Genomic DNA, 72089 nt, shown 5'->3' with positions numbered 1-72089 from the left:
GTGCAAGAAGCCTTGGGAACTCGTCTCGACATGAGCACCGCGTATCACCCCCAGACCGACGGTCAGAGCGAACGAACAATTCAGACTTTGGAGGACATGTTGCGTGCCTGTGTTATTGACTTCGGAAAGTCTTGGGAAAGGCATCTGCCGCTAGCCGAATTCTCTTACAACAACAGTTATCATTCGAGTATTAAAGTCGCGCCTTTTGAAGCGTTGTATGGCCGCAAGTGCCGTTCTCCTATTTGTTGGGCCGAGTTAGGCGAAGTGCAAATCACCGGACCCGAGATAGTCCATGAAACGACGGAGAAGATTTCTCAGATTCAGGCGAGACTTAAGATGGCCAGCGATCGCCAAAAGAGTTATGCTGATCTTAAACGTAAAGACTTCGAATTCAACGTGGGTGACCGAGTCATGTTGAAGGTCGTACCTTGGAAAGATGTAATTCGTTTTAGAAAGCGCGGAAAGTTAAACCCGCGATATATTGGTCCTTTTTTAAATTTTGGAACGTGTTGGACCCGTTGCTTATCGTCTGGATCTTCCGACTCAGTTGAGTGCTGTTCATCTAACCTTCCATGTATGAAATTTGAAGAAGTGCCTTGCTCCTTCGGAACTTGTCATACCATTGGAAGAACTTACGATTGATAACAAACTCCACTTCGTGGAAGAACCTGTCGAAATTATGGACCGTGAGGTCAAAACCTTGAAACGCAATAAGATTCTAATTGTCCGAGTTCGATGGAATGCCAAGCGTGGACCTGAGTTTACCTGGGAACGAGAGGATCAAATGATGCAGAAGTATCCTCACCTTTTCCCGACTCCATCACCATCAGCTTAAATTTCGGGAAGAAATTTCCAATAACAGGTGGGTAATGTAACGTCCCAACTTTTTCGACTTGCTTTCGTGCCTTGTATTTTTGCGAAACTGCGATTTTATGCGTACTATGCTACTTTATACTCTAGAAACTTGATATACGTGGTTTACTTCCAATTATATGTTAAAACGTGCCTTAGAGTACATAGGATACTTAACTTGTTCACCGGAAGCCTTTATAACCGTTAGTATTACTTGACGTTTCGAATAAACCGCGAACTGCGCGCACGTTTGACTTTTGTCGTAACGGGAATATTATGACTACGAAATATTAATTATTATTTTATAATAATAATTACCTGGGTTTTTGGGTGCTTAATTACGCCTAGGAATTTAATTAAGCTTACTAGTTAGTCTTGTTGGACTTTCTACCTTGTTGGACTTAAGCCCACCCTACTCTAGCTAGTGGCCCAATTAATTAGCCCACTTATTAATTACTAGTGACTCATTAATATATAAGACAATTACCCATTTAATTAGAGGGAACGTGCTAGCAAAAATGTCAAGTATTATCCATAATGTTACATGGGATCCTAGCATAAGTACCTACTTTAGACAACCACTAATCAAAAAGCAACTTTGTGTCCCCCCTCCCCCTACAAAGCTCACGGCCATATGGCCATTCCCACACCCCATTTGCCTATAAATAGCACCCTTAACCCATCCATTTAACACTTGCTCTCATTTGAATTTCACACACACTTGCTCTCTTATTTCCTTTCTAGTCTTTTTCACTCTAGAAACTTGTAAGATTTGCTTTTTCTTCTTCTTCTTCTCCTTTCTAATTCGTGGTCATCATCATCATTAAAGGTCTTGCTTTTTAGCTTTGATCTTGATTAGATCTTGTAGATTCAAGCATGAATCATTCAAGAACATGGAAGATTCAAGATTTCTAGCTTTGAATCTTCACCAACTTTGTAGATCTAGATTATTTTTACTTTAATCTTGTTATTTTGTTATAAAGATTCAAACTTGTGTTTGTAATCTTCATGTATCTTAAAGATCCAAGCTTTATGCTTTAAGATCTTCAAGAACAATCAAGATGCAAGCTTTCTAGCTTGAATCTCCATATCTTTTTGTTAGATCTAAGTTTTCTAACTTATGATCTTGTTATTTTGTTAAAAATCCAGGGTCGTTACAACGAGTACTTAAACTTTATATGTGTGTTCGTTATACAACGGCATAAACATTCCCCTTAGCACGGTAATGTTTAGTCATTGGTTTTTGAACCGGTGAACTCGAATCTTAGATATGGATCCATAGGGTTTGACATCCCCACTCGGGCTAGTCGCGCTAGCATTTAACGGGTGTTTAATACTTCGTGAACATACGCACTCGCCAAGTGTACTTTCAAGGGGTTATAAACGTTAATTCTAGTTACCGGGTGCCCACGGTTATACATATACTTTTCATACTGTTTTGTTATACTGAAATATCGTGGCCTACCTTACGTTACTGTTACAACTTAAACTATAGCTCACCAACATTCGTGTTGACTTTTAAGCGTGTATTTCTCAGGTGCCTAGAGGTTTCTTGCTTCCGCTGTTAGATTTGCTGTCATGCTGTTATTGAATTGCTGTTAAGGACCTGATGTATTAGTTATCCGCTGCATTACTAGAGATGTCTCAATCTTGGAACTTTTCTTTTGCATTCGTAGTTTATGTTAATTTCAAATAATGACTTTGTAACGACCTTTGTGTCACGTTATCTTTTGTAAATTGTAGTGACCCGAACTTTTCCATGTTTATATATATTAATTGAGATTGGTATTTATATGATTAAATGTTTCCAACATGTTAAGCAATCAAACTTGTTAAGACTTGATTAATTGAAATATGTTTCATATAGACAATTGACCACCCAAGTTGACCGGTGATTCACAAACGTTAAAACTTGTAAAAACAATACAATGACATATATATGGTTATATATATAGTTAACATGTTTTTATTATAAGTATGTATCTCATTAGGTATTTTAACAATGAGTTATATACATAAAAATGAGACTATTAATTTAAGAAACTCGAAAACGATATATATAACGATTATCGTTATAACAACGTCTTACTAGGTACATATGAATCATATTAAGATATTGATACACTTGGTTAATTATGTTAAATGATAAGTAAATATATTATTAAGTGTATTAACAATGAAATACATATGTAAAAATAAGACTACTAACTTAATGATTTCGAAACGAGACATATATGTAACGATTATCGTTGTAACGACATTTAACTGTATATACATCATACTAAGATATATTATATATCATAATATCATGATAATATAACAATTTAACATCTCATTTGTTATAATAAACAATGGGTTAACAACATTCAACAAGATCGTTAACCTAAAGGTTTCAAAACAACATTTACATGTAACGACTAACGATGACTTAACGACTCAGTTAAAATGTATATACATGTAGTGTTTTAATATGTATTCATACACTTTTGAAAGACTTCAAGACACTTATCAAAATACTTCTACTTAACAAAAATGCTTACAATTACATCCTCGTTCAGTTTCATCAACAATTCTACTCGTATGCACCCGTATTCGTACTCGTACAATACACAGCTTTTAGATGTATGTACTATTGGTATATACACTCCAATGATCAGCTCTTAGCAGCCCATGTGAGTCACTTAACACATGTGGGAACCATCATTTGGCAACTAGCATGAAATATCTCATAAAATTACAAAAATATGAGTAATCATTCATGACTTATTTACATGAAAACAAAATTACATATCCTTTATATCTAATCCATACACCAACGACCAAAAACACCTACAAACACTTTCATTCTTCAATTTTCTTCATCTAATTGATCTCTCTCAAGTTCTATCTTCAAGTTCTAAGTGTTCTTCATATATTTTACAAGTTCTAGTTACATAAAATCAAGAATACTTTCAAGTTTGCTAGCTCACTTCCAATCTTGTAAGGTGATCATCCAACCTCAAGAAATCTTTGTTTCTTACAGTAGGTTATCATTCTAATACAAGGTAATAATCATATTCAAACTTTGGTTCAATTTCTATAACTATAACAATCTTATTTCAAGTGATGATCTTACTTGAACTTGTTTTCGTGTCATGATTCTGCTTCAAGAACTTCGAGCCATCCAAGGATCCGTTGAAGCTAAATCCATTTTTCTCTTTTCCAGTAGGTTTATCCAAGGAAACTTAAGGTAGTAATGATGTTCATAACATCATTCGATTCATACATATAAAGCTATCTTATTCGAAGGTTTAAACTTGTAATCACTAGAACATAGTTTAGTTAATTCTAAACTTGTTCGCAAACAAAAGTTAATCCTTCTAACTTGACTTTTAAAATCAACTAAACACATGTTCTATATCTATATGATATGCTAACTTAATGATTTAAAACCTGAAAACACGAAAAACACCGTAAAACCAAATTTACGCCGTCGTAGTAACACCGCGGGCTGTTTTGGGTTAGTTAATTAAAAACTATGATAAACTTTGATTTAAAAGTTGTTATTCTGAGAAAATGATTTTTATTATGAACATGAAACTATATCCAAAAATTATGGTTAAACTCAAAGTGGAAGTATGTTTTCTAAAATGGTCATCTAGACGTCGTTCTTTCGACTGAAATGACTACCTTTACAAAAACGAATTGTAACTTATTTTTCCGACAATAAACCTATACTTTTATGTTTAGATTCATAAAATAGAGTTCAATATGAAACCATAGCAATTTGATTCACTCAAAACGGATTTAAAATGAAGAAGTTATGGGTAAAACAAGATTGGATAATTTTTCTCATTTTAGCTACGTGAAAATTGGTAACAAATCTATTCCAACCATAACTTAATCAACTTGTATTGTATATTATGTAATCTTGAGATACCATAGACACGTATACAATGTTTCGACCTATCATGTCGACACATCTATATATATTTCGGAACAACCATAGACACTCTATATGTGAATGTTGGAGTTAGCTATACAGGGTTGAGGTTGATTCCAAAATATATATAGTTTGAGTTGTGGTCAATACTGAGATACGTATACACTGGGTCGTGGATTGATTCAAGATAATATTTATCGATTTATTTTTGTACATCTAACTGTGGACAACTAGTTGTAGGTTACTAACGAGGACAGCTGACTTAATAAACTTAAAACATCAAAATATATTAAAAGTGTTGTAAATATATTTTAAACATACTTTGATATATATGTATATATTGTTATAGGTTCGTGAATCAACCAGTGGCCAAGTCTTACTTCCCGACGAAGTAAAAATCTGTGAAAGTGAGTTATAGTCCCACTTTTAAAATCTAATATTTTTGGGATGAGAATACATGCAGGTTTTATAAATGATTTACAAAATAGACACAAGTACGTGAAACTACATTCTATGGTTGAATTATCGAAATCGAATATGCCCCTTTTTATTAAGTCTGTTAATCTAAGAATTAGGGAACAGACACCCTAATTGACGCGAATCCTAAAGATAGATCTATTGGGCCTAACAAACCCCATCCAAAGTACCGGATGCTTTAGTACTTCGAAATTTATATCATATCCGAAGGGTGTCCCGGAATGATGGGGATATTCTTATATATATGCATCTTGTTAATGTCAGTTACCAGGTGTTCACCATATGAATGATTTTTATCTCTATGTATGGGATGTGTATTGAAATATGAAATCTTGTGGTCTATTGTTACGATTTGATATATATAGGTTAAACCTATAACTCACCAACATTTTTGTTGACATTTAAAGCATGTTTATTCTCAGGTGAATACTAAGAGCTTCCGCTGTTGCATACTAAAATAAGGACAAGATTTGGAGTCCATGTTTGTATGATATTGTGTAAAAACTGCATTCAAGAAACTGATTTCGATGTAACATATTTGTATTGTAAACCATTATGTAATGGTCGTGTGTAAACAGGATATTTTAGATTATCATTATTTAATAATCTACGTAAAGCTTTTTAAACCTTTATTTATGAAATAAAGGTTATGGTTTGTTTTAAAAATGAATGAAGTCTTTGAAAAACGTCTCATATAGAGGTCAAAACCTCGCAACGAAATCAATTAATATGGAACGTTTTTAATCAATAAGAACGGGACATTTCAGTTGGTATCAGAGCGTTGGTCTTAGAGAACCAGAATTTTGCATTAGTGTGTCTTATCGAGTTTGTTAGGATGCATTAGTGAGTCTGGAATTCGACCGTGTTTACTTGAAAAATGATTGCTTAACATTTTTGTTGGAAACTATATATTTTTAACATATGAATATTATGTGATATATTAATCTCTTAAAGTGTTTGATATTATGTGATAGATGTCTACCTCTAGAACAAGTCCCATTGACTCACCTAATAATAATGAAGAGTCAAATGTAAATTGGAATGATTCGTGGACTGATTCACAAGTTCCCGAAGAGGAACCGGAAGAAGAGTCGGAACCGAAAGAAGAATCGGAACCGGAAGAAGAATCGGAACCGGAAGAAGAAATAGAACCGGTGGGGGAAATAATAAAACGGTTAAGTAAAAGAGAATCCTCAACCAACCGACCAAGGTTAATTATGGTCAATGGTGTTTCCGCCAAGGAAGCAAAATATTGGGAGGATTACCAATTCTCCGATGAATTGGATTCCGACGAGAATTTCGATGATGTTATAGAAATTACCCCAACTGAATTTAAAAAGGCAAAAGAAAATAATAAGGGAAAGGGCATAAAAATAGAGAAATCTAATTCCAACCCCGATGAACTTTATATGTATCGTCAACCCCCGAAGTCCTTAAGTTGTAACAATGACCCGGGAACCTCTAAACCACCAGGTTTTTCTAAACCAATGTGGAAAACGATGGCTCGTATTAGGGGAACATCATATATCCCTAGAAACTTGGCAAAACGAACCAAAACCGAAGAAGAAGAAACAAGCGAGTCGGAATAAGATAGTTGTATTCGTGTGGTGTAATATATGTAATATAGTGTGCTTATGCTTTATGATATATGTAAAAATTGCTTGTATTAATAAGTATTTTTTTTATGAATCTAACTCTTGTCTATTTTACAGTATAAAAATACAAAATGGATAGACAACCCAATATTTTAAGAGACCTACCCGGAGACATGATTGATGAAATCTTGTCTAGAGTCGGTCAGAATTCTTCGGCACAACTATTTAAGGCGAGATCATTTTGTAAGACATTCGAAGAACGTTCCAAGAATGCCTTGGTTTACAAAAGGCTTTCGTTCGAAAGATGGGGGATATCACATTGGGAAACCCATAAGTTACGATGTGTTTACTTTGACGCATATATTGCGGGGAACCCAAATGCTATTTTACGCAACGGGTTAAGAAATTATTTTGACTCAATATATCCGAATATTGGACTTCGTGATTTAGAAAAAGCGACTAACATGCAACATAAAGAAGCATGTTATGCTTACGGATTAGTAATGTTCGCTTCTCACCAAAGTGAGAACAAGAACATCGGGCTACAACTATTAAACAAAACATTTCCACAAGTGACGGAGTCGGTAATTGGGGTAAGAAATGAGGTTTTTAGATTGTTACGGGACTGTTGGACATTACGTAACCCTCGTCCCTTTGACGACGTTAGAACACGCTGTCTTATCAACGGCCATAACGGTTATGTTCCACAAGACCAAGGATGGGAAGTAGTCCTAGTAAAACCAGAATGCATGACTTGTTTCTAGACGTATGAATTACGTGTCTTTATTGCCTTTGCTGAACGACTTGTGTACTAGCTAGAATTATCTTCACAACTATCTTGTATCAAAGTTATTGTGTGCTATATTTCATGCTTTATGTAAAATAAGCGGTATTGTAAGTTTGTAAAATATTGTATAAAAGTTTGAACGCGAAATATTATTATAATCAGTTTTTCATATAGAATTGTAGTAGTTGAATTGTATATTAACTACTAAGTATGAACTTAACGGGTAGGTACTACCCGAATTTAAACTTATAAAACGCTAATATGAAGAAAAAGCTTTTATAAATGAGTTCATATTATGCTACGAAATACTATTAACTACTCTTAATATTCTGTATGATTAACTTGTTCCATTTGACTATTTTAAAGGAAATGGCACCGACTACTCGACACACCGTGAATATGAATGAAGAGGAATTTCGTACTTTTCTAGCTTCAAACATAGCCGCAGTACAGGCTGCGCTACATACCAACAATAACCTTGGATCTGGCAGTACAGGAAATCGTGTAGGATGCACCTACAAAGAATTCACTGCCTGCAAACCTTTGGAATTTGATGGAACCGAAGGACCGATCGGATTGAAACGGTGGACCGAGAAGGTCGAATCGGTGTTTGCCATAAGTAAGTGTACTGAAGAGGACAAAGTGAAGTACGCTACGCATACCTTCACAGGTTCTGCATTAACATGGTGGAATACCTATCTAGAGCAAGTGGGGCAAGACGATGCGTACGCACTACCGTGGTCAGCATTCAAGAACTTGATGAACGAGAAGTACCGTCCCAGAACCGAGGTCAATAAGCTGAAGACAGAACTTAGAGGGTTACGAACCCAAGGATTTGATATTACCACGTACGAAAGACGATTCACAGAATTGTGCCTATTGTGTCCGGGAGCATTCGAAGATGAGGAAGAGAAGATCGACGCGTTTGTGAAAGGATTACCGGAAAGAATCCAAGAAGATATAAGTTCACACGAACCCGCCTCTATACAACAGGCATGTAGAATGGCTCACAAACTAGTGAACCAGATTGAAGAAAGAATTAAAGAACAGACTGCTGAAGAGGCCAATGTGAAGCAAGTCAAAAGAAAGTGGGAGGAAAACGGTGATAAGAATCACCAATACAACAACAACAGCAATTACAACAATAATCGCAACAATTATCCCAACAATCGCAACATCAATCGCAACTACAACAAACGGCCCAACAACAACAACAACAACAACAGCAGCTACAAAAATCATCCCAACAACAATAATAACCGCAACAACAACAACAATCAGAAGCAGCTATGCCAAAGATGTGAAAAGTATCACTCGGGGTTCTGCACCAAATTTTGCAACAAGTGTAAAAGAAATGGTCATAGCGCTGCGAAGTGTGAGGTCTACGGACCAGGGGTTAATAGAACGAAAGGAACAAATGGTGTCGGAACGAGTAATGGTGGAGCAAGTAGTGTCGGAGCAAGTTATGCCAATGTAGTTTGTTATAAATGTGGAAAACCGGGCCACATTATTAGAAATTGCCCGAACCAGGAGAACACGAATGGACAAGGCCGCGGAAGAGTTTTCAATATTAATGCGGCAGAGGCACAGGAAGACCCGGAGCTTGTTACGGGTACGTTTCTTATTGACAATAAATCTGCTTACGTTTTATTTGATTCGGGTGCGGATAGAAGCTATATGAGTAGAGATTTTTGTGCTAAATTAAGTTGTCCATTGACGCCTTTGGATAGTAAATTTTTACTCGAATTAGCAAATGGTAAATTAATTTCAGCAGATAATATATGTCGGAATCGAGAAATTAAACTGGTTAGCGAAACATTTAAGATTGATTTGATACCAGTAGAGTTAGGGAGTTTTGATGTGATAATCGGTATGGACTGGTTGAAAGAAGTGAAAGCAGAGATCGTCTGTTACAAAAATGCAATTCGCATTATACGAGAAAAAGGAAAACCCTTAATGGTGTACGGAGAAAAGGGCAACACGAAGCTACATCTTATTAGTAATTTGAAGGCACAAAAAGTAATAAGAAAAGGTTGCTATGCTGTTCTAGCACACGTCGAGAAAGTACAAACTGAAGAAAAGAGCATCAATGATGTTCCCATTGCAAAAGAATTTCCCGATGTATTTCCGAAAGAATTACCGGGATTACCCCCACATCGATCCGTTGAATTTCAAATAGATCTTGTACCAGGAGCTGCACCAATAGCTCGTGCTCCTTACAGACTCGCACCCAGTGAGATAAAAGAACTGCAAAGCCAATTACAAGAACTTTTAGAGTGTGGTTTCATTCGACCAAGCACATCACCGTGGGGAGCTCCTGTTTTGTTTGTCAAGAAGAAAGATGGTACATTCAGGTTGTGTATCGACTACCGAGAGTTGAACAAACTTACCATCAAGAACCACTACCCACTACCGAGAATTGACGACTTATTTGATCAACTACAAGGCTCGTCTGTTTATTCAAAGATTGACTTACGTTCCGGGTATCATCAAATGCGGGTGAAAGAAGATGATATTCCAAAGACTGCTTTCAGAACACGTTACGGTCATTACGAGTTTATGGTCATGCCGTTTAGTTTAACTAATGCACCAGCTGTGTTCATGGACCTTATGAACCGAGTGTGTGGACCATACCTTGACAAGTTTGTCATTGTTTTCATTGATGACATACTTATTTACTCAAAGAATGACCAAGAACACGGTGAACATTTGAGAAAGGTGTTAGAAGTATTGAGGAAGGAAGAATTGTACGCTAAGTTTTCAAAGTGTGCATTTTGGTTGGAAGAAGTTCAATTCCTCGGTCACATAGTGAACAAAGAAGGTATTAAGGTGGATCCGGCAAAGATAGAAACTGTTGAAAAGTGGGAAACCCCAAAAACTCCGAAACACATACGCCAGTTTTTAGGACTAGCTGGTTACTACAGAAGGTTCATCCAAGACTTTTTCAGAATAGCAAAACCCTTGACTGCATTAACGCATAAAGGGAAGAAATTTGAATGGAAGGATGAACAAGAGGAGGCGTTTCAATTATTGAAGAAAAAGCTAACTACGGCACCTATATTGTCATTGCCTGAAGGGAATGATGATTTTGTGATTTATTGTGATGCATCAAAGCAAGGTCTCGGTTGTGTATTAATGCAACGAACGAAGGTGATTGCTTATGCGTCTAGACAATTGAAGATTCACGAGCAAAATTATATGACGCATGATTTGGAATTAGGCGCGGTTGTTTTTGCATTAAAGACTTGGAGGCACTACTTATATGGGGTCAAAAGTATTATATATACCGACCACCAAAGTCTTCAACACATATTTAATCAGAAACAACTGAATATGAGGCAGCGTAGGTGGATTGAATTGTTAAATGATTACGACTTTGAGATTCGTTACCACCCGGGGAAGGCAAATGTGGTAGCCGATGCCTTGAGCAGGAAGGACAGAGAACCCATTCGAGTAAAATCTATGAATATAATGATTCATAATAACCTTACTACTCAAATAAAGGAGGCGCAACAAGGAGTTTTAAAAGAGGGAAATTTAAAGGATGAAATACCCAAAGGATCGGAGAAACATCTTAATATCCGGGAAGACGGAACCCGGTATAGGGCTGAAAGGATTTGGGTACGAAAATTTGGAGATATGAGAGAAATGGTACTTAGAGAAGCTCATAAAACCAGATACTCAATACATCCTGGAACGGGGAAGATGTACAAGGATCTCAGGAAATATTTTTGGTGGCCGGGTATGAAAGCCGATGTTGCTAAATACGTAGGAGAATGTTTAACGTGTTCTAAGGTCAAAGCTGAGCATCAGAAACCATCAGGTCTACTTCAACAACCCGAAATCCCGGAATGGAAATGGGAAAACATTACCATGGATTTCATCACTAAATTGCCAAGGACTGCAAGTGGTTTTGATACTATTTGGGTAATAGTTGATCGTCTCACCAAATCAGCACATTTCCTGCCAATAAGAGAAGATGACAAGATGGAGAAGTTAGCACGACTGTATTTGAAGGAAGTCGTCTCCAGACATGGAATACCAATCTCTATTATCTCTGATAGGGATGGCAGATTTATTTCAAGATTCTGGCAAACATTACAGCAAGCATTAGGAACTTGTCTAGACATGAGTACTGCCTATCATCCACAAACTGATGGGCAGAGCGAACGGACGATACAAACGCTTGAAGACATGCTACGAGCATGTGTTATTGATTTCGGAAACAGTTGGGATCGACATCTACCGTTAGCAGAATTTTCCTACAACAACAGCTACCATTCAAGCATTGAGATGGCACCATTTGAAGCACTTTATGGTAGAAAGTGCAGGTCTCCGATTTGTTGGAGTAAAGTGGGGGATAGACAGATTACGGGTCCGGAGATTATACAAGAAACTACCGAGAAGATCATCCAAATTCAACAACGGTTGAAAACCGCCCAAAGTCGACAAAAGAGATACGCTGACATTAAAAGAAAAGATATAGAATTTGAAATTGGAGAGATGGTCATGCTTAAAGTTGCACCTTGGAAAGGCGTTGTTCGATTTGGTAAACGAGGGAAATTAAATCCAAGGTATATTGGACCATTCAAGATTATTGATCGTGTCGGACCAGTAGCTTACCGACTTGAGTTACCTCAACAACTCGCGGCTGTACATAACACTTTCCACGTCTCGAATTTGAAGAAATGTTTTGCTAAAGAAGATCTCACTATTCCGTTAGATGAAATCCAAATCAACGAAAAACTTCAATTCATTGAAGAACCCGTCGAAATAATGGATCGTGAGGTTAAAAGACTTAAGCAAAACAAGATACCAATTGTTAAGGTTCGATGGAATGCTCGTAGAGGACCCGAGTTCACCTGGGAGCGTGAAGATCAGATGAAGAAGAAATACCCGCATCTATTTCCAGAAGATTCGTCAACACCTTCAACAGCTTAAAATTTCGGGACGAAATTTATTTAACGGGTAGGTACTGTAGTGACCCGAACTTTTCCATGTTTATATATATTAATTGAGATTGATATTTATATGATTAAATGTTTCCAACATGTTAAGCAATCAAACTTGTTAAGACTTGATTAATTGAAATATGTTTCATATAGACAATTGACCACCCAAGTTGACCGGTGATTCACAAACGTTAAAACTTGTAAAAACAATACAATGACATATATATGGTTATATATATAGTTAACATGTTTTTATTATAAGTATGTATCTCATTAGGTATTTTAACAATGAGTTATATACATAAAAATGAGACTATTAATTTAAGAAACTCGAAAACGATATATATAACGATTATCGTTATAACAACGTCTTACTAGGTACATATGAATCATATTAAGATATTGATACACTTGGTTAATTATGTTAAATGATAAGTAAATATATTATTAAGTGTATTAACAATGAAATACATATGTAAAAATAAGACTACTAACTTAATGATTTCGAAACGAGACATATATGTAACGATTATCGTTGTAATGACATTTAACTGTATATACATCATACTAAGATATATTATATATCATAATATCATGATAATATAACAATTTAACATTTCATTTGTTATAATAAACAATGGGTTAACAACATTCAACAAGATCGTTAACCTAAAGGTTTCAAAACAACATTTACATGTAACGACTAACGATGACTTAACGACTCAGTTAAAATGTATATACATGTAGTGTTTTAATATGTATTCATACACTTTTGAAAGACTTCAAGACACTTATCAAAATACTTCTACTTAACAAAAATGCTTACAATTATATCCTCGTTCAGTTTCATCAACAATTCTACTCGTATGCACCCGTATTCGTACTCGTACAATACACAACTTTTAGATGTATGTACTATTGGTATATACACTCCAATGATCAGCTCTTAGCAGCCCATGTGAGTCACCTAACACATGTGGGAACCATCATTTGGCAACTAGCATGAAATATCTCATAAAATTACAAAAATATGAGTAATCATTCATGACTTATTTACATGAAAACAAAATTACATATCCTTTATATCTAATCCATACACCAACGACCAAAAACACCTACAAACACTTTCATTCTTCAATTTTCTTCATCTAATTGATCTCTCTCAAGTTCTATCTTCAAGTTCTAAGTGTTCTTCATATATTTTACAAGTTCTAGTTACATAAAATCAAGAATACTTTCAAGTTTGCTAGCTCACTTCCAATCTTGTAAGGTGATCATCCAACCTCAAGAAATCTTTGTTTCTTACAGTAGGTTATCATTCTAATACAAGGTAATAATCATATTCAAACTTTGGTTCAATTTCTATAACTATAACAATCTTATTTCAAGTGATGATCTTACTTGAACTTGTTTTCGTGTCATGATTCTGCTTCAAGAACTTCGAGCCATCCAAGGATCCGTTGAAGCTAAATCCATTTTTCTCTTTTCCAGTAGGTTTATCCAAGGAACTTAAGGTAGTAATGATGTTCATAACATCATTCGATTCATACATATAAAGCTATCTTATTCGAAGGTTTAAACTTGTAATCACTAGAACATAGTTTAGTTAATTCTAAACTTGTTCGCAAACAAAAGTTAATCCTTCTAACTTGACTTTTAAAATCAACTAAACACATGTTCTATATCTATATTATATGCTAACTTAATGATTTAAAACCTGAAAACACGAAAAACACCGTAAAACCGAATTTACGCCGTCGTAGTAACACCGCGGGCTGTTTTGGGTTAGTTAATTAAAAACTATGATAAACTTTGATTTAAAAGTTGTTATTCTGAGAAAATGATTTTTATTATGAACATGAAACTATATCCAAAAATTATGGTTAAACTCAAAGTGGAAGTATGTTTTCTAAAATGGTCATCTAGACGTCGTTCTTTCGACTGAAATGACTACCTTTACAAAAACGACTTGTAACTTATTTTTCTGACTATAAACCTATACTTTTATGTTTAGATTCATAAAATAGAGTTCAATATGAAACCATAGCAATTTGATTCACTCAAAACGGATTTAAAATGAAGAAGTTATGGGTAAAACAAGATTGGATAATTTTTCTCATTTTAGCTACGTGAAAATTGGTAACAAATCTATTCCAACCATAACTTAATCAACTTGTATTGTATATTATGTAATCTTGAGATACCATAGACACGTATACAATGTTTCGACCTATCATGTCGACACATCTATATATATTTCGGAACAACCATAAACACTCTATATGTGAATGTTGGAGTTAGCTATACAGGGTTGAGGTTGATTCCAAAATATATATAGTTTGAGTTGTGATCAATACTGAGATACGTATACACTGGGTCGTGGATTGATTCAAGATAATATTTATCGATTTATTTTTGTACATCTAACTGTGGACAACTAGTTGTAGGTTACTAACGAGGACAGCTGACTTAATAAACTTAAAACATCAAAATATATTAAAAGTGTTGTAAATATATTTTAAACATACTTTGATATATATGTATATATTGTTATAGGTTCGTGAATCAACCAGTGGCCAAGTCTTACTTCCCGACGAAGTAAAAATCTGTGAAAGTGAGTTATAGTCCCACTTTTAAAATCTAATATTTTTGGGATGAGAATACATGCAGGTTTTATAAATGATTTACAAAATAGACACAAGTACGTGAAACTACATTCTATGGTTGAATTATCGAAATCGAATATGCCCCTTTTTATTAAGTCTGGTAATCTAAGAATTAGGGAACAGACATCCTAATTGACGCGAATCCTAAAGATAGATCTATTGGGCCTAACAAACCCCATCCAAAGTACCGGATGCTTTAGTACTTCGAAATTTATATCATATCCGAAGGGTGTCCCGGAATGATGGGGATATTCTTATATATATGCATCTTATTAATGTCAGTTACCAGGTGTTCACCATATGAATGATTTTTATCTCTATGTATGGGATGTGTATTGAAATATGAAATCTTGTGGTCTATTGTTACGATTTGATATATATAGGTTAAACCTATAACTCACCAACATTTTTGTTGACATTTAAAGCTTGTTTATTCTCAGGTGAATACTAAGAGCTTCCGCTGTTGCATACTAAAATAAGGACAAGATTTGGAGTCCATGTTTGTATGATATTGTGTAAAAACTGCATTCAAGAAACTGATTTCGATGTAACATATTTGTATTGTAAACCATTATGTAATGGTCGTGTGTAAACAGGATATTTTAGATTATCATTATTTGATAATCTACGTGAAGCTTTTTAAACCTTTATTTATGAAATAAAGGTTATGGTTTGTTTTAAAAATGAATGCAGTCTTTGAAAAACGTCTCATATAGAGGTCAAAACCTCGCAACGAAATCAATTAATATGGAACGTTTTTAATCAATAAGAACGGGACATTTCATAAATGCTATGTCTTTATGAATGCAAACTGATTTTCAAACAGCATGTAGTACTTGACCGTGTAAAGATCCCGTTGTTGACGAGTCGTACACGATGGTTTTGTACGGGGCGTCACAAATTATCACATCAAAACTCCCTAACTCTACTGTTATCAAATCAATCTTAAACGTTTCGCTAACCAGTTTAATTTCTCGATTCCGACATATTTTATCTGCCGAAATTAATTTACCGTTTGCTAATTCGAGTAAAAATTTATTATTCATAGGCGTCAATGGACCACTTAATTTAGCACAAAAATCTCTACTTATATAGCTTCTATCCGCACCCAAATCAAATAAAACATAAGCAGGTTTTTCATCAATAAGAAACGTACCCGTAACAAGCTCTGGGTCTTCTTGCACTTCTGCCGTATTAATATTGAAAACTCTTTCGCGGTCCTGTCCATTAGTATTCCCCTGATTTGGGCATTCATTTCTGATATGACCCGGCTTCCCACATCCATAACAAATAATGGCGGTATTATTTGTTCCGACATTATTTGTTCCTTTATTCTTGTTAGCCATTGGTCCGTAAACTTCACAATTCGTCGTACCATGACCCTTTCTATTACACTTAGTACACGATGTCGTACAAAGCCCAGTCGGATGGTATCCTTCACACCTCTGGCATGGTTTCTGCCTCTGGTTGTTATTGTTGGGATTGTTGTTGTTGCGGTTGTTGTTATTGTTAGAACGGTTATTGTAGTTGTTGTAGTTGTTGTTGGGATTGTTATTGTTGTTGCGGTTAAAGTTGCGGTTGTGGTGGTAGTTATTGCGTTTGTAATTGCGATTATTGTTGTTGTTGTTGTTGTTGTTGTTGTTGTTGTTGTTGTTGTTGTATTGGTGACTCTTGTCACTGTTTTCTTCCCACTTCCTCTTGACTTGTTTCGTGTTGGCTTCTTCGGTCGCTTGCTCTTTAATTCTCCCCTCAATCTGATTTATGAGTTTATGAGCCATTCGACTTGCCTTCTGTATGGAAGCGGGCTCGTGTGAACTCACATCTTCTTGAATCCTTACTGGTAACCCTTTTACAAATGTGTCGATCTTCTCTTCTTCATCTTCGAACACTCCCGGACACAATAGGCACAACTTTGTGAATCGTCGTTCATATGTGGTAATGTCGAACCCTTGTGTTCGTAACTCTCTAAGTTCTACCTTGAGCTTATTGACTTCGTTTCTAGGACGATACTGCTCGTTCATCAATTGCTTGAATGCCGACCACGGTAGTGCGTAAGCAGCATTTTGTCCTACCTGTTCAAGATAGGTGTTCCACCACGTTAACGCAGTACCTGTGAAGGTATGCGTAGCGTACTTAACTTTGTCCTCTTCAGTACACTTACTTATGGCAAACACCGATTCGACTTTCTCAGTCCACCGTTTCAATCCAATTGGTCCTTCGGTTCCATCAAATTCCAAAGGTTTGCAGGCAGTGAATTCTTTGTAGGAGCATCTTACACGATTTCTTGTGGAATTAGTTCCACTGCTAAATCCAGAGTTATTGTTATTTTGCATCGCAGCCTGTACTGCGGCTATGTTTGCTGCAAGGAAAACACGGAAGTCTTCCTCGCACATATTCAAATTCTGACGAGTCGTCGGTGCCATTTCCTTCAAAAATAGCCCAAAAGAATTAAGTTAATCATATAGAATATTAAGAGTAGTCAATAGTATTTCGTAGCATAATGTGAACTCATTTATAAAAGCTTTTTCTTCATATTAGCATTTTATAGTTTTAATTCGGGTAGTACCTACCCTTTAAGTTCATACTTAGCACCTAATATACAATTCAACTACTACGATTCTATATGAAAAACTTATTACAATAATATTTCGCGTTCAAACTTTTATACAATATTTTACAAACATACAATACCACTATTATACATATAGGATAAAATATAGCACATAATATCTTTGCTACTCGGCAGCTATAAAGGCAATTCTAGTTAATACGCAAGTTGTTCAGCAAAAGAAATAAAGACACGTAATTCAAAAGTCCAGAAACAAGTCATGCATTCTGGTTTTACTAAGACGACTTTCCATCCTTGGTCTTGTGGAAAGTAACCGTTATGACCATAGGCTAGGCAGCATGTTGTAATGTCGTCAAAAGGACGAGGGTTTCGTAATGTCCAACAGCCTCGTAATAATCTAAAAACCTTGTTTCTCACCCCAACTACTGAATCCGTCACTTGTGGGAAGGTTTTATTTAAAAGTTGTAACCCGATGTTCTTTTTCTCACTTTGGTAAGAAGCGAACATCACTAACCCGTAAGTATAACATGCTTTTTTATGTTGCATGTTAGAAGCTCTTTCTAACTCACGAAACCCTATGTTGGGATATGTTGAGTCAAAATAGGTTCTTAACTCATAGCGTAAAATTGCATTTGGGTTCCCCGCATTTAACGCTTTAAAGAAAACACGGCGTAACTTACGGTCTCCCCAATGTGATATACCCCACCTATCAAAGGAAAGCCTTTTATAAACTAAGGCATTTCTAAAAAGTCTTTCAAATGTTTGACAAGTTAATTTCGCCATAACTAAATGTGCTGATGAATTCTGACCGACTCTAGACAAGATTTCTTCAATCATATCCTCTGGTAGGTCTTCTAAAATATTCGGTTGTCTACCCTTAACGTCCATTTTATTTTTATACTGTAAAATAGACAAGGATTAGATTCGTAAAAGATAATTAACAAACAATACAAACAATTTTTACATAGAACATAAAAGTACAAGCACACTACAATACATATAATACACAACATAATTACAACCCTCTAATCTGAATCACTGGTTTCTCCTCTTCGGACTTGGTTCACTTTCCTAATTTTCTAGGGATATATGGTGTTCCTCTAATACGAGCCGTTGTTTTCCACAATGGTTTAGAAAAACCTGGTGGTTTAGAGGTTCCCGGGTTATTGTTACATTTTAGGAAATACGAATGTTGCCGATACATATAAAGTTCATCAGGGTTGAAATTAGGTTTCTCTATTTTTATACCTTTTTCCCTATTATTTTCCTTTGCTTTATTAAATTGGGTCGAGGTAATTTCTATAACATCATCGGAATCCTCATCGGGATCCGATTCATCGAAAAATTGGTAATCTTCCCAATATTTTGCTTCCTTGGCGGAAACACCATTGACCATTTTTAACTTTGGTCCGTTGGTTGAGGATTTTCTTTTATTTAATCGATTTACTGTAGGTATCAATATTTCTTCCTCCGGAACCTCTTCTTTTTCCGGTTCCTCCTCTTCTGGTTCCTCCTCTTCCGGTTCCTCTTCTTCCGGTTCCTCCTCTTCCGGTTCCTCTTCGGGAATTTGTGAATCTTCCCAATATATATTCGACTCTTCATTGTTATTAGGTGAGTCGATGAGATTTGTACTAGAATACACATACTCAATTACAAATTACAAATAATTTTTAATTTACCATGAGACTCAAATTTATAACTTCAAACTTGATAAGTTAATTCGATATTGCTAGATCAAAATATTAACATATCAAACTTGGTCTAGGTTAAAACAATGACCAATGTGTTGCTCTATTTTTCCCAATATAAATGTTTTAATATACAAGTATAAATAAAATATAATGACTCGTTATTTGAAGAGTAATATGTCACTTTTTTCTTTGATTTTGTGATAAAGTTTAAGTAATGATAGTAAAGTGGATTGTTTATTTTTGAAATTGAATAGTTACGTGACAAGTTGTAATGAAAATGTAGACACTTTTTTGAGAAATGAGAAGTAAATATTTTACGAAGAATTTCAAATAAAAAATATGGTTAAAAATATTTAACTTAATTTCAAATTTATAATTAAGAATTATCATGTATAAACTAATATCAAATTTAAGAAAGAAAAAAATAGTATCGAAGAGAAATCTTATAACATTATAATTAATTCAAGAGAGATTAAATTTATTATTATATTAAGCTTAACTATATACGTAAAAATATGGTTAAATCCATTTGTTGTTAGTCCAATGGTAATGACCAATACCTCTTTGTTAGAGGTTGGGAGTTCGATTCCATGAGGTATTAACATTTCACACAAGAATATTTTCTTAATCTTTAAATCCACCCAAGACCGCTTTTTACACATAGCCAAAAAGCTTAAAAGGAAAAAGCGAGGACAGAACATCAACTTCAAGCCAAAAGAAAAAGATCTCACGGATGAGACGTCCATACATAATGTTAGCAACTGAAGCAAAGCTTGGCTTGAACGACTCAAAAGAAGACTTTCAACTTGGTATCTCTAATCATATTAGCCCAACAAGAAAATGAGCATTCAAATAGCCCACATAGTACACGACCCAATTAAACGTCAAAATTTCGGAGCCTTTAAACCCATTCTCGAGCACCAATCACAAGTGAGTTGACCTACCAACAAAAGCATCACTCATTCAATATCCCACCACCTAAATAGGCCCGTCCAAATTTCAAATGACCCAGGACATAACATACCAAAGATTACAAATCACAAGTATAAACTTTTAAAAATAAAGACTTCAACTATTATTAACCACTGTTCACGAAATTAGTTTTTTTCAGAAATGCTACAAAATTAATTATTCCTCGGTATAAGCTTTTGAAAAGAAAATGAACGCTTTATATTATACCCATATCTAATTGAGATAGTCTAAATGAATAGTACTATTTGGACTATCTCAATCTCCCACTAACGCCCTCAAACTTTATTCAAAGTACGAATCGGCCCTTCCCAATTTTCCTAAAAAAACCTCACACCTTCAAGAAAATACCAAATGAATAGTACTATTTGGACTCTCTCAATCTCACACTAACGCCCTCAAACTTTATTCAAAGTACGAATCGGCCCCTTCCCAATTTTCCTAAAAAAACCTCACACCCTCAAGAAAATACAAAACACTCCCCACCCCTACCCCTTTACCCCGACCCGACTCGCCTCCCCGTATTATAACTATAATAATATTATATAATATATTTCGTCATTTCACATTTTTTTATTTTTTTTTGTTTTCACCATTTTTTTCCTTTTTCCAAAAAAACCTCCAAACTTTGTTCAAAAATTAAAACCTCCCCTCAAAACAGGGGAGTAAAGTGTCAAATAACCATTTTCATAAAAAATCTTAACTAAACTCCACCCAAATATTCAACGGGTCATATCTTCTCGCTCGCAACGAGTTAAATTTTTCCGACACCATCGTTAAACTCGAAATAATTTTAGGAATACAATATCACTAATAATAATAATAATAATAATAATAATAATAATAATAATAATAATAATAATAATAATAATAATAATAATAATAATAAATAGTTATTAGCTAGTGAAAATTGTGTGGTGAATTTATATGAATGAGAAGGTTTATGGTTAAATTATAAAATGTGAAAAGTTTGTGATAAGTTTATGAAAACTATAAAGTGAAGTATTATAAAGAGTGTGGTTGAATTGTAAAAAATAAAAGTTTGTGGTGATTTTGTGAAGCTTGTGGAATCCACTATTCACTTCCTAAATATTTGAGGTACTTTTCATACACGTTGATTTTGCGTCAAATTTTTAAAAGTGGACAATTCCATAGTGAAACGCGGATATGCACATAACACATATATTGTTAATTTAAAATAACATTTAAATCTTTCACGGATTATACATTTTAGTTCGACTCGAGTTGCGCTTCAACGACATCATCGTTAGCCACGAAATAATTTTACAAACTAAAAGCATTAAAATACATTGAAAATCGAACCTCCGGCACGAAGTGAGGGTTCGTAAACTAGTTATATACTATATTTCATTTCAAACGCACTTATTTAATACTACTAGAGTTTTTAACTTTGAAATTGAAATGGTATAATCTGTAACAAGTTTCTAAAATCTTATCGCGATACTTGCCCTTAATAAATTGATAGGACTAATCTGTAAAAGGAGAGAAACCTTAAGTGGACTAATTTGTTAGGCCACTCCCTATCGTAACTAAACTATTTATCCTCTTAACCTTCCACATCAGCGTCACATCAACGCCAATATCTTATAACTAACTCATAATTAAACACTCCCTATAATGGCTAAAACAATATTCCTCTTAATATACAACGTACAAGCAATAAAGCATCAAGTCCAACAATAAAAAACCACTGGACCCACAATTCCTATAACTAAACTTAAAACTTCCATTAAATTCATGGTGAGTGCGGGTAACTAATGCGGGTAATTAAGCCGTGCCTATGGTTCATTACGGATAACTACGAGTAATGAGCGGGTAATGAGCGGGTAACTAACCATAGGGAGTGGTATTAAAATCACGTTAACATAGGGATGGGCGGCGCGATATGATTCCGTAGGGACCAAATGTGTAATTTACTCCCAAATTTTCACATCAAAAAGTTTAAAGTTTAAACAGGAATCTGAGGTTTTAATTTAAATGAACAGGAAAAGGGTTTTAGGTTTATCATAAAAAAATAAAAACACACACATACAGAGTTCAGTTGGTATAATAATAATGGCGAGCGAAGAAGAGAGCGCAGTGAAGGAGCCTTTGGATCTCATTAGACTCAGTCTCGATGAACGTATTTACGTTAAACTCCGCTCAGATCGTGAGCTTCGTGGCAAGCTTCATGTATATATAACCCCTTTATTCTCTTCAATTTTTAGTATTTTGTTGTAAACCGATTAGGTTTAGGGTATCTGTTTCGATTAACTTAGGGCTTATTATTGTTCACTATTAGTTATCATTATGATTGCTGGTTTGGTTTAATTCTTCTTTCTTGTTTGCGTAATTTGTGGAATTTTGATTATACCTCTTTTTGCGTATGAAACCCTAATTTCTCAATTACATAGAAATTTGTTAGCTTTATGTGTTGTAATGTAATAAAAGGAAATTACTTATTTGCTGTGTATATGAAATTAATATAGGATGCTATTGTTGTACGGAGTATTAAGTTCAGGTAATTTAGTATAAATATGTTTGGGTTCTGCTAATTGGTTATTTTATAAATTGAAACCTTATTTTTAGTGAGCATTTAATTTTTCAAAAATATATGGGTCTTTACTTTGGTATGCACATTGATGTACTCAATTTGACACATTATCGAGGGGTTCGACTCTCATGTGCTGCAAAACTATTTCCCTTGTAGTTACCCACCCATTTCATGGGCCTAAAAGGTTTCGGACGTCTATGCGTTTGTGCCTCACCGAAGGGGGTTTTACCACACGCGATGCCTGTATGGATTCGTCGTGAGGGTTTCCTCCTGAGGAAGGAAAGGACTGTAATGGTTCGTCCAGGTAAATGAGTGGGTGGGTGGGTTCCGACATTGCGTTCGGATCCCGTCAGTGACTCCTAACTGCCATTAAAAAAAAAAAAAATTGTCACTAAAACAGACAATTTAATTAGAATTTGTCAAATCAATCTTTAACGAAGGATTTTCTTTTTCTTTCTTTTTTTTTGTACGTATGCATCCTTAGGCTGATTGTGTGCAATCTTCAGGCATATGATCAGCATTTGAACATGATTCTCGGGGATGTTGAAGAGATTGTGACAACTGTTGAGATTGATGATGAAACATATGAAGAAATTGTCCGGGTACGTTGTCATTTTAATATTTTATATGCAGATATACCTTTAATTTCATAAAGTTCTCTGAATATGTCCCGTCTCCTTTAACTAGCACATGCAATTAGTGTGTGCTTTTGGACTTCTTGAACATCCTTCATCTATTATGATTGTTGTTTACTGGCTAACCAACGTTTAGTTCAAATTAAAGTTGTACATGATTTGTTATCATATCCACAACTTAGATTACTCATAACAAGCAATATACTTGACATTTTGTTGAGGACTCTCCCCTTCATTGTAGATAAAACTATAAAAGCACACATAAAAAATTGATGATAATTGACATAAAATAATTTTCCAAGCTTCGTTGTTTTATAAAAATTATGTACTCTCTTAATTTCTTTTCATTTCTTTCATGTATCCACATTAAGGCTTCAAACACAATCTGAAAAGGGTTCTTAAATGGGTAAACGAAGGAGGTTTTCCCTACTGTTTACCCGAATACGGTGAGTGTTTTTACTCAGATGTACGCGGCCTAACCGGGTTATCTTGTGACTATGTTTGACCCTTTCTTGCCCACCACAATATGTGATGCTAAGTGAGGTTTGAACCTGAGATGTCTTGTGAGGATATCAGGATGCCAACCACTAGTAGGCCAATGATTCTTAAAATGGTTCTTATATGTTACTTCTTTTTTTCATCAATATGAATATTACAACGGACCATAATTTCTTACTACTTTCACTTATGGTAATAACAAGAATCATTCTTTCATGATTGTGTATTCAAAATTTTACTTCTACAAGCTGGCTTTATTAAGGGGGTGTTTGGTTATCTCATAATCAATGTGTTAGGACTAAGGACCTAAAAGCATTACCGGAGAATTTGAATCTCATCCTTCTCCACCGTAAGCCGCCGTGGCACCACCTCCACTCTTCCCATCCCTCTACCTTCCCCTTTAATCCTTCACCAATTTCGTATTTACTCTTCCCCATACTCGCTCCCTATTCCCTATATTTGTCCCACTTTCAATTAAATAACCCTCAATTGCCCCTAACAAACTGAAATCTCCTGTTTCCTCCTTATTTTAATTTCCGATCACCTTTGACTTTACTATTACTTCAACGATGTATGTTTCGATTCATGGTTGAGCAGGAGTGCGAGGGAGTACCCCTCAAGTCGAGTAAGGAAGGGTTCTCGTCCATTGATTCGAGTGATAATCGAGTTACTTCGTTTTTGTTTTTTAACTTTCCGGATTATTGGTCTCGAGGTGATTGTTGGAGAGCTTTTGGTCAATTTGGGTTTGTTAAAGATGTGTACTTAGCTAGAAAGAAACTTTCGAGTGGTCAACGATTCGGTTTTGTGAGATTTGAAAAGGTTAGTGATGTCGAAAGCTTTGAAAAAAAGTTAAACTGCATTCATATAAATGGAAGGGTGATTCGTGTTTTCAAAGCGTTGGAGAGGAAAAAGATGGTAGATGGTTATTCCGGGCCTAACGTGGGTAAGAACTCATCGAAATATGAGTGCAATGCTGGTTTTTCAGGTCCATACGTGAACTCGGTTCCATCTAGAAGTGAGAAGCGGGGTGGCAGATCCTCCGTCAACGTCGTCACAGGGTTTGAAAGTAAATCAGCCGCTTCTGGGATCCATCCTTCGATCTGGAATAACAAGTCGTGTCACTTTAAGGAGTTCACAGAGAACTCTAATTCCATTGAAGTTAAGGTCGATGGTAAGTTGTTCGAGTTTAATCTACCTGAGTCGGTTAGAAATCACAATTTAGTTTTTAGTTTCAATAAAGATCGGTTTACTTGGTCTTTGATTAAAGTAGATGAATTGCAAACGAGTGAGTTCGGTTGTGATAACAATACTTTCAGTGTGAACTCTGGCAGCTTAGATAAACATAATGTTCCCTCATCTCTTGGTGATGGGGAATCTAAAAGTAAGCTTACAGATAGTGAACACAAGGTCAATGGGTGTGATATAAAGATTTGCTCTAAAACTTCTTCTGTGGATAGTAAATCCACTGATCTTGATCCAAATAATGTAAAAATTCACCCTCCTCCTCATCCATCAAATTTCCCTTTTGGTTTTAAGGCTCCGTCCGGTGGCAATGATGCTTCGTTAACTAGCAAAGTCGATTGTAGTCAAAATGGGTCTGTTTCGATCAACAAATTTCAGTCCACTGAAAGTCTTGGGGTGGTTGTGAACCAGGTCTTAGTCGATGGTGAGAGCAAGTTACCGACTTCCGTTTCGACGAGTGAACCTCCCTTAAACAATTTTGTTGACGGTCCGTCCAAGAATTCAGTCAACGGTACGACTATGGAGGAAATTGACGAGTCTCGAGGCATTGAAACATCTGTTGCTTCCTCGAACTCTAAGGTATGCTGTGATGTCTCCGATTCTTGTGTCACTTTATCGGGTTTCAAACGTGATAGTGAAATTCCCAATTCATATGGTAAACGTGACTGTGATGCTTCTGGCACAAATGGCGTGTATCAATCGAATAAGGATATGGGTAACCCAATTTTTAAGGAGACAAATTTGTGTAATGATTTAGATGACAGAGATAGTACTGCGCGTGGTTGCAATGTAGTTTCCAATGATGGGCCACTAGATACTTCTACATCTAGTGAACATGGGGTTGATGTGGGAATTTTGGAAACTGAGCCCATTAATTCGGTTGAAGCTTCTAGTGGGTCAAAATTTATGAATGGTGTCTCGGTGGATGAATGTAGCTCAGTGGTTCGTTTTCGATATAAGAAGCGAAAATTTAGGCCTTTGATTAAAAATCATTTTATTAAGTACCTACACGGAAGAAAACAATTGAAGCGCAAAAGATGTCGTGAAAAGCGTACTTGGTGTGAAAGGATCATTATCAATGATCTGTTGAAGAACTCGGACAATGACGATGATGATTGCGATAGCGATTGAGGATGTGATTGCGATTGTGATTGCGAGTGCGATTGCGATACTATTTCATCCTCAGACGAGGAATCGTAAAAGACTATGGTCCATGGTGTATGTTTTGTGCGACTGTCTCTACGAGTTTAGCTCCCGTTCGTGTTCATTTTATTGGGTCATTTGAGTTATTTTGTCGTGGTTTTCGTGTTTAGCATTTTTTCGGTGTTAGGTTAGATAGTTTTTATTTCGAAGGTGTGTTCTTTCGTGGTTTTCTCGTTCTTTCTAGCTTCTTGCTAGTTGTTTTTCTATTTCTATTTATAAAATTTGCTTGCCTTTCAAAAAAAAAAGGGGGGGGGGGGGGGGGGTGTTTGGTTGTGCGATTTGAAAATTGATTATGCGTTTTTTAATAATCATAATTAAATAATCAGCGATATGAAAACGGGTTGGATTGGTAGAGTGTTTGGATTTGATTATGCTACTTGATGTTGTAATAATCAAATAATCACTTTTTAAGTGTTTGGCAAATTTAAATTATTATATGAATTAACGTGTAAAAAGACAAAATTGGACATTGTTAATTTTTTATACATTGAATAAATGTTTCACTTAAAAAATTGTTAACACGTACCAGTTCACTAAACTTTTAACTAATAGATAGAAACAATAAGTATAGGACAATGATAATAGAATATAGTACTAATGGTTAAAATTAGTAATTGATAATTAATAATAAAAAAGTAAAAGAAGCAGACATCACATATGTATAAAAAATTAATAAAGGTGAAAATGCATAAATATATGCAGTATGTACAAGAGTTGCAGCACTAGTTGTAAATTACTGGCACATTGGTAAATTTGTCTATATGAACATTAATTTGAAAATCACGATGTGGTGCAGTATGCACCTAGTTACTTCTTGATTTTTGCGTTTTCATCTCTTCAAAACGTAGAAAAGTGATTTTTGATTGTACTTGCCCAAACACTACTTATAGATTTTTTGCGTTTTTAAAACGTGATAATCAAATAATCACTCAAATCGCAAATTCAAACACCCTAGTTTTTATTGAAATTTGTTGGATTCATTGCTACTATTATTTTTTCTTAGTACCCTTTGTTGAAATCTTTTGTTGGATTCTGATTGCAGAGCACAAAGAGAACAGTTCCGTTCCTTTTTGTTAGAGGAGATGGTGTCATTTTGGTTTCTCCTCCACTACGAACTGCGTAAGGTCCTTATTTGCTATGGTGTCACATATATTTACTCTCGTGATATCAACCCAGCCTTACATTTTCAAGTACTAAATTTGCTCACAACCTTAGCAGAAGTCTCTATCTTTGTATTTGCTAGCAGTCTTTGAGAATTTAATGTTTTCATTGTTGAATCTATTGAAGGTTCTTGTACATTGAAAGTAAAAAAGAGAACGTTTCTGTTGATTAGTTAATTTTTGTTCTGATAGACATTCTTTTCATATCTATACTTGGGCTTTTGATTAGTTAATACTTGGGCTTTCAGTGAATTACTCTTATTGAATCTGCCAAAGTATCAGCAAACAGAAGGATTTACATGTGCTTTGCAGATGATCATGGTAATGGCATTGTTATTGACTTTTCAGACACCTTACTCAAAAAACTGTGACCTAGTTAAAATGATTGTTTTTTTATATCATGTCTAGCATGTTACTTGTTTATCTATTGAATAAGAATCATTTATGCTAACCAATTTTGTCTTTTAAGAACTTTAAATTGTTGACCAAATTATCTACTTTGGCTATAGAATTTGTAAGGTTTTCCCTTTTCGGGCGAGTAATCCGACGTTATACTTTACTGTACATGTGATCCATCAGAAAGTATTCCTGGCTGTTTTTGGCCCTTTCCTCGTCACTCAAAGATTCGAATCTGAGACATCTTGAGAGATGTCAAGGGCCTAACCACTGGGCTACTTTTGCTATATAAAAGGTTAATTATGGGATAACTCTATAAGTACAAAATAACAAAATACATCTAAAAAGGAACCGTCTTAGATAACTCGTTATCCGCTTTCTAGGTATGAGTCTCACCGACGTCCTCTTTTGTACTTGATGAATTCGTTTTCTTTTTGAAAACGTTTTCTGTTTATATAAAAGTTATCGTTTTTTCGCCAAAAAAAAAAAATAATAATAATAATAAAAAAAGGGAACCATCTACAATATAGATGGGCAAAAAAACCGGATCCAGATCCGATCCGGAACCGGGCAGAAGCAGAACCGGACACAGCAAAAACCGGATCCGGATCCGAGATCCGATCCGGTTCCAACCGGATCCAGATTTTCAAGAAAACCGGATTTTTTCCGGATATAAATCGGATTTTATCCGATCCGGTTTGGATCCGGATCCGATCCGGTTTTTCAAAAAACTAGCATTTTTTTTTTTTCTTTTCTTTCAGTTTCAGCCTTTTTTTTGCAGTTTTTTGAGTTTTTTTTTTACCATTTTAACCCCACAAAGTCCATTATAAATACATGGTAATGCTTTGGTTGAAAATGCACCAACAAACATTCTCATAATTCTTTCTAAATCACTAAATATTCTCTAATCTCTAGTCTACTTACTTGTCCCATAATGGATAATTCACAAGCTTCCGTTTCCGGTTCCGCTTCCGTTGGAACATCTTCACAAGGCTACACTACGGCCGATATTGATTACAAAAAAGAAACAAAGCGAAAAGGGGACGTTTGGTCCAAATTCGAGTTGTGTGTAATGAAGGATGGTGCGGAAAAAGCTCGTTGTACACAATGTATGAAGTTCATGGGTGTTTCGGGTAATACAACGTTAAGAAAACATCTTGACAAAAGTTTGATTGTGTGCATGGTGTTTTCGATGACGAACCCAACTATCTTTTGAACCAAGTACACGCTTTTAATGATGTTTTTGAGAATATGTTTGGTATTTATGCAACAAAATATGGTCGACAATCAAACCCAATTGTTGACCAACCCGGATCATCTTCTCGAAGGAGCCGAGACCTCAAAATAAGTCTTTTTAACTTGGTACGTGAAGACGCTTCCAAACGCGCACGAACATCGGCACCCACAAGCGAGTTGGGAAATTATAAGATGACAAACTTTGCACTAAACATGAGTGAAGAACAATTTAACAACCTTGACATTTTAAAATGGTGGGAAACAAAACAAGACACATATCAAATATTAAGCATTATGGCTCGTGACTTATTTACCGTTCAAGCTTCAACCGTAGCTTCCGAATCGGCCTTTTCTTTGAGTGGTCGAATTATATCGGAAAGAAGGTCAAGACTTACCCCCCAAGCTGTGAAAGTATGTGTATGTTTGAAAGATTATTTGGATGGGGTAGATAGGATACAAGATCAAACTTCATTAGAAGGTCCGTTATATAACGACATTGAAGAATGTATAGAGTATGAAGAAAATTTAGCGGGATTATCACCTACAACAACCGAAGAGAATTCCGACAATGAACTAAACGAAGTGGATGAAGGTGACTATGAACCGTTTGATATGGACCAAACCGAAATGAATGTATCGGGTTACCAACAAGCTTACCTTTCTCTAGTTGATGACCCCGTTTTTGAAGACTACGATCGAAGGCACCATCCTCAACGCGCTCAACAAGATAACACATTTGGGTCATTTGACGACTAAAGTATAACGGATGATGGCCATGCCGAAGCTCGATATACTTTAGTCTTAATACATTATTGGGTGATGGCCATGCCGAAGCTCGAAATGTATTAATTATAATTGTATTGTTCGAATAAAAGTGTTTTTATTTTTATTATTGTATCGTTCGAATAAAAGTGTTATTTATATAATTGTATTGTTCGAATATTGTTATTTATATTATCTATTGTGTTGAGCACTTGAGTCTTGAGCATTATAACTTTTCTTTATACCGATTATATTATTGTTGTCAAACGTTAAAAAAAATAGAACCGGTAAAAATATAATTCGCAAAATCGAATCCTAGTCCAAGAAAAATCCGAAAAAATCCGATCGAGATCCGAAAAAGAACCGGTTCCGGAAAAAAATCCGAAAAAAATCCGACGCCGAGAACCGGAACCGGATCCGGAACCGGTTCCGAAAAATCCGGACAAAAAAATCCGGTTTTTTTTGTTTGTCCGAATCCGGTTTGTGCATCTCTAATCTACAATAAGTCAAGCCCACTTACAGTTACCACTAAGTTAAAATTGTGTGACCAGCTAGGAATTGAACCATTGGACAGAAAAATAGATGTAACCAAGTAAATGAATAAGGTGTTCATCAATTCAGTTTTCGATTTTCTCGATTCTTTAGGTTTCTCAATTCGGTTTGTTCAGGTTCAAAAATTTTAAAGGTAAAACCAAAAACCAAATTCAAATTTGGTTTTATTTTATTATTTCCATTCGGTTCAGTTTTTCAGGTTAAACGAGTTGAAACCAAATATTGAACACCCTAGAACAAAGTGGATAATAACGGAATTAATCATGAAATATAGGGAAAAGATTATTCCACAACAACCAAATCACATATGGTATATACAACAAAAATAATATCATATAGATTGGGAGACTACACAGCACAAGTTGAAAGAATGTTTAATTACTTCTAACATATAAGATTAATAGATAAACACGGTTGCAGTACACCTTATTTTTTTAAACAATACATAACTCAACATTCAAGAAAGAAATCATCTTCTTCTAGGCCTAGAAAAACTTGGGGACCCAACACCTTGTTTGCCTCCAAAACTTCTGCTTGGAGAATCCATCAATCCTCTAAATGAACCATAAGCCGCTGCTTTGACAGTTGCGGGATCAGAATACAATGAAAGTGATTCCACAAAACATGCCGTGTTCATCTGAGTTCTCTTGAGCTCAGATTGTAGTAGATCATGGCTACACTGTTGTGCAAGGGCCTAATAGCATAACACACATGGACAATTTAAGTACAAACAAAATACAACATCCTGTTTCGCTAGTGTTTTCTAGATGTTGCAGCTTTAATTGATTAATTCAGTTATAAACAGGTGATTTGGGTTATATTGTTGTATCTGAAAGGGGCCATGTAAACATTTTATCTAAAAATAGATGGGTCGTATGAGGTGAGCTGGTTGTCGAAAGTCGTCCAAAGTGTCTTTATAATTACCTGTAAACACCCTAGACTACTCCATTAAAAAAAATAGCTTTTTATATCAATATCCAAACTAACAAAGTAACAATTAATTGTAATAAAATAAACTGTTAACAACCAACAAAATGTGTTTGCGGTCAACTCAATCCCCACCCCACCCAACCCATTCTAACCCATACTTAAAGTTACTCGTACTGGCTTGTTACTTGTTACTCAACCCAACCCCACCCGACCTGACTCATTTCATCATACACTAAAATCTGACATTAAACGTGTTATTGACTTTTTAAGCCCGAAATGAGCACTATAGATATGTATGACTCTTACAATAAGCTCATCAGGTGATACAGTTCCCTGCTTGTCATCTCCAAGCAAATCGTCACTTCCACGTGTTGCACGATGCCGGTGCTTTGGAGTATCATTGGCTTCAGACGAGCTCTCCGTGGCTTTTTCCAATATTACGCCTTGTAGTGACTTAAGAGATTCACTCGCATCAGGAGTGAAGTACTTGTTTAATATGGTTTCAAAGTATTCAAGCTGCAACATGCAATTATTCCAGGTTTATTAAAGATCGCTTCAGAATCAAGTGAACATTCTAAAAGACAAACATATTAATATAACTCAAAATATGAAAAATTATGAGATATCAGTTCTCGATTGAGCAAAATCACATGTTTCATACTGGACTTGGTATCACTGGCTAGTACAGGTAACAATTTTCAGAAGCGCATAAACTTCACCTCGAGCATGAGCTGGCAGAAACCATTGATGTCCAATATCCTTATATCAGTGTCTCTATGTTCATCAAAAAGGCTAAGTAATGTGTCAATTAGGCCTTCAACAAGAATTCGAAGTATTTTGTCAAGCAAAGGTTTACAACCAGCAGATACCTGCAATCAAGGATCAAGTGGATCTACAATCATTCAAATGAAAAACACGGTACAACTTTTCCCAATGTTAAATTTTTTTTTTTTGACATTTGCAAAAAAAAAAAAAAATAATAAATAAAAAATCCTACTGAGCATACCTCTGCATGCACGGATACAAGAGTGTGCAACAACTCAACAGAAGCATCTCTGACACCCTAAAAAACAATATATGTGAAGTTAAACCTAATAATAAAATGATACACAAGGACTAAATATGACTCAACAAATACTCACTTTCACTGCAGGTGCTCCTCCCCAGTGTACTCCAGCATCTAACAGATAGTTTACAGAAGCTGCTCTAACGTGATTTGCCTGAGGTAGTATGCAGAAAAAATTAAGTAAAAATATAACCAAACTAAAATTATTAAACACGGATCTCTTAACACATTGACACTGTTTTTACTTCATGAGACAATTAGAGTATTTTAATGAAAGCAGAAAAGTTTATGTGAACCTGATTAAAGATCTTTTTGTATTACCTTTGCCATAGTATACTGTGCAAGAACTTTCTCTTCAAGACCAGAAAATGACCTAACCAGATCGTCCACATCGACGTTCTCTTCATCTGTTGCGCTGCAAGAATCCAAAATTTTCTGATTATCTGATTATAATATCTGATGTCATTTCAAATACGGAAACACGCAATCCAAATAACACCCTCAGATGGAGGCTTAGCAAGGTTGAAAAAGACACGAGACGGAGACGAGCCGGTCAGGATCGGGTCGAGTCGGTCGAGACGGATAAAGGCGGGGTCGAGAAGGACGTTAAATATATTAAATATGTATATATTTCAAACATAAATATTTAAAAAATAAATATTTTGTAAATAAATGATATAAGATGATGTGGTATTAGTTTAAATAATATATAGTTTTTTTTAAACATAGTCTCTCTATTAATTTGTCTTTTTAAGGAAATTATGTAAGTCGGTGTTTTTCCTAGCTAATTCTTATATAGGCTTGGAATTTTCATTTGCACTAGAACAGGGCCAAACAAAAAGCCGACTTTGACTGACGTTGACCGATTTTGACCCGACTTTTCTCAATTATGACCCGACTTTTTAGCATTGATCGACTAATTAGACGTTTTTGAGAGAAACCAGACGGGCTAGTCACCAAATCGCCGCAATGACCATCACAACGGCCGCCATAACCGCCGTTTGCAACCATGAGGCTAAGCATTACGAATAAGTGAATATTCCTCATTTTTTGGGTGATTGAATTAAGTATATAAAAAATAGTCTACGATATTATGTAATTGAAGGTAAAGTATGGTTGCATATTAATTACAATATTCCACTTCTGAAAAGTAATACTATGTACCGCGATTATTATGTATATTCGACATACCTAGGCTGCATCCAGATGTGTTTGTATTTATCATGCATTTCACGAGAAAGTTCATCTTTGCAAAATCCAAGATTACTCAAGACCATCAACAGCTTTTGATGTGGATGAGTAATACTTCCAGGAAGAGGATCAAAACTTTCTTCTAATTCATGAGAAGAATATCCATTTTGGAAGGATGAATATTCTCTATTTAATATATTCTGACCCAGCTCACTACCAATTTGCTCCAAGTGACCTAATCATTGCATTAAACGAATGGATCATCATTTAATCAATCACATAAAACATGACCCAGGCGGTATACGTACCAGCAAAATCAAGCAAACAGTTAAAAAATGAACCCCTAACAGATTCTTGAGTTTCTTGAAATAGTATAAAGGCATCTTCTGACTTTCGTGCTTCAATCCCTAACGACTGCATCATCCTGGAGATAACAAACATTATGCAAAACCCTTAAGTTCTTTGTAATAAAATAATATCCGTTTCTTCTACTTTTTTTTATCCTCTTAGACTAAGTTTTATACGTGAACAGAATAAAACATAATATATACCAAGCTATTTAAAGTTACCTATCTATCTGGTCCATTGCTGTACCCATAATCGACCGAAATGCTAAAGGCAAGTGAGATATAGTGTATGAAGATCTGTTTCTTTCAAGAACAGACACTGGGACCCACGATTCATTTTTAGATATCTCTTCAGTAGAAGCCCTCATCCATGAACTAAGCCTCTGTATGTAAGCTTTTGTGATCTCATACTGAATTGTCCTCAAAGCTGCAACTGGTATTCGAAACAAAAATTAGTCAGAGAAGCTGAGAAACACAATAAAAAATGGAAACCAAAGTTAAAGTTATCAGAGTGCTCATTTAGATAAAACTGCAACTGAGTAAAAAAAAAAAAAAATAGGAGTCCAACAACCGATCTTGTTCAGGTTTGAAATTTGTTTGGTAACTGGACTGTAAACCATATATAAAAATGGAGGAGTTTTATGGCTTCCACATCAAATTTGCACACTCGTAGTCAAGATACCTGCAACTGAAGGTGCAGCTTCTTTTGATTCAAAAGCTTCACATGCTTTGGATATATCAGTTATTGCATCACTCATGTATGGGAGAAGAATATTCGACTCTTCAAGATCAAGAAATGTGTTGTGGACCTGGAAATTTAAGGTGATAACTATTTAACCCCATCGTCAACACTCAACACCAAAACTTCAATGGATGAAGATATAAAAATATATATCTACCGTCAAATAGCGCAACTGAATGATTCATAAGATGATGCATCAACACCTCAAAAGAAAATGTACCTTTGATTCATAAGCAGATATAGTATTCTGGATCATTCCAGACACTTCATCGAGAAAGTGACTTGAACTTTTTTCGTCTCCCACCTATTAGAAGAATCATGGGAAACTTAATGGATAAGGTTGTAACATAAGAGAAAATTAATAATTAAATAATCTACCTAACAAAATAAAAGATAAATTACCTTTGCAAATTTACCACTTGAAACAGAAAGTGAAACTTTCCAAAAGGCTGGTATGTGATGGATAATTACAGCAGTTAATCTTCGTATGTATCTTCCTCGAAGAACATCAAGTTCTTCGGAACCTGAATCTATTAATTGTGAATCTACCTTCGACGAACCATTCGCAAAACCGAGAGACATATCAGCAACACCCTGAGGTAATAAATATAAAACAATTAGGAACGTAGTTGAGCAGATAGATAATATAATATCCACATAAGAGTGAAAGAATTAAAAAAAACAAAATTGTTGCTCACAGATTCGTTTAAATCATGCTGTATTTTCTTCCACTTTTCATCCAACAGTGCTTTCTCATGTAACTCATTTTGCAAGTTCTCTATCCTTGTTTCATGATCAAATGTGCACTTTTCAAGCAAACCTCTGATCCTATGATTCTGATTTGTAGCAAGAAAACACAACCAAGATAAAGTATTTAAGCGTGTCTTGGAACATGAGTGTCTATATGTGCATGATCAAGTATGATTGCATATGCGATCCTAAAATCAGTCTATAGTCTCTAAAATAGCAGTTGTAATGTTGGGAACTGTTCTAAAAGACTACTAAGGAATACTCAGAACAAATGAGTTATATAATTCCCACCTGTATATTTAGATAATGACGTACAGGGTCCGACTCGGGTTCCAGCTCCAATAATAGCCTCACAACATTTTCAAGCTACAATGAAAATAGTAAAAATTAAATAAAAAAATTGACCTATAAATCCTGAACACTATTATCATTTACTTTAATAACTTGACCCATAGAGTAACATGTAACTGCATGTATTCACATTACATTTGTTAAGTCTATTTGTGGATCTTCCATAGACCGGTAAAGCATGCCTTTGAACTCTTGCATAACCTTTTCAACCTCCTCAAGTACACGTTTCAATATTCCAACCTGTAAATTAGAAAAAATACAATAAAATAACGAAGTACATACATATCATTAAAAAAGAGTTACAAACAAAAGAACATGAAAAATGCATTTTGTGCGCATAACACAATGTTGTCTCACGTAACTTATTTTTAGTTCAAGACAAAGATTCATATGTAAATTTTTTGTGAAGCAAAAAAATAAAAAATAAAAGTTGACAAATAAAAATAAACAGTGAATGAAAACCGGAAGTGTTCTCATAGTTCTGTTATTTAACATTGTGTTCTCACTGGATCCCATGCTTACACACACACACACACACACACAACAAAATCTCTAATATTTGAAAAGATGTAAGGTTCAGTCAACGTACATGAGAAGGAAGGACAATTGACTTTGCTTTCCTGTACTCTCTGACCGCCAGATCATACTCTCCCTTACTAATGTTGCCACGTATTGCACTCGGCAAGTTGAATAAAGTACGAAACCTTTGAAGCATTCCTTGAACTGACCTGATCTTCTCTGCTTGAGCCTAATGTTTTTTTAAAGAAAAAGGAATATCAAATTAAAATTTCAAACGATAATACTGTACTCAACCTTCATCCAAAATGTTAAACAATTCCAACCTGTCGTTCAAGTAGGGGTGCAAACGCACGATTAGCCACTGAAGTAACTCCTTGGATGGACCTATATAACTGAGTGGTTCCACAACCTTCAGGATCTTCTTCTATTCTTCTTAGTTTTGACTCGATATCTGTAAAATATTTGATGCTAATTACTACATATAATTAATACTATAAATTCAATGACATATAATTTGCACTGGGAGCTTATTGCCTGACCTAAGTGATCATAACATACCATCAATTGTAGTTTTGCAAGAGACAAAGCAGTCAAAATTTTCTTTGACTAACTGTTTTCTCTGTTGAGTTCGTCCTTTGAGGTCGGTTTTTAAAGCCATAGCACCAGCCTCCAAGTCTGCAGCAGTGGTATCTTGGTGCACTCGGCATATGAATAATTTTGGATCAAATTTCTCAGAATAATACATCAATTTATCTGTAAAACCATTTTAAGAATTTTTGTTAGTATAAGACTGTAAAAGATACCAATGACAATTATGACCATTTGCTGAAAGAATTTACACGCATCTATATATATATATATATATATATATATATATATATATATATATATATATATATATATATATATATATATATATATATGCAGGTGACACAATCATTCATAATTTCATTTCAGATGCAGGATATGATTCGTATGACTCGTGTTTCCAATACACTTAGAAAGCATGCACTCTATTTGATACTAGATATAGTAATTACATGATAGCACGAATAGCCATACAACATTACAACTAACTAACACATTATAATAAACAGGCATCCTGCAACATGTTCCATGGAGTACATGTACTTGTAACTATATTTACTGCTGTTCAATAAGTAAGATCATTGGATGAAATAGTGCAACGTCAGAATCTACTTATGAGTACCTCGAACATCGGTATCTATTTTCTCAGACTTGGATGGAGAACTTGCTGTGTATTCATTGACCAACCTCAGTGTTCTGTTGTCTATAACTCTGCATTCAAAATTATCCACCATTAGCATGTATTATTGCAACGGATACACATTTCATGAACTGAGACTCCATCTGCATTTCTAACAAAAGACAATATACATCACTACTTAACTGACACATGTGCATAAAATATAGTATATATATATATATATATATATATATATATATATATATATATATATATATATATTTGAAAATAATAATAATATAATAAACAATAAAATAATAACATAACAATAATAAAACTAGAAAATCAAGAAATAACAAAAAGAAATTCACCCAAGTCCTAGAGGATCTACAAATTCCATGGAACGGGAGAAGGACTGTAGATTATTGAACCCTTTTACAGCAACTGAAGGTTTCTTCTCAAACTTTTGAGTTATAGGAGCTGTTCTTGTCTCCCTCATCTCACGGACCCTTCTACCAAGCTGCCACAACATGCAAACGTTAAGACAATTTTACAATTGTCCAAAACCAAATTAAGAGCAAGTCGAGCTCATAGAGTAGCATCGATCATGAATCAATATTGAGCACTTAAGGTTTAACTTGTGAGAAAGTAAATTTCCGATATACGGATCACAGGTTTGTACGATACAGGTAAAGTGAGTGGCAGCAAGACTGCATGATATGCTGTAACACATATGTCGAGTCCATTTTCTTTTGGATGTTGCAATTCAAAAACATATATGGTACAAGCACGGGTTCATGATAGCCATAGCCATTGATTTGTAGAAATATTTATTGCTTCTTAAAATTGTTAAGAAATTTAATCCACACAATTTAATTGTAGAATCAGTAACTAAATAGATTCGTATCACTAAATTTGTCGCATCATGGTTCAAATGATGATCCCTTATGAAATTAACTACCAATCCAAATAACTAAATCACAAGTTAAATCAGATCACTGAATGATGGCGCATTCTTAGTTTCATATTTCAATCTCTATTCGTTCGGATCATGCTTCCACCACAATCTGTTTTACATTCATCCCCTTCATGTGAATAGCTCATTTGTGCTTACAAAACCAATCTACGCACATTATATTATACATACCTCTTAATTTCTCTATATACCATTACTAGCATAACCTAATACCATAAATAAAATCAAATAACTGCATATATATTAACAATCACGCATACCTCAGCTTCATCAACTCGTTTCCAAGCATCAGGTTCATCCCCAACCCAAATTTTATCATCATCCTTCTTACCGCCACCTTTACCCGAGGCTTTGACCCGATTTCTGGACCCGATTCTCTGATCAGTAACCGAATCTTCATCTCCAGACGATATACTCAGCATCTCCAGATCAGAATCCTCATCATCTTCCGTAGCATTCCGACGATGTTGAGGTTTTGAAATATTCACAGAGTTAGGGTTTTTAGCAGAGCGGTGATTTGACGGTGGTTGAACGAAGTTGACTACAGGTTTAGCAGATCGAGATTGAGAAGGTCGAGTGTAATTTAGATCACGTTGTGATTGTTCTTGTAGTGCCATTTGTAACAGTTCGTCATCATCACTGTCACTCATTTTCTAGGGTTTTAGAATTCAGCTGATGGTGATGGCGGTTGAATTGAATGAAGTAAAAAGTAATGCGGAAGAAATAAAGGAAGAAAGAAAGAAAGAATATAGATCTTGTTATAATTCAGTAGGCTTATAAGTATCTTTAATCGTTATAAGAACAAAGAGAGAAAAAGAGAAGAAGGAGAGAAGAAATATTGATATTGATATTTCAAGAGAAATGGTGCACCTTAAATAGTTACCATACATGTCTATTTATAGTATAAAATATTACTATGCAAGAAATATAATAATAATAAAATTAACATCCAATCTAAATATTTTATAACACAATCTAGATATTTTATAACACTCCTCCTTGGATGACAATTTTATTAGAGAATAACTATTACTGCCTCGTTAAAAACGCTGCTAAAGAAAACCCATTGGGATAAAACTTTAGCTAAGGGAAAAAGAGTGCAGCATAGAGTTGACTCCCCCTCAAGTAGACAACGCTGAGTCGTCACATCTTTTGAACTTGCCTCATGCCAATATTGTGAATGTATGTTTTGAAAAACAGCGATTGACAGTGCTTTGTTATAAAGATCAACAGAGTTGTTGATTGAACGTATCTCATTTTAATCTGGTTGTCTTTTACGAGATCTTGAGTATATGAGAAGAATCTGAGGTTTTTATCTGAAACTGTATCATCTAAATCTTTTATGTACAAGTTTGGTCCACGTGATTTGTCTACAGTCTCCTTCATGGTTTGTTCAAACTGTTGTTTCAATTCCTATTCCCTTTCAGTCTTTTTCTGAGCCTTACTAATATACCATTCTTTTCCATCAAACTTATGACCGTTGAGACTGTTTATAACTTTAGCGCCTCGTCAACATTTATGTTTTGTTCTGTCATTTTTTGATACTCTTCTTTCATTTGTACTATGTAAGCTGTATTATTTTCATAGATAGTTGTTAGGCTTTTATAGCGTTCTAGTCCACAAGAATCAATAATGATTTGTATCATTGATCTTAACTAAAATCATTCCCGAGTAGCTTCATGTAATGCAATCACTTCGGCATGATTTGATGATGTTGCAACAAGTGTTTGTTTTGAGAACGTCATGATATTGCGGTGCCTCCATTTAGGAATACATATCTAGTTTGAGATTTAGCTTTATGTAGATCGGATAAATAATCTGCATCCGTATAACCAAACAAATCTTGTTTCGAGTTGTTAGAATAAAATAATTATAAATCAGTAGTTCCCCGAAGGTATCAAACTATTTGTTTGATCCCATTCCAATGTCTTTTGGTAGGGGCTGAGCTGAACCTTGTCAACAAATTAACTGCAAAAGAAATGTCAGATCTTGTATAATCTATAAGATACATAAGAACCTCAATTGCACTAAAATATAGAACTTTCGATCTGTTAAAATTTTCATGATCTTCGCAGGGATGAAATAGATCAGTGTCAATATTGAGTGATCTAACAACAATGAGTTTGTCTTTAAAAAAAATGTTTTAAAATCTTTTCGGTATAAGTTGTCTGATGTACAAGTAAACCATTAGGCATATGCTCAATTTGCAATCCAAGGTAATACTTGGTTTTTTCAAGATCTTTCATTTCAAAATAATTCTTTAGAAGTTGAATGATTTCATAGATCTCTTTATTTGTTCATATGATGTTAAGAACATTGACATAAACAACTACGATCTCATATCCGAACATTGTTTTTATAAAACATACGTGCAAAATAAGTTTATATTTATACCCTTTTTTTTATCAAGTAGTCATTTAATCGGTTATACCACATACGTTCCGTTTGTATAAACCCACTTAGAAATCTTTGTGATTTAATGGAATATATTCCCTTGGGTTTTACATTAGATACTTATGATACCTTAACCCTTTAGGTATATTCATATATATCACTATTAAGTGATCCATACAGATAAGTAGTAACAACATTCATGAGATGCATTTAAATAACTACCAGGTTGATTAAGTATCTAATAAGTAATTGTATCCATTACAGGAGGATAATTTTTCCTCCTAATTCATTTCTGGTCTTTGTGGGAAATATTGAGTTACAAGTCTAGTTTTGCCTTGTAACTTCATTTGCACATTTCTTTTCGGATAAAAATTCATTTGTATCCCATACGTTTCACTTCTTTAAAAGTGATAACGATTGATCCGAAAACTTTTCTTTTATCGAGCGATTCTAATTCAGCTCTTATTGCTCCTTTCCATTGAGCTCAATCATGTCCATTTTGTATATTCAATGACAGATTTTAGTTCCAGATCATCATCTTTATTCATGATGTCATTGTAACATTATATGAAAATATCTCATAGAGATTTTAGTTTCATTTCGGTTCCATAATATTGCATAATTTATCGCAATTTTAGTATTTACATTTATCAATATCCTCTGCAGAAGGAATATTGATTTGTGGTTCTTCTTGAACACTTTCTCTTACCTCATTATCAGCTGATTTTCTTTTTCGAGGATTTTTATCTTCGGAACCAATTGATCTTCAACGTTTGATGCGTGGCAAAGACTCAACAGTGACATTATTGCCAGCTTTTGGAATTTCAGTTCGAGCTGGAGCATTTATCGCTGGTATATATGATTTAGTCACTTTTTTATATCTGTAAATGCATAAAGTAATTAATTTGCAAGTTCTTGCATATGCATTATTTTTGAACTTTCGTTTCACATTCTTTTGTGCGAGTTCAATATACCTTAATTGATGTTCGCATCATGAAGCATCATTTTATTTTTTATTTTTATTTCTCCCCCTAATCTAGGGAACAATGTTTTATTAAAATGACAATCAGCAAAACGTGCTGTAAAAACATCACCCATCATGGGTTCAATATATCTTATGATTGAAGATGTTTTATATCCAAAATATATTATCATCTTTCTTTGAAGAACCATTTTATTGTGTTGTGGTGATACAATTGGAACATACACTGCACAACCAATGTTCTACGGTGGAAAATATTTGGCTCTTGGCCAAAATCAAGTAGTAAGTGAAAATATTTATGACTTCCACATGGTATAATGCGAATTAATGTCGCAGCATGTAAATTTACATGTCCACATATAAATATTGATAGTTTTGTACTCATTATCAATTGTCTAGTTATTAGCTGCAAGCGTTTATCTATTGATTTAGCTAAATCAATTTTGTGTATACACATGAGCAACTGGATGTTCAACAACAATCCCTGTAGATATATAATGATCATTAAATGCTTGAGATGTTAACTCACCAGCATTATCAAGTCTCATCCTTTTAATGGTGTAATCAGAATAATTTAATGGTGTACTCAGAATAATGTGTTCTCAATTTAATAATTTGTGCAAGAAACTTTGCAAATGCCATATTACGGCTTGATAACATACAAATATGAGACCATCCGCTAGATGCGTCTATTAGAACCATGAAATATCAAAATGGTTCACATGATGGATGAATTGGTTCATATATCTTACCTTGAATTCTTTCAAGAAATATTTGTGATTCTTTTTCACAATATACTTTTCATTAATCACCATATGTGTTTTCCATTAATCACCATATGTGTTTTTTTTTTTTTTTTTATAAATCACCATATGTGTTTTTTCATCATATATCCTTTTCACCATATACGCTTTTAATCATATGCGCTGTGTTTTTCACCATATGCGCTTTTAATCATATGCGCTGTGTTTTTCACCATATGCGCTTTTAATCATATGCGCTTTTCATCATATGCGATGCGCTTTTCATCATATTCGCTTTTTATCATATGCGCTTATCATATGCGATGCGCTTTTTATCATATGCGCTTTTTTATGTGAATAGTAAATTAATTAATTTCGTTTTACTATTCATATGAATTAATTTAGATTTACTATTTTGTTAATTGAGTAATATATATATACATCATATACTTGTGACTCCGAAGGCTCAAATGAATTTGACCATATAGTTATACGTTGTACCTTGCACATTAATTTTCAGTAGAAGCTTTAGATGCATATTATTTTCAGTAGAAGCTTTAGATGCACTTTTTTTTTAATCACCAAATACCACAAACACTTTGTTTGCGTTTGTTCATAGTCATCAATGAAAACCATTTTCTTTAATTTTATTTTATACAATAAAATTAACGCATCATTATTCTTTTCAAAAACAATAATCTATTGTTATTGTTCACTTGTACCATGTTTAACAACAAAAGTCAACAACCTCTGTCTTGTTTGTTGTGGCAACCAAAAACAACCTTTGCTTTTGTTACCGAGAATCCAAGACCAAAAAACAATTAATTTTTAATTAATCTTTTATCAAAACCATAAATGATTTTATTGATCTACGTTGATATGGCCATAAAGAATTGACGGCTGACCTACTTTTGTAAGTGTATTTCGGCTATCATCCCGAAAACGCACAACGACCTTTTTTTTTTTTTTAATGAACTATTTGTTTCATATCTAGCTTAGGCAATTATTGTGAACATTTGGTCCCTATAAGAGCATTTATTTTTAGACTTTTAGTTGATTTGTACTTGTCACAATTAGGGATAGCACCCGCGGGTCGTGGATGCGGATCCATTGGATCCATCACCCGTACCCGCGGATTTTTTTTAAGAGACATCCAATTGAACCCTTGTTCGTTGAAACAATTTGACTATATTTTTACTCCCCATTATTAAACGCGCCATTTTGATGCACACTCTTAAAAAAAATAATTTGTTTTTTAAGTTTTATTATTCAACCTCCTTTTTTCAACGGTCACGTTTTTAACAAAAACATTTGACAAGTTTGGAAAAAAGTTTTTTTATTGATTATAATCAAAAGTTTTCTATTGTCACTCTACTGGATGGAATTATGGCATACAACCAAAATTGCAACCCAACACTACATAAGAACAAAAAAGGTTATTTTCAATTAACATATGTATATGTGTTAAACTCGGAATAATAATAACTTATTTTAGAAAATTAACATAAGACATGTTGAAACATTTTTGTCACATTTAGCTCATCAAGTCTAATACTTATCATTGATAGATTTTATCACGTCTAGGAGATGTTTACTTTTTTCTTGTATTAAGTCCTACTTTCATTTACCTTTGTTTGGAAAAAAGTTTTTTTTTTTACTTTGCTTTCCCCCTTTCTGTAAAACTCATTTAAACACTTTCTTTGTTTTTTTTTTTTTTTAAAAAAACTTCCTTTTTTTTACGTTACCCGTAAATTATAAATATATAAAAAAAACTTTTTGTTTAAATTTTTTTTTTCTAGTTTTTAAAAGGCTACTTGACCAATTTTTAATTCTTTCACAACACCTGATATCGTGATCGTGACCTTTTACCAAAGCAAGAGATATTCTTGATAAACTAAACACGGACTCGTGTTTGAAATTGTCGGCCACAAAAAAAATTCATTTGATAAAAGTATATATTTTTTTTTTAGTTATAGAAGGAGACCACTTCATTTTCAATACTTCATTTTTGACAAAAAAAACTATTCCATTTTACCATCCCTTTTTTTTTCTTACTTTAACTTTTAAGATATACTTTTAATAAAAATACAAACTACTTTTTCTTATTTTAACTTTTAAGATTTACTTTTAATAAAAATACAAACTACTTTTTGTATTTTAACTTTTAAGATTTACTTTTAATAAAAGTACAAACTACTTTTTCTTATTTTAACTTTTAAGATTTACTTTTAATAAAAATACAAACTACTTTTTTATTTTAACTTTTAAAATTATAAATTTAAGAATAAACATTAGTATGCATGAAATAAATAATGATTAATTGCATAAGTAATCATAAATGTTAGATAACATATAAAGACCCCGTCGTATTCGTATTGATCGGAATTAATCTCGACCCATGGTACCGTGTTGTCAAATGACGTGTTGCGTACATAAAGTACCGTGTTGTCAAATGACATGTTGCGTACAATCATGAGGTCTTATTAACATAAATATAAATGTTAGTGAAGTTAATAAGAGTTAGATTACAGAAAATATAATTCAGGCGGTATAACCGGCCATATATAACTTAAATAACATAAATATAAATGTTAGTGAAGTTAATAAGAGTTAGATTACAGAAAATATAATTCAGGCGGTATAACCGGCCATATATAACTTAAATAACATAAATATAAATGTTAGTGAAGTTAATAAAAGTTAGTAAACATAAATGATAGTTAGGCGACAGTGTCGACCATATATAATTTAGGTGGCAGAGCCAACCATATAATAAGAACAATACAAATGCACTAAGAACTTAATAAAAATTAGTAGTTCAAAATGTTAGTAGTCCAAAATTTGATATGTCCGAGTCTGAAAAACCTTAATAATTTCATACCTTGATTAGTGACTCGTGATCGTTTGAGATATCCTTTGATTACACTAAGCTCTTCGTGCTGATAACGTGTTATAATTCAGTAGGCTTATAACTACCTTTAATGGTTATAAGAACAAAGAGAGAAAAAGAGAGAAGAAGGAGAGAAGAAATATTGATATTGATATTTCAAGAGAAATGGTGCACCTTAAATGGTTACCATACATATCTATTTATAGTATAAAATATTACTATGCAAGAAATATAATAATAATAAAATTAACATCCAATCTAGATATTTTATAACACAATCTAGATATTTTATAACAGATCTCAGAATTTTGGTAGGAGGTGGAAATTGACAGGGTTGGACTTCTGTTTTTTTACTTTTCTTTCATCTCTAGTTTTTATTTTTATTTTTATTTTTATTTTTATTTTTATTTTTATTTTTATTTTATTTTATTTTATGGTTATTAATGGTTATGGACTTATGGTTATGGTTATAGTTAATTAGTTATACAGTAAAAGTAATAACCTTTATTTATGTTATACATTTTACAACTTTTCCTAAGAATACACTAATTTACATTAAAGTCATCCGATGATTACAAATGTTACAGTTGATACAAAGTCTACTTGAAATGATTCATCGATCTACAAATCATACCTACAACAATTCTTCAACATGCACACAACATTGAAACAATACATGACTAATGATTAAATTAAATCATACATAAATCAATTCTTCAAGATGCACACATCATTAAAACAATACATGACTAAGAGCACTTACTATGGTTTATTACTCACCATCGCCAAGCCTACATGGCATTCATTATAGCTATAATGCCATAAGCACTAATCCATTATAGGTTTTTATTATAGGTATTCACCATAGATTTAACGATACTTCTGCATCATATGTACACGCTTGGTGGGATCCACTAGTAACTTTTATTAACCAAGTACCCCATCCATCATATGTACATATATTATTGCATATTGTACAATCCTTTAATACTTGTTGTAGAAGACTTTGTGTTTATAAATAAGTGTTATTTAAAAAATAGTTTTTTGTGTGTTAGTTAAAATAAATAAAAAAAGTAATTAATTAATAACGTGGCGGTTAAGAGGAAGATGTTTTAGCCATGATAGATAGTGTTTAGTTATAAGATATTATGGGTTAGTTATAGGATTTGGGTGCTGATGTGGCGCTGATGTGACATGTTAAGAGGATGAATAGTTTAGTTACGATAGATAGTGGCCTAATGATTAAATCATAGTGAAGCCATCAAATCTCGATTCATCTTTGTGAAGTGATCCAATAGAACATTGGAAGAAGTCATCGCAGACCCTAATTGAAGGCGACCAAGTGTAATCATTAATAGCCTTGGACCGAACAAAAATACATGTAAAAGAGTGAAAAAGTAAAACGAAACGGATACCAAACCTAATGGTAACTCAAATGACCATGCCATCATCCTTAATTAAATGACCAAACATCGTCGAATTTCTCAAATCTGAAAAAAAAAAAAAAAAAAAACGATATAATAGACCAACTTGTGACGACCCGGCAACTTCCGACCAAATTTAAACTTCATCTTATTATGATTTCGACACGATAAGCAGAGTCCGTTATGTTGAGTCTCAAAAACTTTGAAACAGTTTACATGAATACATTTACCCTTTTGACCTTGCCCGATGATTCACGAACAATTGTTGTAAATAAATATGTATAGGTATTTATATATAAATGTAAGTACATATAATAATGGTAAATAATAAAATATAAATAATTAGGTTGATATTAAAATATATATATATATATATATATATATATATATAATAATTATATACATATATATATGGTAAGATGTTAAAATGCATAATTAATAAATATTCAATGTATGTATTATATAATAGTGCATAAATAAAAATGGTGATTTTAATATATGAAATTATTAGTTAAATCATTGTTGATACATTATAATAGCACTTTCATTATTATCATTAAAACAAATATCAATATTATGAATATTATAAATTTAAATAAAATTTGATACATTTAATTTGTTATATTATTATTATTACTAATATGTTTATTATCATTATTAATAATATTATTATTATTAATATTTAACATTAATATTAACATAATGAAATATCATTATTACTAATATATTATTAATAATAAGAGTAATTATAATCTATAAATATAAATAATATAAATAAAAGAATATACAAATGAAAATATAATTATAAATAGATATTATACGGAAATATTTATATGCATAAACTATTACATACTAATATATATATTAAAAATCAGTATTTATATTATAAAGATAATTATTATTAGAATCTTAATTATTTCTAATATGATTAATTGTATTATTATTAATATATATTATATAATTATTAAGAATATTAAAAACAAATTATATATATGAATACATATATATAAAAACACTATAAATACGGATATAAATATATTTATATGCAGACGTGTTTTAAGTGGAGTCATTATCTGTTTTTATATATTTTTCTGTTGTGTGTTTCTATTTGTCTGTGACTATATGTCGAACCTCACAGCTTCTTTCGGAATAAAACAGCTAATAATTTACGAAGCATTCAATTATCAAACACCTTTATATGTTTCAATTACTTGCAAGTTCCATAAGTGGGTAAATTACCAGAAAACTGATGCAGGTATACTCGTAAACCTCTGTTATTGAATATTATAGTCAAATTACGAATTCGTGTTTTATTTTAAAATCTAGAATTACAGAGTTGTTAGGAATCTTATAATGAAACTATCTGTGAAATATGAAATCCAAATTCTTCAAAACAAGATCGAATTTTCGAGTCAAAGCTATTTATACAAAAAGTCAAACCTTGTGTTCATGAGAAAATTCATAATTGTTTTGATGTTATAGGTTCAATTGATGATTAAGACAGATTCTAATAACGATTTAGAACTTATGTTATTTAGGAATTTTTATCTAAAACGTTTTAAATTTCAAACTCAATTTTTTTTTCTTTTCTCAAACAACGAACAGCAGCAGAGGCTGTCTTTTTTTTTTTTATTTTTTTTTTGTTTGCTAATTACTTTTAACTCATTCTAAAATGTTTCTGTTTCTAATCTTAAAACCTAAGTTAATATGGTAACTCATTTAATGTGTGTTAATTTGGTTTGGGATCGATTGAGCTTAGAAGGAGATGAAGAAGATAAAACAGATATTGATTTAAGTAATTTAGAAGGCGGTATAATTCAGAAAATCGAGGGATGGAGGGATGGTTTAGCATGTTGATGAGGGAACGGGAGGTCTTGGGTTCGATTCCGGTTGGAGCATTCTTTTTATAAAAATTTCATGAAGAGGGTATATTCCATAAACTTTAATATTATTATTATTATTATTATTATTATTGTTAATACTAATTATTATTATTATGATTGTTATTATTATGATATGTATTATTATTATTATTAACATTTATTATTATGATTATGATTATGATTATAATTATTATTATTATTATTAAATATTAAGTATTAGTATCTTTATTATCATTATTATTATTATTGTAAGTAATATTATTATTAATAACATTAGTATTAACGTTATTAGCATTGTTGTTGTTAAAAATTATTATTACAACAACAACAACAACAACAATACCCAATCCCGCGCCTGCGAGGTATGGGGGAGGTAAGGTGTAGACAATCCTTCCTCTACCCTAAACTAGAAGAGAAGTCGTTTCTGTTACCACGAGTCGAGAGAATTCTCCACCCACGGTAAAGGAAATTCATCCCCCTCTCTACTCCAGGGTAGAGAGATTGCTTCCGTGAGGACCTCCGGCTAAAAAAAAGACTCTTTTTTTTTTTTTTTAAAAACTAGAAAATAGAAATTAAAAAATAAATTAAAACATACAAAGATAAATAAAAAATAATAATAAAAATAATAATAATAATAATAATAATAATAATAATAATAATAATAATAAAATATAGGGGGGACGCCATGAAAATGGTAGAATCAGATTTTCATGGGGTTTAAAGCATGCCTAAGAATCAATTTAGGCTCTGAGCGGCAGTCAAGACGCCACTAAAACGACGCTTGTCGTTGCCTCAATAAATAGAGCCAAAAGACCTTGTGGACCGCAACTCGAGGGCATGCCGGGTGGAAGTTGTTGCGCAAGCAAAGAGCCAACCACCCTTAGCAAACCAAAAACCACTCATGCACCTTTACGGTAGACACCCCCGAAACCACCCAACTAAGAGGAACCAACCAAGTTCTAGAGCAAGGGAAGTCGTCCTCAGCCATAATGGTCCCAAGATGCACCGAGCGATGCGAATCACTTGATCATACATACATGCATACATACGTACATACATACACACATACCTAAACCTACATACACACCAGACATACCTACGTAAATACATGAGACATACCTACGTACAAGTATGAAACATACCTACGTACATACATACATGCATAAAGCCACACATACAACCATACATATATAGCATAAACACCCAGTCCTACATAAACCTATTAGCAAAACATACATACATGAGTGAATATACCACACCTGCAGACAAGTAAAAAACAAGCATACATACATACCTACCTACAAATATACATACATAAAAAACAAACTCACATATAAAAACGTGTGTAACTGCATCACACCTTCATTACAAAACCTACATGCATGCATACGTACATACAAACATACAAGAACCTACGTGCATACGTACAAACAACCAAGCAAGCATGCATACATCCAAAACCAAAGATACCAAAAACATACTCATTTAATACTATTAGTAACAATACATAAAACTAATAAAAACGATAGTAATAGTAATACAAATAATAGTAATAATAATAGTTCATATAAATATTAATAGTAATAAATATTTGTAATACAAATACTAATACACTAATAATTAATAATAGTGATACAAAAAATAATAATAATAACAATAACAATACTAATAATTGTAATAGTAAGAATAATAACAGTAATAGCAGTAATAGCAGTAATAACAGTAATAACAGTAATAACAATAACAATAACAATAACAATAATAATAATAAAAGTAGCCCTACTCAACTATTCTTATTCTAGCCCTCCACGCATCCCTATCAGAAGTCATGTCCTCGGTCAACGAAAGCTCCCTCATGTCGAGTCTTAGTCTATCCATCCACCTACGAGTAGGTCTACCCCTTCTCCTTACACCATCTACCGTGAGTGCCTCAACTCTCCTAACCGGGGCAATACGTGGTCGTCTCATCACATGCCCAAACCAACGAAGTCGTTCTTCTCTTAGCTTGTCGATGATGCTACTGACTCCAAGTTTTTCCCTAAACACACCATTTGGTATCATATCTAGCATGGTTTTACCACACGTCCACCTAAGCATCCTCATTTCTGCCACCTCCATCCTTCTCTCTTGGGCCTTCGTCATTGGCCAACATTCTGATCCGTACAACATGGCAGGTCTGATTGCCACCTTGAGGAATTTTCCTTTCAATTTGAGTGGTATCTTCTTGTCACACAAAACCCCTTTCGCTGCTCTCCACTTCAACCAACCTACCTTAATACGATGAGTCACGTCCTCATCTATCCTCCCTGATTTGTGGAGGACCGAGCCTAGATATCTAAACGACTCTTGTGGGTGCAAGATCTGGTCCCCAATGCTGATGTTCCCTCCAACATTAAGTTCATCATCAGTTCTACCGAATTCGCAACTAAGATATTCCGGCTTTTGTCTACTGATCCGTAGCCCATTTTGTTCTAGGGCTTCCCTCCATTGTTCTAGCCTTCTATTAAGTTCATCCTTTGTTTCCGATACAAGCACGATATTATCGGCAAAAATCAGACACCAAGGGATGTTCTCTTGTATTCCTCGATACAGCTCGTCGAGGATCAAAGCAAAAAGGAAAGGACTAAGGGCCGATCCCTGGTGCAACCCTACTTCTATCGGGAAATACTCTGTGTTTCCCACAGGCGTCCGAACGCAGGCCTTCGCCCCATCGTACATATCCATAATAGCTCTAATATATCTACTTGGGATACCCCTAACGTTAAGGGTCTTCCAAATCAACTTTCGCGGTACGTAATCATAGGCCTTTTCCAAGTCTAAGAAGACCATCTCTAGACCCTTTTGTTTCTCCCTATACTTCTCCATAACACTTCTTAAAATATGAATTGCCTCCATCGAAGAGTGCCCTGGCATGAAACCAAATTGGTTTTCGGAAACCGTAGTTTCGCGTCGGAGTCTAGTCTCAATCACTCTCTCCCAAAGCTTCATAGTATGACTAAGTAATTTTATGCCTCTATAATTACCACAGATTTGGGCATCCCCTTTATTTTTGTAAATGGGGATAATCTCGCTGAGTCTCCATTCCGTAGGCATTTTATAACTTCTAAGCGTCTTATTGTAAAGACACGTCAACCACCTGACACCATCCTCGCCTAGGCACCACCACGCCTCTATTGGGATCTGGTCTGGTCCAACAGCTTTGTTTCTACCCATCTTTCGTAGTGCCGATCTTACTTCTTCCTGACTGATTCTCCTACAGAAATTGTTGTTCTGGAAATGTCCTATTCCCAAGTCCTGCGGGTCCTCTTGGCGCCCGGGTCCTTCACCCACGAAAAGAGATTGGAAATACCCTTCCCATCTTTTCCTAATTTCATCTTCCTTTACTATGGTTTGACCGGCTTCATCCTTGATGAACTTGATGTTATCTATATCCCTCCTCCTACGCTCCCTAGCTTTAGCAATCCTGTAAATATCATTTGCTCCTTCTTTGGAGTCTAGTTTCCTATACAAAACTTCATACGCTTTATCTTTTGCACGGGCAACGGCCTTCTTAGCTTCTCTTTTAGCTTCTTTATACCTTTCTTCTGCGCTAGTTCTGTCATCACGTGTCCCGTCCCGACATGTAACGAGCTCCCTAAACCTCAGTTGCTTAAGTGCGACTTTGGTTTGAACCTCATCACTAATCCACCATGATTCTCTACAAGACTTGTGTCCTCTCGATGTCCCTACTGCCACACCTAAGGTTTCCTTGGCGACATCTCTAATAGTTGATGCAAAACTATTCCACATCTGATCTGCATCCCCATGAGTAACAGTATCCATTACTGCCTCTACTCTTTCCAAAACAGATGCTTTGAAAGTTTCGGCTTTCTCTTCATTCAGATTCTTCCAAAGGATCCTAGGTTGGGTGGGTCTCCCTCTCCTAGTAACCCGTCTCTGCGGAACCAAGTCCATGACCAAAAGTCTGTGTTGAGTGGAACAGGTCCAGGTAGTCAGGGCTTTACAGTCTCTGCAGGTCCTAAGGTCCCCTTTGCGAAGCAGCAAATAATCAATCTGAGTACTATGACCTCCACTGTGGAAGGTTGCTAGCTGAGCTTCCGTCTTCCTAAAGAAAGAGTTTGCAACAACCAAATCGTGGGCAACAGCGAATTCGAGAATGGAGCGTCCTTCTTCATTTCGAACTCCGTACCCAAAGCCCCCATGGACACCCGCATATCCGTCTGAAATCGTTCCTATATGTCCATTAAGGTCTCCCCCAATAAGTAATCGATGATCAGCGGGGCAACTCCTCACAACTTCATCTAACGATTCCCAAAAGCGACTTTTTTCTTCTTCGCCTAAACCAGCATGAGGTGCGTAAGCGCAAATAACCATGTAAGACTCCTCCTGGATAACTAACCTAACCGACATAATCCTATCGCTACACCTACCCACACCCACAATATTATCCTTATGACGGGGCCCTATAAAGATCCCTACCCCGTTTCTAGCTACTCTGGAACCCGAAAACCACAACTTGTAGTCACCAATGTCAACCGCCTCTTCACCCTTCCATCTGGTCTCTTGAACACACAATATGTCCACTTTACTCTTAAGTAACGTCTCTACAAGTTCACGGGATTTGCTCGTCAAACTTCCTACATTCCAACTACCTACTCTAATCCTAACACGAAAATCTCTACCCCTTCTAGACCTAGCCGCCCCTAAGCTCGAAGGACATGACCTCACGTGACCATCACTACGACTAGAGTCTATCTTACCCTATATAATAAACAAAAAGGAAAAGGCAGAAGTGGCAATATAATATAAAAATAAAAATATAATATAATAATAACAATAACAATAATAATAATAATAATAATAATAATAATAATAATAATAATAATAATAATAATAATAATAATAATAATAATAATAATAATAATCACTAATATAATAGTATAATAATAATAGTCAAGGATATAATTAATAAACACAACTTTGAAAACCTCAAGAATATGAATACGCAAATACAGCGAAAAAGTAAAGCAGAAATATCACAGAGTATGGACTTAAGGAAAAGGGATCAGAGAGCCAAACACAGCCTTGTAAGGACAAGGAGTTTCCGGCAGGAGAGATTTCCGGCAGCAGTGATTTCCGGCAGCTCCAAGGCAGCAGACGGCGAAAATGGCGAGGTTTCTCGTTTACTACAAACCCTCGCTAGTAGATCCGTTATGTTACCTTCAGATCTGAGAATTTTGTGCCCTAATTGAAAAGGTATTGACAAGTAATTGATCGGATCCAAATTGATAAGTGGTGAAATTGTGGGTGCGTAGATCAGACGTTATGATAAAATGAATAATGTGCTCCAAAAAAGGAAAGTGACAGAATATTTAAGTAACTGAGTAAAGCAAATTTGTTGTCAGCTTCCACCGGATTTGCAACAACAGTTGATTCGTCTTCCAGTTGTGGCTAATAAGGGCAGATTTATACCAATTTCTTACTTGTATAAAGATAAACTTGAGAAGACAGCTTTTCAATGTAAGCTTGCTGTGGCTAATAATGAAATTGAGGTGAGTATATATTGATCGAATATCTAATTAATATAATATATTTGATTTAAAATTAATAATTAATTTTAGTATAACAGTTAGAGAATTTAATATCAGGGAAGCAAGTGCAGCACTAATATTGATAGCAAAGTGAGCATACCACAAAAATTAATGGCAATAAGTAATAATATGAACGTAGTGTAGATAATTAATCTGTGAATTAGAAAGAGGTAAAAAGGGAGTAGAAATAACCCAGTCGAGAAAACAAGTTTTCAGATGTTCTGAGAGTCAGAAACGTCCAACCAACTAGGTGTGGAGACGTTAAAAATTATTATTGTAGCAACTATATTAGTATTATCGTCGGTTTTACTACTAGTATCATTAAAGGTGTTATTATTATTATTATTATTATTATTATTATTATTATTATTATTATTATTATTATTATTATTATTATTATTATTATTATTAATATTACTAATATTAAGATTATCATTATTATAATTATCATTAGAATTATAACTATAATTATTATTATTACAAATATAGGTATTAAGATAAAAATTATCATTTATTATTATTATAATGATAATAATTATTATTATTAGTGTTATTATGAAAATAATAAAATTTATTATTATTTTTATTAATATTAGTATTAGTATCATTTCTACTAGTATTATTAATATATTTGAAATTTTAATATAATTACTATCATTATTAGTAATATTAAGTATTACCAAAAATTAATATTTTTACATGACAAATATCATTTAAGCATTATGATAATTACGAGTTTTCACAAGCAAATAATATATATATATGTTATTAATATAAACATTATATCACTAATAATAATAAGTATATTTATTCGATTACGATTATATATATATTAATGAATATACAAATGATATAGTTTCGTGAATCCTAGGCCAACCCTGCACTGTTCAGTTGTTCAATATAGTCATATGTATTTTTACTACAAAATACATTAGGTGAGTTTCATTTGCTCCCTTTTTAAATGCTTTTGCAATATATATTTTTGGGACTGAGAATACATGCGCTGCTTTTATAAATGTTTGACGAAATAGACACAAGTAATTAAAACTACATTCTATGGCTGGATTATTAAACCGAATATGCCCCTTTTTATTAAGTCTGGTAATCTAAGAATTAGGGAACAGACACCCTAATTGACGCGAACTCTAAAGATAGATCTATCGGGCCCAACAAGCCCCATCCAAAGTACCAGATGCTTTAGTACTTCGAAATTTATATCATGTCCGAAGGAGAATCCCGGAATGATGAGGATATTCTTATATGCATATTGTGAATGTCGGTTACCAGGTGTTCAATCCATATGAATGATATTTTAGTCTCTATGCATGGGACGTATGTTTATGAGAAATGGAAATATGAAATCTTGTGGTCTATTAAAATTATGAATTGATTATTTATGATAAACTAATGAACTCACCAACCTTTTGGTTAACACTTTAAAGCATGTTTATTCTCAGGTACGAAAGAAGTCTTCCGCTGTACATTTGCTCATTGTAAATACATTATTTGGAGTCGATCATCGCAATGGAACCAGATATTGGTGACTTCGTCCAGACGAATTAGGACGGAGTATGACATGTAGTATTAGAGTGGTGGTCTTAGCGAACCAGGTCTTGCATTAGTGTGTCTAACTTGAAATGTCCCGTTCTTATTGATTAAAAACGTTCCATATTAATTGATTTCGTTGCGAGGTTTTGACCTCTATATGAGACGTTTTTCAAAGACTGCATTCATTTTTAAAACAAACCATAACCTTTATTTCATAAATAAAGGTTTAAAAAGCTTTACGTAGATTATCAAATAATGATAATCTAAAATATCCTGTTTACACACGACCATTACATAATGGTTTACAATACAAATATGTTACATCAAAATCAGTTTCTTGAATGCAGTTTTTACACAATATCATACAAACATGGACTCCAAATCTTGTCCTTATTTTAGTATGCAACAGCGGAAGCTCTTAGTATTCACCTGAGAATAAACATGCTTTAAACGTCAACAAAAATGTTGGTGAGTTATAGGTTTAACCTATATATATCAAATCGTAACAATAGACCACAAGATTTCATATTTCAATACACATCCCATACATAGAGATAAAAATCATTCATATGGTGAACACCTGGTAACCGACATTAACAAGATGCATATATAAGAATATCCCCATCATTCCGGGACACCCTTCGGATATGATATAAATTTCGAAGTACTAAAGCATCCGGTACTTTGGATGGGGTTTGTTAGGCCCAATAGATCTATCTTTAGGATTCGCGTCAATTAGGGTGTATGTTCCCTAATTCTTAGATTACCAGACTTAATAAAAAGGGGCATATTCGATTTCGATAATTCAACCATAGAATGTAGTTTCACGTACTTGTGTCTATTTTGTAAATCATTTATAAAACCTGCATGTATTCTCATCCCAAAAATATTAGATTTTAAAAGTGGGACTATAACTCACTTTCACAGATTTTTACTTCGTCGGGAAGTAAGACTTGGCCACTGGTTGATTCACGAACCTATAACAATATATAAATATATATCAAAGTATGTTTAAAATATATTTACAACACTTTTAATATATTTTGATGTTTTAAGTTTATTAAGTCAGCTGTCCTCGTTAGTAACCTACAACTAGTTGTCCACAGTTAGATGTACAGAAATAAATCGATAAATATTATCTTGAATCAATCCACGACCCAGTGTATACGTATCTCAGTATTGATCACAACTCAAACTATATATATTTTGGAATCAACCTCAACCCTGTATAGCTAACTCCAACATTCACATATAGAGTGTCTATGGTTGTTCCGAAATATATATAGATGTGTCGACATGATAGGTCGAAACATGATATACGTGTCTATGGTATCTCAAGATTACATAATATACAATACAAGTTGATTAAGTTATGTTTGGAATAGATTTGTTACCAATTTTCACGTAGCTAAAATGAGAAAAATTATCCAATCTTGTTTTACCCATAACTTCTTCATTTTAAATCCGTTTTGAGTGAATCAAATTGCTATGGTTTCATATTGAACTCTATTTTATGAATCTAAATAGAAAAAGTATAGGTTTATAGTCGGAAAAATAAGTTACAAGTCGTTTTTGTAAAGGTAGTCATTTCAGTCGAAAGAACGACGTCTAGATGACCATTTTAGAAAACATACTTCCACTTTGAGTTTAACCATAATTTTTGGATATAGTTTCATGTTCATAATAAAAATCATTTTCTCAGAATAACAACTTTTAAATCAAAGTTTATCATGGTTTTTAATTAACTAACCCAAAACAGCCCGCGGTGTTACTACGACGGCGTAAATCCGGTTTTACGGTGTTTTTCGTGTTTCCAGGTTTTAAATCATTAAGTTAGCATATCATATAGATATAGAACATGTGTGTAGTTAATTTTAAAAGTCAATTTATAAGGATTAACTTTTGTTTGCGAACAAGTTTAGAATTAACTAAACTATGTTCTAGTGATTACGAGTTTAAACCTTCGAATAAGATAGTTTTATATATATGAATCGAATGATGTTATGAACATCATTACTACCTCAAGTTTAGTAGGTAATCCTACTGGAAGTGATAAGAAATGATCTAGCTTCAAAGGATCTTGGATGGCTTGAAAGTTCTTGAAGTAGGATCATGACACAAAAACAAGTTCAAGTAAGATTTTTACTCGAATTAAGATAGTTTATAGTTATAGAAATTGAATCAAAGTTTGAATATGAATATTACCTTGAATAAGAAAGATAACCTACTGTATATAACAAAGGTTTCTTGATCTTAGATGATTACTTGGAATGGATTAGAAAGCTTGGAAGTAAATTAGTAAACTTGAAGGGATTTTTGAAGTGTTCTTGAAGTGTTCTTCCTATGATGATTATAGCTTGATTCTTGAAGTGATTTTTGATGAATATGATGATTAACTACTGGAAAAATACGTTCATAATAGTGTGTGTGTGTGTTGAGAGAGAATTAGAAAGAGAATTGGAAGTGAAATGGAGTGAATGATGAGTGGTAATTGGTGAGTGGTGAGTGGGGTTAAAAGGAGTTCTAGTTAGTTGACTAGCTCATGGTAGAAGTTAAAATTGATTAGTCATACATGACATAATCAAGAGTGGAATCCCATGCTAGTTCCTATTGGTATATACTCATAGTAAGTACGTTTTGAAGCTGTGTATAATACGGGTAAGAATACGACTAGAATTCTTGATGAAAGAAAAGAATGGAAAAGTAACTGTAACCATTTTCGTTAAGTATGAGTGTTTTGATATATGTCTTGAAGTCTTCCAAAAGTATTTTAATACATCTAAATACACTACATGTATATACATTTTAACTGAGTCGTTAAGTCATCGTTAGTCGTTACATGTAAGTGTTGTTTTGAAACCTTTAAGTTAACGATCTCAATTAATGTTGTTAACCCATTGTTTATTATATCTAATGAGATGTTAAATTATTATATTATCATGATATTATGATATATTAATATATCTTAATATGATATATATACATTTAAATGTCGTTACAACGATAATCGTTACATATATGTCTCGTTTCGAAATCCTTAAGTTAGTAGTCTTGTTTATATGTATATAACTCATTGTTAATATACTTATGGAGATACTTACTTATCATAATCTCATGTTAACCATATGTATATCCATATATATATCGTCATGTCGTTTTTACAAGTTTTAACGTTCGTGAATCGCCGGTCAACTTGGGTGGTCAATTGTCTATATGAAACATATTTCAATTAATCAAGTCTTAACAAGTTTGATTGCTTAACATGTTGGAAACATTTAATCATGTAAATATCAATCTCAATTAATATATATAAACATGGAAAAGTTCGGGTCACTACAGTACCTACCCGTTAAATAAATTTCGTCCCGAAATTTTAAGCTGTTGAAGGTGTTGACGAATCTTCTGGAAATAGATGCGGGTATTTCTTCTTCATCTGATCTTCACGCTCCCAGGTGAACTCAGGTCCTCTACGAGCATTCCATCAAACCTTAACAATTGGTATCTTGTTTTGCTTAAGTCTTTTAACCTCACGATCCATTATTTCGACGGGTTCTTCGATGAATTGGAGTTTTTCGTTGATTTGGATTTCATCTAACGGAATAGTGAGATCTTCTTTAGCAAAACATTTCTTCAAATTCGAGACGTGGAAAGTTTTATGTACAGCCGCGAGTTGTTGAGGTAACTCAAGTCGGTAAGCTACTGGTCCGACACGATCAATAATCTTGAATGGTCCAATATACCTTGGATTTAATTTCCCTCGTTTACCAAATCGAACAACGCCTTTCCAAGGTGCAACTTTAAGCATGACCATCTCTCTAATTTCAAGTTCTATATCTTTTCTTTTAATGTCAGCGTAGCTCTTTTGTCGACTTTGGGCGGTTTTCAACCGTTGTTGAATTTGGATGATCTTCTCGGTAGTTTCTTGTATAATCTCCGGACCCGTAATCTGTCTATCCCCCACTTCACTCCAACAAATCGGAGACCTGCACTTTCTACCATAAAGTGCTTCAAACGGCGCCATCTTAATGCTTGAATGGTAGCTGTTGTTGTAGGAAAATTCTGCTAATGGTAGATGTCGATCCCAACTGTTTCCGAAATCAATAACACATGCTCGTAGCATGTCTTCAAGCGTTTGTATCGTTCTTTCACTCTGCCCATCAGTTTGTGGATGATAGGCAGTACTCATGTCTAGACGAGTTCCTAATACTTGCTGTAATGTCTGCCAGAATCTTGAAATAAATCTGCCATCCCTATCAGAGATAATAGAGATTGGTATTCCATGTCTGGAGATGACTTCCTTCAAATACAGTCGTGCTAACTTCTCCATCTTGTCATCTTCTCTTATTGGCAGGAAATGTGCTGATTTGGTGAGACGATCAACTATTACCCAAATAGTATCAAAACCACTTGCAGTCCTTGGCAATTTAGTGATGAAATCCATGGTAATGTTTTCCCATTTCCATTCCGGGATTTCGGGTTGTTGAAGTAGACCTAATGGTTTCTGATGCTCAGCTTTGACCTTAGAACACGTCAAACATTCTCCTACGTATTTAACAACATCGGCTTTCATACCCGGCCACCAAAAATATTTCCTGAGATCCTTGTACATCTTCTCCGTTCCAGGATGTATTGAGTATCTGGTTTTATGAGCTTCTCTAAGTACCATTTCTCTCATATCTCCAAATTTTGGTACCCAAATCCTTTCAGCCCTATACCGGGTTCCGTCTTCCCGAATATTAAGATGTTTCTCCGATCCTTTAGGAATTTCATCCTTTAAATTTCCCTCTTTTAAAACTCCTTGTTGCGCCTCCTTTATTTGAGTAGTAAGGTTATTATGAATCATTATATTCATAGATTTTACTCGAATGGGTTCTCTGTCCTTCCTGCTCAAGGCATCGGCTACCACATTTGCCTTCCCCGGGTGGTAACGAATCTCAAAGTCGTAATCATTCAATAATTCAATCCACCTACGCTGCCTCATATTCAGTTGTTTCTGATTAAATATGTGTTGAAGACTTTTGTGGTCGGTATATATAATACTTTTGACCCCATATAAGTAGTGCCTCCAAGTCTTTAATGCAAAAACAACCGCGCCTAATTCCAAATCATGCGTCGTATAATTTTGTTCGTGAATCTTCAATTGTCTAGACGCATAAGCAATCACCTTCGTTCGTTGCATTAATACACAACCGAGACCTTGCTTTGATGCGTCACAATAAATTACAAAATCATCATTCCCTTCAGGCAATGACAATATAGGTGCCGTAGTTAGCTTTTTCTTCAATAACTGAAACGCTTTCTCTTGTTCATCATTCCATTCAAATTTCTTCCCTTTATGCGTTAATGCAGTCAAGGGTTTTGCTATTCTGGAAAAGTCTTGGATGAACCTTCTGTAGTAACCAGCTAGTCCTAAAAACTGGCGTATGTGTTTTGGAGTTTTCGGGGTTTCCCACTTTTCAACAGTTTCTATCTTTGCCAGATCCACCTTAATACCTTCTTTGTTCACTATGTGACCGAGGAATTGAACTTCTTCCAACCAAAATGCACACTTTGAAAACTTAGCGTACAATTCTTCCTTCCTCAATACTTCTAACACCTTTCTCAAATGTTCACCGTGTTCTTGGTCATTCTTTGAGTAAATAAGTATGTCATCAATGAAAACAATGACAAACTTGTCAAGGTATGGTCCACACACTCGGTTCATAAGGTCCATGAACACAACTGGTGCATTAGTTAAACCAAACGGCATGACCATAAACTCGTAATGACCGTAACGTGTTCTGAAAGCAGTCTTTGGAATATCATTGATGATGTAGCGTGAGGGTACGAAATAGTATTATTTTTAATACAAAATACTACAAAATATGACACAAGTTTTATTAATTTACGGATGGGATATACCTAAACCTTGCTACAACACTATAGGCAGTGTACCTAATCGTAGAGTAGTGTAGTTTTTAGTAAGTCCGGTTCGTTCCACAGGGAGCTGGTGATACTTACTACATTTTTAACTATATTTATACAAAATATATATAATTATATAAGTAGTAATATTATTATAAAAGGGGGGTTTTACCATTTAATGACCGGTTTGTCGATTCTATATTTTAAGCGTAAAGATAAATGACGATAATTAAAGTGCGTAAAATAATGACAATAAATAAAATGACAGTAAATAAAATTGCGAGTAATAAAATGACAGTAAATAAAGATACGATGAGAAATATAATAAAAGAATTATGCTTATTTAAACTTCCGTAATCATGATGTTTGACGTGTTGATTTTAATTTATTACCATGGGTTAATTGTCCTTTGTCCTGGTTTATTTGATACGTCTATCTGGTTTTTGTCCATAATAGTCCATCGGTCATAAAAATAAAGTGCGAGTATCCTCGTCAAATTACCCTTATACCCGAAGTCAAATATTCCAACTGATTAAGGATTTAAACTGTGACGCAGTTATCACTTCTGTCAACAATTACACCAGTTATCACTGTATGTAATCCACCCCTGTTTTAATTAGTTTATGAATATTAATTCATCCACTTGATCAGAATGAATAATCAATTACCCAACCCAATTGATTAATTAAATGATTATAACAGATTCCATATGAACATCACTAAATAGGACAACCATAATCATTATTAATTATTAGGTTAATTAATTTGAAGATAGGTTCGACAGACTCCAATGAGTTGTCACTCAATTAGACAATACCCCCCATCTATTAATAGTCAATAGTTCAATTTCCACAAGTGTCGGTCTTTTGCCCAAACCTTAATTATGGTCCAAAGTTCAATAACCCCTTCTTAATATTTTAGCCCAACATCACGATTACTTCGGCTCAAATAAGCATAATAATAACTTAGTTACGATACATTAATGTAAAAAGGTTGAACATAACTTACAATGATTAAAAATAGCGTAGCGTTACACGGACAGAATTTCGATTTACACACTCAAACGATCTCTATCATAAATCTTATTATTATCATAATTTTAAATTAAAATTAAGATTATTGTTATATCTTATTAAGTTAACATTATGATAGAGATATAGAATATAGATATTGATAATTGATATTGATAAATAAGAAAAAGATAGAAAAAGGTGTAAAAGGATATATAGATTTTTTTGATCCCATAAAAATGTATCGATTACATAGCCTTTTATAGGCAAAATATGAAATTGAATTTTCATCTACGACCCCTGAACTATGCTAAATTAACAACTTTTTATTATTTAATATTATTCTTATTATGAATTATTTAAATATTATATTTTATTCTTGTGCATAGTTGACTCGTAATTTTTACACCGTTGCGTCGAGCGTTGAGAGTTGACTCATGTCCCGGTTCCGGATTTTCGAACGTCCTTTCGTACAATTTTATATCGTGTACTTTGCGTTTTGTAACTTGTACTCTTGTCATTTTTAGACGTTCTTCATCAATAAATTGAACCTTTTGAATTGTATCTTGTACATTTGAGCTTTTTGGACGTTTTGGTCTTTCAAATCTTCGTTTTTGTCTTTAAATCTTCATTTTCGAGCGATTTGCGTCTTTCGTCTTTGCACTTATTTATTTAACTATTACAACTAAAAATAAGGAAATTACATTTAAAAACTTTACATATTGGAACGATATTGCTACTAAATATATGTTCATTTGGAACACTATCAAATATCCCCACACTTGAGCGTTGCTTGTCCTCAAGCAATACAGAACTTGAAATAAAAACATACATGAATCACTTTTTTATTCATCACATTTTGTACATCAGTGATTTTGATATAGCGGTATAAACAATGACAGTAATGATGGTTAAAGGTGGGTGTGTCATCCACAGTTGCCTCGGGTTTAGGTCAACGACACTTGCAATCAAATAGCCGATTTACTTTCGGTTTCCAAAGCAAAGTGCACATTTGAAAGGTGGTTTACAGTCCCACATGACTATTAAAATGTAGATCCTTAAGGAAATTGGATCTTTATGAAAACATTTGATCTTTTTGAAAATTTAATCTAGCTTTTACCCTAGATAAGTTTTCCGGAATAACCCTTCACCGGTGTTTGCAAAATATTTTTGTGGGTTGTGTGGGTTTCAGATTTGAAAATTTTAGCTCAACACTTGTGGTTTTGTGTTACCCACTTGCTAACCTTGTATTAGGAAAGCAACACGTCCAGTTTACTTGTCCCGTATATTACCTTTCGGCAAACTACCGTCCGGTTGTAAAGGAAAGCGATGAACAAGAAACTGTTAAGGCAATGTCCCGTGACATGCAGATGATTATGGTCTTATTAACGTGTCGGATGCTAGAACTATCCTTGGTAGGAGTGATAGTAAAGATCATCCTATAATTTTTCGGTCTGGCACAAGGTCCTGTCTCCGACCATGCTATGCAACCACCGTTCTTACGGTTGACACCCGATTTGGTTCAGGTGACCTAATGAATTCCAGGTGAATTTCTTAGGATTTTACGTTCAATGGTAATGAACGCATTGAAAATGGTTTTTCAGAAAACAAATCGGTTTGTATTTTTGATCAAAATATTTTCTCGTTCATGCTCGAGTTTAGATATCATCGAATTCCATGAGTTTGAATTCTCAATCTTTAAGGTCAATCTCTAGGATTGAGTATTATCAGTCTTAAAAGCTGATTTTTAATCTTTAAGGAGATTATCCTTTTCTGGGGATCTGATTCATTAGTCTTATCAAGCTAATTTGCACGGTGCCTCCCCATTGTACGAGATAAATCCTTCTCATGGTTAGGATAAATCTGACCACTTGGCGACCCTGTTTGATGCTGAGGTCCGTGGATTTCCTGCTGATTTTAGAGATGACTTTTCTAGATTTTTCGTCAACCTACAGCTGGTCTGGACGACAACTTCATGACCTAAATCAAGAAGCGCGTGTCTTTTTCGGAAGACTTTACTTCCTTTTAATGATGGAATTGATTCATCGTGTAGATCCATCTTTCTTTAAAATATATTACAGTAAACCGGGTAAAACTGATTAGTATCGTCCAAAGCAAAAGTACCTGCAATAATTCTTATACAAAAATGTGATAGATATTTTTAATTGAATAACTTGGTACATTCTCCCCACACTTAGCTTTTATTTATTCTTTTCTTTGCCTTTTTATTCTCTTCTATCCCATTTTAAATGAATTCAAGCGTTTTGGGTTGTTTCTCAATTTATGTCCTCGAGGTAACAATAATTTCGGCATTAACACCTAGTTTTATCGTTCATAAATATGTATAAACATGATTTTGAATTCATTTAGTTGAAATTTTTTTCAAATTTTCACAAAATTTGGCAATTAAAACAAGTGTAAACCCGAAAGAATTTATAACCCTTCCCCACACTTGAGATCTTGCAATGCCCTCATTTGCAAGAAATCAGTAAAAATTTAAATTCATGAGGGTGATTAGTGTAGAAAAATGATTAAAAATACCGAGTTTGCAAACATATTGTTGTTATTTCACATTTGATATTTTGTTTCTTGTCGTCAAAATTAGTACCTTTTTCTGAACTTAATGACAGTCTTTGAAAATGCGTTATTTTACCCTGTTTTGTATATAACATAAAATACAAACATATATACATATTTTTGAAGTTTGGTATATAACCCCACGTTCAAAAATTAATATAATATTTTTTTTTTGCATACTTTAGATCAATAAAATTAAATGATAACAAAATTTGTCACCCCGCCCTCGGGTAAAGCAATTTCGGCTCAACGACCTAGTCTTTAACTCACGACGAATTTTAGAAATCATTTTTTAAACTTAATGAAATAAAGTAAATTTTTGTTTTTAAAATCATTCAAAACATAAATTTAAAAAGCATATTAATTTTATATAAAACCTACTAAATAAAAAGATTTAGAATGGAGGGAGAAAACTAGTTCTTTAGTGTCTGCTAGCGGAAAAGACCAATCGGATTCCATTCTCGGAACTACACGAGAACAGAACAACTAACTCTAGATAGCATTTTCTTTTTAGAACATTTGAATCTCCCCACACTTAGGTAGCCGTGGTGTCAAAATTGTGATTAACTTCATCGTTAATTTCTCTTGGTCCATAATCAACTTGCATATCCGTGACTTTTTCTTTAAGCCATTGGTCGGATTCCTGTGTAATATCCACAATTTCAACTAGTTTCTCCTTTTCTTTAGGTGATAGATTGGATACTAACCGGTTACATAACTTAAAGTTCCCCTTGGTTCTAGCATCGCGAATCCGTTTAATAAGTTTCTTCATTGAACTATTAATAACGGGGTCATTTAATTTCGTATCAATAACGGGGTTCTTTGTTATCAAGTCATCATTAGGTGTTACTTCATTTTCCCCACACTTAGGCGTTTTATTATTGTTAAGCACTACCGTTGGAGTTGGTAAAACAACATGGTTCTTACCAATCGTTTTTGCTGGTTCAACGGTTTTGGTTGGTGGAGATTTAGTCTTTCGAATCATAAAGGTGATTGATTTGTCATCACTACTAAGTGTCATTCTACCGTTTCTTACATCAAATAACGCCCCGGTGGACGCTAAGAATGGTCGACCTAAAATTAGAGGAATGTTTGGGTCCTCTTCTATGTCAATGACAATGAATTCGACTAGAAAGGTTAAATTGCCTACTTGAACGGGTAGGTTGTCGGCAATTCCAACTGGGTGCTTAATGGTTTGATCAAAGAGTCGAACACTCATATCTGTTGGACTTAACTTACCTACACCTAATCTCTTATATAAGGAAAGAGGCATAACACTTACACTTGCACCTAAATCTGCTAGTGCATCATACATGACACAATCACTAAGTAGACAAGGAACAATAAATTCACCCGGATCACCTACCCTAGGTGGAGGTTTTGGTGGAACTGTCTTCACCGGGTTTATATTTATGGCTTTTGTTTCTTGCACTTTCTTATTCTTTTTCTTCTTCTTCTTTCCAGAGGTATCACAATCTTTATTACCTATCACTTGCTCATACTCAACTCCTTTTCTTGGAAACGGGATGGGTGGTTTGTATGGTGCCACCACTGGCTTTACATACTCGGGTGGTGGTGGTGGTGTAACTTCTTCATTGTTACTTACATCTAAAACTTTCCCATCTTCTGGTATTGGTTTTTCAGAATTTGTTGATATCATGTTAACATTTTCATTCCGAGGATTTACTTCATTATTACTCGGTAGCTTTCCTTGTTCCCTTTCACTCATCAATCTAACAAGAGTACCTACTTGTTTTTCTAGATTCAAAATGGAAGCTTGTTGAGTTCTAAATGACTGCTCAAACCTCTCATTCGTTTGGGTTTGAGTTTCAATAAATTGTGTTTGAGATTCAACTAGCTTAAATACCACTTCTTCCAGATTTGACTTCTTCTCATCGGTTTGTTGTGGTGGTTTATACAAGCCAGGTCTTTGTTGATTGAAAGTGTTGTTTTGAGTTGGTTGGTTATTCGGACCTTGTTGGTTATACGAGTTATTGTCGGGTCCTTTTGGATTGTAAAGAATGTTTTGATTTCGATTGAAGTTTGGCCTTGGCGGTTGATAATTATTCTGATAACTATTTTCCAGCCTTTGGTTCATGTAGGAAACATTCTCTCGTTGTTCCAATGTTGGTTCAATGTGACAATCTTTCAATAAGTGTGGTCCACCGCATAGCTCACAACTGATTCGTATTGCGTGAATATCTTTATTCATCTTTTCCATTCGTCTTTCGAAAGCATCTATTTTTGCTGAAACGGAATCAAAGTCATGGCTAGAATCGGCTCTAGCCACTTTAGATGAACGAAAAATATCTTTTTCTTGGTGCCACTCATGCGAGTGGGAGGCTGTGTTATCAATAATTTTGTAAGCTTCAGTTGCGGTTTTCTTCATAATGGAACCACCAGCTGTTATGTCGATGTCTTTTCGTGTAGCAACGTTGACACCTTGGTAGAATATTTGTACTATTTGATAAGTGTCTAAACCGTGTTGAGGACATCCTCTCAACATCCTTCCGAATCTTGTCCAAGCCTCATATAATGTTTCATTTGGCTTTTGCGCGAACGTAACAATTTCTCCTTGAAGTCTCACGGCTTTGGATGCCGGAAAGAATTGTTTAAGAAAATTTTCAACTAAAACATCCCATGTGTCAATCGCCCCTTCAGGTAACGATTCTAACCAATCTTTGGCTTCTCCCTTTAAAGTCCAGGGAAACAACATGAGATAGATCTGCTCATCTTCCACTTCTCGGATTTTGAATAGTGTACAAATTCTTTTAAACGTACGAAGGTGTTTGTTAGGATCTTCATTCGGTGCACCACTGAATTGGCATTGGTTAGTTACCATGTGTAGAATTTGTCCTTTGATTTCATAATCTGGCGCATTAACTTCTGGTTTAATAATGGCGTGACCTTGGCCCGTGCGTGTGGCTCTCATTCGATCTTCCATACTTAGAGGTTCCGTTACTTCCATAATTGAATTTGTTGAATACGAATCACTAGAGGATTCTGATTTAATGGTTTGTGGCTCAGGAGGAATAATTAGTGGTTCAGGATCTTGGAATTGTCCTTGAATATGCTCCGGGTTCTTAATTGTGAAGTCGGGTTCAAAAGATGGATTATCGGAAATTTGAGTTGGAGTTCTTGTTCGACTAGATGACGATTCTAAAGAAAAATCAACGGCGACAATATTTGCTAGATGTCTTGATCGAGTTACAGGTGGTGAACGTATGAAAGGTGGTGAACGTTTTGCTTGGTGCATTCACAGAATATCCTATTAGTTATAAAAATAAGAAAAACTTATATAAGTTGTCCAATCAATAGACTTTTCTGATTTTGCCCACGTTTCGAATAGCCAAAAGATGCAGCAGAGGGGCAGGATTCGTTTGGTCTCAATATAATTGAGTACTGTTTGGCTCCAATAACCCGGTCCACGTACAAATCCAACTATTACTACGAACCAGAAAATTTTGATGTCTATCAATTTAACCACTTAAAATAAATTTTCGTAATTTTAAGAAATTTAGAGAAGAAGTAGAAAAAAATCTAAGTCCTAAAAACTAGAATGGCGAGAAATAAGAAAGAAAAAGATTGCGCGTCGAAAAAGGTCGAAAAATAAAAAGGTAGAAAAATAGGCGTCGAAAAATTGCGCGTCGAAAAATAAAAAGGTCAACTATTACCCAAATAGTATCAAAACCACTTGCAGTCCTTGGCAATTTAGTGATGAAATCCATGGTAATGTTTTCCCATTTCCATTCCGGGATTTCGGGTTGTTGAAGTAGACCTAATGGTTTCTGATGCTCAGCTTTGACCTTAGAACACGTCAAACATTCTCCTACGTATTTAACAACATCGGCTTTCATACCCGGCCACCAAAAATATTTCCTGAGATCCTTGTACATCTTCTCCGTTCTAGGATGTATTGAGTATCTGGTTTTATGAGCTTCTCTAAGTACCATTTCTCTCATATCTCCAAATTTTGGTACCCAAATCCTTTCAGCCCTATACCGGGTTCCGTCTTCCCGAATATTAAGATGTTTCTCCGATCCTTTAGGAATTTCATCCTTTAAATTTCCCTCTTTTAAAACTCCTTGTTGCGCCTCCTTTATTTGAGTAGTAAGGTTATTATGAATCATTATATTCATAGATTTTACTCGAATGGGTTCTCTGTCCTTCCTGCTCAAGGCATCGGCTACCACATTTGCCTTCCCCGGGTGGTAACGAATCTCAAAGTCGTAATCATTCAATAATTCAATCCACCTACGCTGCCTCATATTCAGTTGTTTCTGATTAAATATGTGTTGAAGACTTTTGTGGTCGGTATATATAATACTTTTGACCCCATATAAGTAGTGCCTCCAAGTCTTTAATGCAAAAACAACCGCGCCTAATTCCAAATCATGCGTCGTATAATTTTGTTCGTGAATCTTCAATTGTCTAGACGCATAAGCAATCACCTTCGTTCGTTGCATTAATACACAACCGAGACCTTGCTTTGATGCGTCACAATAAATCACAAAATCATCATTCCCTTCAGGCAATGACAATATAGGTGCCGTAGTTAGCTTTTTCTTCAATAACTGAAACGCTTTCTCTTGTTCATCATTCCATTCAAATTTCTTCCCTTTATGCGTTAATGCAGTCAAGGGTTTTGCTATTCTGGAAAAGTCTTGGATGAACCTTCTGTAGTAACCAGCTAGTCCTAAAAACTGGCGTATGTGTTTTGGAGTTTTCGGGGTTTCCCACTTTTCAACAGTTTCTATCTTTGCCGGATCCACCTTAATACCTTCTTTGTTCACTATGTGACCGAGGAATTGAACTTCTTCCAACCAAAATACACACTTTGAAAACTTAGCGTACAATTCTTCCTTCCTCAATACTTCTAACACCTTTCTCAAATGTTCACCGTGTTCTTGGTCATTCTTTGAGTAAATAAGTATGTCATCAATGAAAACAATGACAAACTTGTCAAGGTATGGTCCACACACTCGGTTCATAAGGTCCATGAACACAACTGGTGCATTAGTTAAACCAAACGGCATGACCATAAACTCGTAATGACCGTAACGTGTTCTGAAAGCAGTCTTTGGAATATCATTGATGATGTAGCGTGAGGGTACGAAATAGTATTATTTTTAATACAAAATACTACAAAATATGACACAAGTTTTATTAATTTACGGATGGGATATACCTAAACCTTGCTACAACACTATAGGCAGTGTACCTAATCGTAGAGTAGTGTAGTTTTTAGTAAGTCCGGTTCGTTCCACAGGGAGCTGGTGATACTTACTATATTTTTAACTATATTTATACAAAATATATATAATTATATAAGTAGTAATATTATTATAAAAGGGGGGTTTTACCGTTTAATGACCGGTTTGTCGATTCTATATTTTAAGCGTAAAGATAAATGACGATAATTAAAGTGCGTAAAATAATGACAATAAATAAAATGACAGTAAATAAAATTGCGAGTAATAAAATGACAGTAAATAAAGATACGATGAGAAATATAATAAAAGAATTATGCTTATTTAAACTTCCGTAATCATGATGTTTGACGTGTTGATTTTAATTTATTACCATGGGTTAATTGTCCTTTGTCCTGGTTTATTTGATACGTCTATCTGGTTTTTGTCCATAATAGTCCATCGGTCATAAAAATAAAGTGCGAGTATCCTCGTCAAATTACCCTTATACCCGAAGTCAAATATTCCAACTGATTAAGGATTTAAACTGTGACGCAGTTATCACTTCTGTCAACAATTACACCAGTTATCACTGTATGTAATCCACCCCTGTTTTAATTAGTTTATGAATATTAATTCATCCACTTGATCAGAATGAATAATCAATTACCCAACCCAATTGATTAATTAAATGATTATAACAGATTCCATATGAACATCACTAAATAGGACAACCATAATCATTATTAATTATTAGGTTAATTAATTTGAAGATAGGTTCGACAGACTCCAATGAGTTGTCACTCAATTAGACAATACCCCCCATCTATTAATAGTCAATATTTCAATTTCCACAAGTGTCGGTCTTTTGCCCAAACCTTAATTATGGTCCAAAGTTCAATAACCCCTTCTTAATATTTTAGCCCAACATCACGATTACTTCGGCTCAAATAAGCATAATAATAACTTAGTTACGATACATTAATGTAAAAAGGTTGAACATAACTTACAATGATTAAAAATAGCGTAGCGTTACACGGACAGAATTTCGATTTACACACTCAAACGATCTCTATCATAAATCTTATTATTATCATAATTTAAAATTAAAATTAAGATTATTGTTATATCTTATTAAGTTAACATTATGATAGAGA

The 72089-nt window shown here is 34.1% G+C and overlaps 3 protein-coding genes across 3 annotated transcripts; 1 reads left to right on the top strand and 2 right to left on the bottom strand.

Moving 5' to 3' along the window:
* The first annotated feature begins 22490 nt into the window (after positions 1–22490).
* LOC139885677 (sm-like protein LSM3B) lies at positions 22491–27964 on the top strand. The gene is made up of 3 exons (XM_071869427.1): positions 22491–22673; positions 23541–23636; positions 27655–27964. The coding sequence occupies exons 1-3, from the start codon at positions 22557–22559 to the stop codon at positions 27733–27735; spliced, it is 294 nt and encodes a 97-aa protein (XP_071725528.1). The 5' UTR covers positions 22491–22556; the 3' UTR covers positions 27736–27964.
* Positions 27965–30997: 3033 nt separating this feature from the next.
* Positions 30998–39547, bottom strand: LOC139885676 (exocyst complex component SEC5A-like). Its single transcript, XM_071869426.1, has 21 exons — positions 39058–39547; positions 38193–38341; positions 37825–37913; positions 37173–37367; positions 36938–37065; positions 36685–36843; positions 36231–36335; positions 36036–36110; positions 35693–35830; positions 35397–35588; positions 35215–35298; positions 34935–35061; positions 34475–34685; positions 34214–34329; positions 33906–34140; positions 33036–33129; positions 32791–32868; positions 32655–32711; positions 32368–32517; positions 31955–32164; positions 30998–31412 (listed from the first exon to the last, which is right to left on the bottom strand). The coding sequence occupies exons 1-21, from the start codon at positions 39445–39447 to the stop codon at positions 31188–31190; spliced, it is 3207 nt and encodes a 1068-aa protein (XP_071725527.1). The 5' UTR covers positions 39448–39547; the 3' UTR covers positions 30998–31187.
* Positions 39548–47237: 7690 nt separating this feature from the next.
* Positions 47238–53849, bottom strand: LOC139849172 (uncharacterized). Its single transcript, XM_071838838.1, has 4 exons — positions 53842–53849; positions 52250–53668; positions 51528–51853; positions 47238–47296 (listed from the first exon to the last, which is right to left on the bottom strand). The coding sequence occupies exons 1-4, from the start codon at positions 53847–53849 to the stop codon at positions 47238–47240; spliced, it is 1812 nt and encodes a 603-aa protein (XP_071694939.1).
* Between the last annotated feature and the right edge of the window lie 18240 nt (positions 53850–72089).

The sequence above is a fragment of the Rutidosis leptorrhynchoides genome, chromosome 1 (assembly GCF_046630445.1).
Source record: "Rutidosis leptorrhynchoides isolate AG116_Rl617_1_P2 chromosome 1, CSIRO_AGI_Rlap_v1, whole genome shotgun sequence".
Classification (NCBI taxonomy): domain Eukaryota; kingdom Viridiplantae; phylum Streptophyta; class Magnoliopsida; order Asterales; family Asteraceae; genus Rutidosis; species Rutidosis leptorrhynchoides.
Note: the sequence above shows the minus strand (reverse complement) of the source record. Positions and strands in the feature narration are given on the sequence as shown.

Bases quoted from the DNA above. Each gene is read 5' to 3' on its own strand.
- LOC139885676 (XM_071869426.1), bottom strand. From the start codon at position 39,447: ATGAGTGACAGTGATGATGACGAACTGTTACAAATGGCACTACAAGAA. The intron at 36,336-36,684 runs GTACGTTGACTG...TCTAATTTACAG, and splicing joins CAATTGTCCTTCCTTCTCAT to GTTGGAATATTGAAACGTGT. The intron at 34,686-34,934 runs GTATCTTGACTA...TTCGAATACCAG, and splicing joins AGCTGCACCTTCAGTTGCAG to TTGCAGCTTTGAGGACAATT.
- LOC139849172 (XM_071838838.1), bottom strand. The intron at 51,854-52,249 runs GTGGTTGACGTG...TATCCCAAGTAG, and splicing joins CTAGGCGAGGATGGTGTCAG to ATATATTAGAGCTATTATGG. The intron at 47,297-51,527 runs GTAGAACTGATG...TTTTTTTTTCAG, and splicing joins ATATCTTAGTTGCGAATTCG to ATTTGAGAAATTCGACGATG.
- LOC139885677 (XM_071869427.1), top strand. From the start codon at position 22,557: ATGGCGAGCGAAGAAGAGAGCGCAGTGAAGGAGCCTTTGGATCTCATT. The intron at 22,674-23,540 runs GTATATATAACC...TGCAATCTTCAG, and splicing joins AGCTTCGTGGCAAGCTTCAT to GCATATGATCAGCATTTGAA. The intron at 23,637-27,654 runs GTACGTTGTCAT...TTCTGATTGCAG, and splicing joins CATATGAAGAAATTGTCCGG to AGCACAAAGAGAACAGTTCC.